A 69,016-nucleotide genomic window follows, 5' to 3' on the forward strand; every position below is an offset into this window, starting at 1 on the left:
TTCAGACTGGTCATAATGAATCATCATGAAGGATTCAAAGACATTGACTATAGACAATTTCAATATCAGTTTAGATTCAGTTAACATGACTCATAAAACTGACTCCACCTGGACAAAACAGATGGACCAAAAGTTTTGTCACATGACACAGAAAATTCCTAATTACTTTTATTTGTGCAGCTTTCAGTCTCTGGCGTTTCTACTGGTTAATACTCAACTTCAGCAACTAAGTCTGAAACAGGAAGGGAATTCTTGAGCAGTTCACTAATTTTCTTCTTCTATTGGTCAGTAAATTATTGAGAGCTGATTTTGTGACGACATCTAGTGTTTTAAAACCTCTGACAATCAGAGTTCAGTCCATTTAAAGCTTTATAGAGCTTATAATGAACATGATGAAACTGATAGAACTGATATATATCACACATCTTGGTGTTGATATATTAATTATGAGGTTCTAGTCTTTCCATTAATTATCAGTTTAATGTCAATCAAATCATCAATAAACATGTAATCGATCAAACTGCATCACATCACGTCATGTGTGAGGTGACTATAAAGACATCAGATCATTCTGATCCTGGATCACGTACAGAAAGTAGACAATCTGAACTCAAGGTCCATTTATGAGCTTCTCATGAACTTTCATCCAAATCTCATGGTCTTCCTCCGCAGATGGAGTTTACATGCAAACTCCATCCAGTGAGGAAGGCTGCTGAGAGAATGTGGAGTTGTTTTGTTTCAAACTATTTCCAGGTTCCAGACTGAGCTGAAGCCGTCCTCCCTCTGGTCCCCACAGTGGAGGGGGAAGTATTCAGTTCCTTTACTGAAGTAAAAGTATCAGTGTAGAAATATTACAAGTCCTGCATGAAAATAGTAAAAGTCAAAAGTATGACCATCAAAATGAAGTTGAAATACTAAAGTAAAAGTCCTGTTGGGTCTCTGACTGTTCTATTATTATATATGAGATCATTAGATGATCAATACTGAAGCATCAGCGTGTGAGCAGCATGTTACTGTTGTAGCTGCTGCAGGTGGAGCTGGTCTGAACTACTTTAAATAGAGTTCTATAAACAGGGAGACCAGATAAATTAGGGGTTGTGGGATGATTAAAGGGGAAGAAGAAAAAACAAAGTTCTGATTCATAAACCTGGTTTCAGTTTTTTTTTTAATCTTTGATTGTTGGTGAGATATTGGATCATTTGAACATTTATAGAAATGAAACCCCGGGAGGTTTAGAGGGAAAAATCACTGCTTGGTGGAGCTGTTAACTCATAGACATCAGATGTGACCCTTACTACACACAGCCTTTGTAAGACGTCAGAGGCCAAGACGCTTGGAAACCACTGGTTTTATCTTTAACAATGTGTTGTATTTAAAAGCTTGTTTGTGTAAAATCTTTATGTTAAAAGTAACTTGTAACCGAAGCTGTCAAATGAATGCAGTGGAGTGGAAGTAGCGTGGAAATACTCAAGTAAAGTACAAGTCCCTCAGAAATCTACTGTGCAGTACTTGAGTAAATGCACCGGTTCCTCAGTTAAATTGCTCTGGACGATGTTCCATAAAACAACCTGAGAAGTTGAACTGTCGAGCGAGTCGCTATAAATCCTCGTGTGGATGTGATGGCACTGAAAGTCCTACACGAGCCTCCCTGAGCTGCGACACCACAGACACCTGCATGAAATCAGAGAGCGCTGCTGACAGCATCATTACAAACAGAGAGCAGCCATGTCTAAATATAGGCCTATAGCTTAGACACATGCCCGTCTGAAAAAGCTGTGTGAGGCCGGCGCTGTGCAAATCAGGAATGTTTGTTGAAATAAATAAACCTCCCCACATTTGAGGAGAGGAACTCACAATCACAAGCATTTCCTGTGTATAGGATTCTTTTGGTCAGACGTGTAAATAAAACATGATGAAAACCTTGGAGGGGAAAGAATGGAGCAGAGGGTGAGAGACGAGTGGAAAGAAAAGAAGTGAGAAGTATCAGTTTAACTCAAAACTTGGCACTTTTGTCTCTTTTGGGATTTGGGTGCAACTAACACATGACCCGCTGCGATCGGCCCCGCCGGCTCCCCATCCTCCACAGTCTTCTAAAAGCCAAGTGAGTTAATAAATGTTAGTTATCTGACGGTCACTGTGGGTGTTTGAACAGTAAGAGATCCTCATGAGAAAGCAGCTCAGACGAAAGGGAAATCCTCTGTGTTTTATTCGTTATGTGAGAAAACAAACTGTGCTGATGGGCTGCGGTCGGAGCATCAGAACCAGTCTGAACCGAGCTCCAGCAGCGACACGGGGTGGGGGTGGGGGGTGGTGCTGGTCAGTCAGGTTAGAGCGGGACAGACTTCTAATTCTGGATTATGTTGAGTTTATTTATCAGACGGAGACACGTCTGTTTCTTCTGTGTAGTTTATCACAATATTTGCACATTTGTTTTTTTCATTTTCAGCTGCTATTTGTCTGAAATGTATTTACTTTAATTATCTTCCCTATTTCAGTCTGTTTAGACTCATTTATACACACTTCATAAAGAAAGATGTGCTTTCGATTGAACTTTTTCTTTTAAACATGCATACACGACACACAACGCAACGGACCCTCGAGTTTAAATATCAAAATTATCGTTTGAAATCTAGTCCGGAGCAGATAGAGTGAGTGAGGTGGCTGTGAGTAAAGATTTTATTAATATCTTTTAAAGTTTTAGCAAATGGGTTTTTCTCTGATTTGATGACGTTCTGCCAGCTCTGGTCTCACTTTTTAATTAACCATTCATTCAGTCTTGAGTGTCTCCTGTGACACTGATTTGCATGATTAATAGTATGTGTTGAAAAAGGCCGACTGTTTCCCTCATCCTGTTAATGGGCAAAGAGCTCATCTGAAAGCTCAAGGGGTTACATGTTACGTGTTACATGTTACGTGTTACATGTTACATGTTACATGTTACGTGTTACATGTTACATGTTACATGTTACATGTGGGTTGAGTTTTTAAGTAACTTTAGGTGTCTTGTGTTCAAGGACACACAGTATGTGTCAGTAACTCGACCAACCTGTGTTCACTTCTTTCTCCCTCGTTCTTGGACTTGTTCTGTGAAAGGGTTACTCTGACTCTGTGTTGTTGGGATAAGGAATGAGCGTGAGTTCTGTCCCCTTATTGATCGATAATAATCTTTTTTTATTAATCTTGAGTTGGTCCGTGTGTATCTGTGCTTTTCATTTCTGTGTTGGTGTCCAGTGTTTTACCAAAATATCCACCACGATAGTGTTTGCTGTTGCTCTTTCTCCATTTTCTTTGTCTAACTGCAGAATCAGATCATTGACTCTGACAGCTGAGGAGGGAATGGGGGGGCGAGCATGTGACTGGGAAGCACTGGGGTTACAGTTAGTAAAGCCGGCAGAGAATAAATGAATAGCTGAATGAGCTTTGTCAGAAATATGTCTCTCTTTTGTCAGCTCAGTCACGATGTGAAAACATGCCAAGGTACAAAACTCTATGATCAGTATAAAGTCACATGTGAATAGACAAAGCAGGTTGGTTACCTGGTGTTTGCAAAGAGAGGAGGAGATGCAGCTGTGTATATGTTCAGCAGTGGTGAGTGAATCTAAGGCGACCTCAGCACAGCGGTTGAAGAGTGTCAGAACATCAGAGCTCTTTTTCTCACATGCTGGACTCAAACTGAGGCTGCATTCATCACACATATCATTTTATCTGAGGTGTCAGGTCTGAAGGAATGCTACAGTGCATTATGTGGATTACGTCTGTGACTTGATGTCAGTCACCGGTACGAAGTGGAGCTGTGAACGGACGGGCTAAAACATTGTGATGAACAAAGATTTGATAGATTAAAAATGATGGTTCCTTCTTCTTGAGTATTTTCTTTTTAGACACCAGCCTGTTTGCATAGTTCCCTCTCACTTTTGTTTTTTAACAGTGCATTAAAACAACAGAAAACTAGAATCACTGCCTTGTGGTTGTTTCCTCCATCAACCAGCCAAGCTGCAGGAAATATGGTCACACTCGCTCCTTCCTCCTTGACCTTTAGCATATGAAATATCATTACTTTATTTTATGCTTATAGAAGTTTGAATTAAATTGTGTCAGAATTTGTGAATGAATTTGTGAGTTATGGCCAAAAACATGTCACAGTGTGTCAGAAGGATGAAATTCCCTCTGGGCGTTCCTGATATATTGCATTCATTCATTGCATTGTGACCTTGACCTTTGACCTTTGCCCGCCAGGTGAATGTTTGTGCCAAAGAAAATCCCTCAAACTGTTACTGAGATATCGCATTTACAAGGCCAAAACTGTGTTTTGCGAGGTCACCACAACCTTGACCTTTGACCTTTGACCAACCAAATCTAATCAATTTATCCTTGAGTCCTAGCAAATGTTTGTGCCGAACTTGAAAGAGTTCTGTCATGGACGTTACTGAGATAACACGTCCATGAGAATGGGACAGACGTATGGAAAACCCGAAAACAACATAAATACAATATAATAATTATATAAACCATTAATAAAGACATGAATTACAATTTATGAACCTTTTATAAACTGCGTCTTATCAGAAAGTGGTGACAGTTTTTTAGTCACATTCTTTCTGAGGTGAAGGGGGAACCATCACACTCCTCCTTTCTCTCTTCATTGTGCACATCAGTGCTCAAACTACACAGTCCCTCCTCTATTGAATCCAAACAAACCAGAAACAGAAAACGCATCACTTCCTGTTTGACAGAGGAAAAGACCCACCAGACTGTGTGTGTGTGTGTGTGTGTGTGTTTAGAAGATCAAATGTAAAAGCTTTCAGGTTGAATCACTGTTCTGTTGTAGTAATCAGTCATAGAGACGAGCAACATGGACAAGTATTTATATGAGAACGCTGTAGATTATTACTCTGGACTAAATTTAGTCTCTAGACGAAAAGATCCAGGAAAACTGACGCAGAGCAAAGACACGTTCAGCACCTTGTTAAAAGAACATCAGCCAATAGTTTTTTTTAATTATTATTTTCACAATTTGATTAAAGAGATTTAAGTTGAATAATTTTTTTCTCTATTTTGCTCATTGAAGTGAAATAGAAATGGAAATAACTCAAATATAAATAAAAATAGATTAAATATAATTACAAGAAATGTCCATGTCTAAATGTCCAACTTATATTCATTGTAAATCGAGTTTATCGTATTTTTAGTTGTGGGAGCTCAGACATGTATATACGTATATTATAACAGCTACTGAGTTCACACGTGAGCAGATTCATCTCCATCATAACTGATCAGTGACAGGACCACAGGATGAGGACTCAAAAAATGCTCGACTCAGAAACGGCAATCCAAGGCAGGGTCTTTATTACAAATAAGGTTGGTCCATGGGTAATCAGGCGGAGAAGGCAGACAGATCCAAAGGGCAAAGGCTGAGACTAGACTAAAAACAAAACTGGACAAAAACAGCAGGAGTAACACGGAGAAAACACTGGAACGCTTGATACGACGAACAAAGACGAACTGGCACAGAACACGGAGCACGCAGACTAAATACACTAGGAGGGGAAGACAATGAGACACAGGTGCAACACATTAGGGGCGGGGTCTACAAAAAATGACAAGAGATAGAAAACAACCTAAATCAGGACGGAACATGACAGTCAGTGCAGAGCTGGAGCGGTTTCATTTCTCAGACCTCATACCTTTCTACTGACAGTGTTAGGTGTTATGCTTTCGTGCATGTACTTAGTTTGTTCCCTCCTGCTGTTCTCAGGTTTATGAACCTGTTATTAAGTCTGATTGAACTGGACATTTTCCTCTTTGGTTCAATTCTTTTGGGCTGATCTGAAATTAGCAATTGTACTTGGGTGTGCACCAAAACAACCACACTAGACCTGCAGAGAGGAAGTGGTCTTGGTCTAGTCACAAACGAATTGTGGAACGGTTTGTTTGTGGAGGGAAAGTAACGTGTCCTGTGTCGCTATGGTTACAGTTATGGTTACAGACTCTTCTCCACTCCTAATTCATTTGCAAAAGAAGAGACAAAACACACAAACACAATTAAAGATGAATTTGCATTACAGCATTATTATTGTTTATTTATTTATTCATTTTTTAATTTTCTACAGATACGGCAATATTATTGTTACTGTGAATTCTCTCAGTTGCAATAATCATATATTGAAAATTTGATATGAGCTGTGTCACAATTCAGGGGCCGCACCCTTCAGCGGGTGGATCCTTCGCGGCCAAACCTATCCCCAGATCCATGCACGCCAGTAATGACAGGAAACAACACCGACCGAGAGCCTGAGGATTACACTGTTAAAAGAAAGTATTGGGTTTCAGCTCAGTTGTTCAACAGCTACGGTACAACTGTTAAAACTAAGGGCCTTAAAACCTCAAGTTTCTGTGATTAAAAATTGCTAGGCAACAGGAGCTGCGCGACGTGATGCAGCGTAAAGGGAGGACACAGCTGTTGATGTACAGGGAAAATCCTCCTTACCATCACACTACCATCTTCCATCAGCCTCAGCTGTACTTGTGTTAAATTATCAAATGCTAACACACTAAACTAGAAGACAATGGGCATGGTAAACATTATAGTCTCTTAACATTAGCATGTTAGCTTTGTCCCTGTGAGGATGTTAGCTTGCTGATGTTAGCATTTAGATCACACAGAGCTGCTAGCATAGCTGTAGACTCCTGGGCCGTGTTCGCGCCAACCTCAACCCTTCATGAAAATCTGCAGCCTCCACATCCATTTGCAATACAAAGCGTAACAAAACAAACAAACAAACAAACACAACAACAACAAAAAACACAGCATCGTCCAGCAAAACAGTTACTGTGTGTTTTTACCGTTTACTGAGCCCTGCATTACGTGATTATTTTGGAGCAAAGTTTTTCGTTTGTGGTTTCACTTGTGACAAGCCCAACATCCTTGTTTCTGTCCCTTTTAAGTGGTTTCAAGATGGAGGACGGTAGGTGGACTCCTGTACAGTCTATGTGTGGAGCATTGGGGATAAGTGTAGATTAGGTTAGCGCATTTTAAGCTAACTTTAAACATCTTCATCATGACTCATGTTTAGACAGGGCTGAAGTCTCTCTTGTCACAGAGAGAGAGAGAGAGGGGGAGAGAAATGTAGCTATAACTCTGGAAAGTGTCATTGCTCCTGTTTCATGTGCAATCAAGTCCCAGTTCAGCTCTAAATCACATGGTTTAAAGCTGGCTGCTTCAAAAGGCTTCCCAACGCAAGTGTTTATTATATTTTTTCACTCTCTACATAAACCGGCTTCACTTGTCTACACACACACTCAGCACCGGGGGAGGGCGGGGCCGTGATGAAGATTGATAGACTCGGTTCAGGCCACATTAACTGCTAATCAAGTTAGGTTTCCTGGCACGGAGCGCTATACATCATTACGAGCCTAAAATGTTCTCCAGACCAGGACTGATGCTGTTTACAACCTGGACACAAACACATAGATACAAAGGGAGTACAGTACACGTACATATGGACAGTACATTGACATCAACACCTGTCTGATCGCATGAAATAAAAAACAACAGACCTGCAATACATCAGAAATGTTCAGTTAGACTTGTTAGAGAAACACTATGGCTGTTTCTGCAGTTCGTGCACTGAATTGTAACTGCATTGCACTATATTGTGTATTTTCCACTATAAGCTGTATGAGACATGCTCATACAGCCCAGGCTAAATTGAATTAAACACACCTGTTATACTAAAAGGGGAAACTGAACTGTATGAAAATCAGAGGTGGGCAAAGTACACAGCTCCATTTCTTGAGTCAAAGTATAGATCCTCCTGGTCATATGTTACTCCGATACAGGGGAAAGCTGTTCAGTCAAATCTGTACTTTAAAGGTCTTTCCTCTTTTCCTGTGTTATATTTGAAATGTTGAACCAGAAACCATCCCAGGGTAGTTTTACATCTCCTCTCTCAGGCTTCTCTCTGGAGCTCTAGTAACAACAGGTCAGTGAGCCAATCAGAAGAAAGGAGGCTCTGAGTCTCTCTTCTGATGGTTTTTGAGTGATTGAATAAAAAAAAGCAGATTTCAGGTAAACACTCAAAGAAACCAAATCCTGCAAAGTTGTGAGTGTCTTCCCCCAGGGTGGGCCAACAGAAGCATTAGAGGAGGACGTCTTCAGTTCGCTGGGAACCTGGATGGCAGGAGAGTTTGGAGGTGTGGGTCCATTGCAGCACCTCAGGGCTTGTGGGATGTACAGACAGTTTGGCGGGCAGGCGCTGGGACCAAGCTGACCTTCGGTGGTGGCCCTCACTCGCTCCTCTATGTCCCAGGTCATGGTGGCGCTGACACAGGGGGAAGGAAGGAAGGGTTCCTCGGCACCATCCAGCCAGTGTCACCACTCCTCCAGAGCCATCTTCACCACCAGCAATTCTCTGTTCCCGAGGTCGTAGTTTCTCTCGGCGAGTGACAGGCGCAGAGAAAAAGAGGCAAGGGTGAAGCTTCTGGTCAGTGGCAGATTTTTGGGACAGAGCAGCTCCCACCCCTATATCAGAGGCACTCACCTCCACCACAAACTGGCACTCAGGATCAGGCATCTGGAGGATGGGCGCTGAGGTGAACCTGGACTTGAGGGTCTGGAAGGCCTCGTCGGCAGCAGAGGTCCACTGGAAGGGCACTTTGGAGTAGGTGAGGGCAGTGAGAAGGGCGGCCATAGAGCTGTAGTTAGGGATGAAGCAGCGGTAGAAGTTGGCAAACCCCAGGAATTGCTGCAGTTGTTTGTGGGAGTCAGGAATAGGCCAGGAGGCGATGGCGGAGATCTTCGCCGGTTCCATCTGAATGTTGCCTTATGCCACGATGTACCCTCGGAAAGAAACGGCTGAAGCATGAAACACACTTCTTGGCTTTGACGAACAGGGAGTTCTCAAGGGGACGCTGGAGCACTGACTGGACGTGATGGACATGTTCCTCCGATGGTTGTATCGTATGTATGGTTGTAGAAAAGACAGTGTAAGGCATCCATTTAAAATGAAAGGACATTTTCTTCAGTTCTAAACTTTCACACATGGTCTTAAGGTACAGTACTCAAGTAAATGTACTTGATTACTGTCCACCCCGGATGGAAATGATGTGATTCATATACTGTGGCACAGTCACCAGTCATTTGAGCTCAAATGAAGATTTTGGAGCAAAGTATTACACAGCCCTCTCCACCATTTAACTTTTTAACGCTATCAGCCGAATGAACTTAAACTATACACAGTAACAGATCAAAGACTACAAGAAGGTTAACTGTAGGGAATTACTTGTTAATAGAAAAGACATCAACATTTTTATATTCAGTTGTCTTACCAGTGTTGCAGTTTTCTCCTTCACTTTAAACAAACTCTAGCTACTACAGTAACATGCTGGGTATCCAGTATTATCAATCTAATAAAGTAAGGCAGCTTTTCATTTTAAATCACTGTGGCTACAGGTTAGTTTACTACCTGTTACTCCTGATGTCTCTTTTTCGGTGGCATTATAAGTGAAAAACGTGTTGTGTGCTGTGCAGTTCAATAGAGGAAAGGGAGTCATCTGATATACTACATTTTCACTCATGCTTGAGGTCTGGACTGACAGCACTGATAACTTACTGTTGTCAGCACACTCAGCCGTGCTCGGCAGTTGTACATGACATGAGCCTCCAGATAGTCTCTGCCCTTTCAGCCAATCACATGCTAGTATACCTAAATCCGTCGTCTTGGAGACGTCACCTCTGGGAGGACACATCGGAATGATCTAATAACTTTACTCCAAACTCAAATATTGGTAGGGATGATTCTGTTCTTCCAACATATTGGTCCCTACTGTCCATATGCAAACCCACGCTCCTGTTCAACAAAGGTCTTCTAAAATGTTCAGACCCCTTCAGAAGTGATGATGAATAAGTGATTGTTTGTCTTGGATCAGTGTCACAGATGTGCACCACACCGAACATAGACAAGAGAAAGAGAAAAAGAGCAGAGTAGTCGCCTGAGGAGATAAGTAAGAAAATATTTAATAAAGGCTACAAAACCATTTCCAAGCAGCCTGATGTCCCTGTGACCACAGCTGCTGATAACATGAAGAAGTTTAAGGCAAATTATCAAAGACATGACATGAAGACGTAAAACGCCCAGCATCAGAGAGCTCGTCTCAGCTCCAATGGGATAATGACAAACATAAATGCACAAGCAGCCAAGAATGGATGAGATAAAAACACTGACCTGCTCTGAAGCGACCTGCTGAGAGTCCTGAATTTAATCCAACTGAACATCCATGAGAAGAGCTGAAACTCACAGCTGGGAGCTTAATTGCAGTGATTGCCTCAAAAAATAGAGCTACAAAATATTAGGTAAAGTGTCACAATATTTTTGTCTATACCATTTTTATTTGTTGTGCTATGTAAAATAATATGTTTTCATATGTCTCATTGAAAATCAAGGGCTATGTGTCTGTTCTATTAAATATGGACTAGAAAATACTGAATGTCAGTTTCAACCTATTTCAGAGAAAACGTATTTTTCTGTAAGTCAAAGAGCACCACTAGAACTCAGAGCTCTATGTGAATTTCAGCTGGTCAGAGCCGCTCTGGCGGAAGAATTAATTCAAATGAGTTAAACCTCAGTGGGTCTGATTATCTCAGCTTTAGTAAAGACCCTGTCAAATAAACAGGAGGAGCCCTCAGAGTATGTGCTCTGGCTCTGGCTACATGTACAGTACCTCTCTACCTCCTGGCCTCATGTTCCACAGCCAACGTGTCCAAACACTCTCCCAAAGTCAAATCATAATAAATAAATGTAATGATACGGTTGTAACCTAAGAACATGAGTGTTATTCAACATGGGAAGAGTGAGGCGGGCGATACAGACTATAAACAATAAACGAGAGAACAGGTGAGGAGATGAAAGAACTGAAAAAATATGACAAAAAAAGCCAAATGATTTATTAAATTCAGTGACAACTACATTAGAGTTTAACAGAGTATTTCAGTCACTCACACACAGCTACATATACTGTATGTATTAAATAATTAAAATATCATGCGTTTGAAAATAACCCATACTAAATTTATATAAACAACTTGGCTATCTTTCATTTTGTGTTTGAACTGATTTGGTCACATGACAATTTATTCATCCTTAATATCACATGCAATTTTTTTTCTCTTCTCTGTGTCCTACCCTCAAGTTTGGGATCTCAGGGTCACGAGGCGGCAGCATCATGGATTAAACACATCTCTAATGCACAATATTGACTTTATGTTCTCTGACTTCTCTGCTTTTTTATGATGAGCCTAAGTGTTTTACTTCCCTGTGGTGAAAATTATACAAATAAAATAAAACATAATTCAAAGAAAATAATAATTAAAAAAAACCTCCCAGTCATTTATGCATCCTGTGATGTGGGGTCATGACATCACTTGGTTTTAAGGATCACAACTAAACAATGTTAAAAGACAGTCAGTTAGTTTTTGTTCCCTTCAGAATTTACCAGAATAAGATTCAGTAAATACTGGATGATAAAAGATGCCTGTCATGAAAATTGTTTTATTTTTATCCAATCATCATCGTGTTTATAGAATCCCTTTTAAATCAATCAAATCTTTTTTAAATCCATCTATCACAGCTTGTTGTCACAAAAGCTACGTATACCGTTCTTTATATTGCACCTAATTCCTGAAATAACTGTCAAGACAGTTCCTGGATCAGCTGGTGTGTAATTCTCAGTCATCCTTTTTGAATTATTACATTTTATAAACATTTATTGTATCTGTATCTCAGCTACTACCTCCATTCATATTTCTATCTCTGTTTTGCACTGATTAGATGTATGGTTATGATGACATAATGTTTATGAGTGATTTTATATAATGCATTTGAACTATGCAGGCCGTCCAGTGCCACTATTTATAACATAGCTGCTGTAAACAGTAAACCTCCCCTTTTCAAAATGCTCAGTACACAACAAGATGACGTGCAATGACATGACATGTGCAGCGCATTTTATAACTTAAATACCATGATGCATTAAAGCCTATGATGCTGTGCCTGTGTTTTAAAGACCCTCCTCACTTCAGCTGCATCTGTAACTCTAAGGTGAGTTTTCATGTTTCATCCAGAAACCGTATCATTCAGCGCCAGCTCACATAAGCACACACATGCTTCTCAAGGTGCAAGATTCTATTTAAAGTATTTCTATTTACATTATGTCCATCCCTCTTTACCATTCACACTCACTCTGTAAAACTGGTTCTTTTTCTCCGCCTGTTGGACGTTCAACCCAAACAATGAGATTATTTCTGCCTATTTAATACACAAACACACAGCAGTGGAGTAACACAGAAACAAATATTTATTTTGTGTTTAACATGAGTGTGTTGCAGAGGAAGCAGCGTTCCCTAAAAACTCAAATCCTAAAGACAAAACATTTCCAATCCTGCAGAAGAAAGGGTCATTCTAACCAGACTTCAACGTCTCTGCAGCTTTGCTTCGACCAACTGTAAATAAATACACACCACAGTCTCATGAGGCTTGTGTGTGTGTGTGTGTGTGTGTGTGTATACGAACACTGGCAGGAAGACTTGTACACAGCAGCAGGATTACCACCCCCAGACTGGGACCACCCTGACTTCAACACGTAATCCCGGAGGAAGTGAAGCTTCATCACAGGCTCACTTAGGGCCACTGCCTCCTCCACACACACACACACACACGCACACACACACACACGCGCACACACACACACACACACACACACACACACACACACACACACGCACACACACAGACAGACAGACACACACACACACACACACACACACACACACACACACACACACACACACACACACACACACACACACACACATCCATGTAAACTAGGAATTGTGTTGCAATTGAGTTTGGAGTTTGTGTCCTCACACGCACAAATATACACAAATTTGATTTGCGTACTTAAGCTAAAACAAACCAGTTAAGATTTATACTGCACAACTTCTCTGGTACAAATCCCACATGTCTGCTGAATGTGTAATTGTCAGAGTGACTGTGAAGGCATCATAGTTGTGTTTTTGTGTCTCTGCTATAAAATACATGTGTTTGAGCAAATGTCCCCTATCATTAAAAAGAAGAGGTCACCTGATGTTACACCACTCTGATGATCCATGATATTAGATATTATCGGTTATTGATGATGTTTGAACTAGAGATGATTTATAATAGAAATAAATTACACAGATTATACAACAAATAGAAGGAGAATAGAAAGGATTTCAGTGGAGGAATTAAAGGTGTGTAAGGTAAACATGAATGTATGAAGAAACTGATGGGGGGTAAATCTTTGACCCTCTTCCCAGCACCACACTGTTACTGAAATGATTAAATTCATGTAGGCTTGAACATGTATCACATATCAACGGTGTATTTCGAAGTCACACAACAGTATCACATGTGGACAAACCTCAGAGGAAACTGTTCACATGTAAACTCCATCTGCTTTACAAGCTTCACTAAACGTCATCAAAGATCTGAATGGCGTCCATCAGACGTCAACTGAAGCTCTGAAAGCTGCTGTCTGGACGTCTGAGCTTAGTCACACAGGAAGCCATGGACTCTTTTTGCCTTTTGACCACAGGAGCCTTCTCTTTTTTTTTGTTCTAGTTTTGGGACTTTCATGGTTGCAGTTTCTGCAAAGCCTCAGCTCACTGACGGATAATTAGAGAGGGGTTTGCAGCAATAAACTTTTTTGTTTTGTCAAACATTTGTTTTACACTAGCACCACAATATTTTACAATATCTGCAACAGCAGATTGAAACGAAGGTAAAGTTCAGGAGTTACTCAAAAGTTTACTTCTGCATCCCACCAGCTTTGATGCTGATGTGATGGCAATGTAAAAGAAAAAAAAACTGTATATATTCAGAAAACAAGTAAACATTGAACTGTTAACAAAATCAATGTAATGCAATACATAAAAACTGACACAAAATATGCAACATGTGAAGCTTTTGCACATTAACTACAGAATAAATCATACAGAGTATACAGAATGTGTTTAGATGTCCAGACATGCATTGAAAAAACTTGATGAATTATATAATTCATACACGCCTACATCACTGCACACAGGATGTGCAGACTTCAGTCTGTGAGGGAAGAGCCACAGACACAGGAAAAGTGACAACAAGTGACCAGCATGTTGCATAACTGTGTCATGTATGCTGAGGTCTGCCATCAATTAGATGGAGGCGGGTGTTCATGGTGTGACACTGCTGACTGGCCTTTCACAACTCATTACACGGTGTCCAATCAGAGCGCAGCTAGCGTGACTGCTGTTTATTTATACACAGAGCTGGAAATGGCAGAGTGCAGGCAGCTGGGACAGAAACTCAAACACTGTAACAGTCCAGCACATTGTACTGCTGCAGAGGGTCCCAATCAACACCCTGCTGCTATTGACACAGACATATACAAGCTCTCACATACACACAGACACACCTACACATACAGAAAAAAGCACAAGTGTGCAGTATTTTTAAGAGGGTGCTCTCTTTTTTCCTTCTGAATTGATATTGCTTTTATTGCTGCAACAATATTTTCCCAAAGATCAATAAAGTTTCATTGTTTTTATTAGAGTGGTATCACATACTACTTTTTGCTTTTTTGAATTTCTTGGTCTTTCACAGGCTTTTCCATCCAGGCAGGAATTCTAGTGGCTAAAATAACACTTATAAATATATAAAGGGTCAAATGCGCAACAAATCACAAAATGTTTTGTTAGCAGTTTCAGCTAAAAACTTAAGACATAAGACACTTTATTGTCATTGAAGATGAGACCAACAGCACTAAAAATAAAGAAACAATAAAGAAAAGATACATAGATAAATAGCCACAAAAGTAAATAACTAGAATTTCCTCCTCGTAGTTGTATCCCTCCACCACAGACTAGTTTCAGGTTACATCCGTGTTTTTCCAGAGTCATATAAAATATTAACCCTTTGTCATAATTGCTGTGTGAAGTCTTAGGTAATGGCTTACGTGTTTTGTGAGGTCACACTGAGCTTGACCTTTGACCTTTGACCACCTAAATCAATTAAGTTCATCCTTGAGTCCAAGTGGATGTTTGTGCCAAATTTGAGGAAGTTCCTTCAAGGTGTTACTGAGATATCACATCCATGAGAATGGAACGGACGGACGGACGGACAACCCCGAAAAGCAATATGCCTCCAGCTCTGACCGATGGCGGCACAGAGGCATAAAAATAAAAGATCTGCAGAAAAAAACTTTTGAAACGTTGAGATAGTGTATCTGTAAATGTGTGGTAAACAGTAACAGTGCAAACACAATGTATGTGTATATTATTAAACACTTACTGACACGTTGAGGACAGTGCACAAATCCAGGAAGAGATCCACAAAAAGTGACATCAAAAAATAAATTTATTACAGTTTCAGCAACTTGATTCAACATTACATGTCCATGCAAATGAGGCGACTGTACACCCAGCAGATAGACATGTACACACTGATATTAACCTCGTGATCCCCGTATACCATCTATGCCAGCTAACATTTGATAGCATACATGCTAAATTCTATGTGACTTCGCAGTTAAGCCTCGATTCCCAAATGCTTTATTTGCTGTCATTCGCTAGCTAGGTTACATTTAGCATCGTCACCACTTCATCACATACAGGAATTACAGTCAGAGCAGCTAAACCAAGCCTAGTCACAGGCTAATGAACGTTAGCATACTGTGTTTTCAGTCATAACACTTCACTTTTACAACACAACACATTTATATAAATGTCAGTACTTTTTGTCATGATGGCAGTTGGCTAATGATGCTAGGAAGATATGCTAACATGCAGAATATTACTGTTTTTTATATGAACTAGGTCCTACTGTTGAATAAACAACAGGTAGTCTCAGATGATTTTCAGTCAGTGGCAGTTTTGTAAATTAATTTGTAAAATTTGCATAAACTTTCTCTAGTTATTTATTTTTCCAAATGAAGTGAGAGATTTGGGTCAATGTCAATCATCTAATGTTCACCTGAGATAGCTCCAGAATAAAAAAGGCTACATTAGCTACAGCGAGTTAATGGTCTTTTATTTTGTTTTGAATGAATCTTCATCTCGGTTTGAATAATGCTGGCTAGCTGCCATCACACAGCACAATGTATGATAAATATTAGCACGGAACCCCAAAACTAAACTTCAACTGGGGACACAGGGACAATACCAACTTTGCAATTCCACAAAAACCTAATGTACTCCTGCAATGATAAATTTCACTGGGTTGATACGGAACAAAAATCGGTCAACAAGAGAAACTACCATCAAGATTTCACAGAGGATATGCTCCATGTAAAGAGAGAGAGAGAGCACTGGCCATGCAGAACAAATATAAAAGGCATCAATGTTATTCAGAGGAAGATTACTGTGTAGAGATGCTGAGACTAAATGTAGTGCAAATGGCTCATGCTGAGCTACTAATATACAGGTCAAATACTTCAACCAAATCAGGAGTCAAAGATCACATCAGGAAAAAACAGCCATTTTGCACAAAGCCTAAAAATATGTTTCAATGAATTAGAGACGTACATGCAAAGGGACACGAGAGAGAATTAACAGAGCTAATTAAAAAAAAAAAAGTATAAAGCGGACAGAGGTCTGCAAGGCTTTCCATATGATTTGTATGATTAGACTGCGTGTAGAAGACGACATGAAGACACGTCATCCAGCTGCATTTACACTGGAGATTATTGCACAACTGCAGGCAAACACTGAATGACCACATCACACACAGGTGGTCTGTACGGGGGCACTTCAGGGTCATGACTACAGTTAGACATTTATATTTCTCATGGACGCAAGGGCCACAAAGCACTGTTACTGTACATCTATTGTTTATGCATCTGCAATTAAAGACCCACAATTCACAGACAGCAGCACATGATTAAATTCTTACAACATAAAGAGAAATATCTACAGTATTTACAGAATTACTTCATTGACACAATAGATTACAACAATTTTGAAATGGCTGTCAGGGAGATCATCATCCTGACGTTCAAATGTAGACAACCATATTTCATATTCACACACATTGATATAGTCTTGAATCAGACGAGTTGGATGTTTGAATGAAGACACAATGCTACCCCGCTGTGGCAAGATGAAGTAATACAATTAGGGAGTGTCACTACACAGTTCAGTCACTCACTTTACATTTGCTTGATACTGTTTCCACATGCTAGGTAGACACACAGATAGATGCACATGCAGCAGAACAGGAAAGAGTGTGTATGGCGGGCCGGAGCTCAGCTATGCTGTTGGCATTACAGCCCAACTAAATGAATATAAACCACTACAGATAGAAATACAGTGAATTGTATTTGCAGCAGTTGTGAATTTAGCAGGGAATGATTAAAAAAAAAGTGGTCTTTGCAGGCTGTGCATTAGTGTTCAATCAAGGGAAGCATCAGAGGATAAAGACAAGTGTATTAACTTTCATGGAAGGCACTTTGGAAGGGAAATCTTCCTAAGGGATCAGTTTCTAATCAAAATCAAAATGAAAGCATAAAATCACTACCACTGGGCTATAAATGTGTGTCGGAGTGAGAGCGGCAAAAATGGAATTGAAAAAGCTAGCAGCATTTCTCTAAAGAAGTAAGACGAGAAGAAGAAAGACAAAACAAGAGTGGCAGACCGATACCACCGTCTGTCTACTATGAAGCTACAGCTAGCAGGCTGTTAGCTTAGCTCAGCGTAAAGACTGGAAGCAGGAGGATACAGGCCCTGTTCAGACCTGATATTAACATCCGTCTCAGGTGATCTGATCACAAGTGGTCCACTCTAAGTTCAGGTGTGAACACACCCAAGACATATCGAGGATACATTTGGAGGTGGTCCGGGCCACATGTGTCCAAATTCTTTTAGGAGTGTGAACGCAAATGTGTCCTGGGGCCACAAGGACTGCCTACTCTACTGACGTCCTCTGCTCTACGTCCTCCCTACAGCAGCCCGTCCGCCTACCAGCACCTCGAAATTACACCAATTAACACATCATATCATGTTTGTTTAATCCACACAACAACTGAAGTGTAAAAATCACAAGTTGTGGTTTCAACAAAACATGCAAACTGTCATTTTTATACTTCAGTTTTGTGTGAATTAAACAAACAAAATGCATGTTAACTTGTGAGCTTCAGAAGTGCTGGTAGGTGTTTCCTACGATGGCCCAGAGAGCTCAACACACTGCAACTTAAGAAAACACAAACAAATTCAGAAAACATCTTCATCAATTTGACAATACGTGCTGCAAGAACAACACAACAGAAGTGTTTCTAGCGGAGAGAAAGAGTGATGAGGGGCGCCTCACCTGGCAGAGCGCAGACCATTTATTTCTTTAAGAGAGGTCATGGAGGGATATTACTTCAGCCATTTTAAAATGCCAGCAATAAAGTTATATATTACATGATTTCAAAGCTGTATTATTAGTTTGTATTGCCAATAAGGATACTACAGTGTTACAGTGTACAGTAATCAGCTTTAGACGCCACATAAAGAGTAGATTAGAAGACTATGAGCCGCGTACCCGTCTGCTTCGACCTGTGCGTGGACATTTATATAAAATGTAACAAGGCAGGATGATACGTCAGGATGACACACCAGATGTTATTAGATGTGTTACGCTAACATGTAATAAATAGGGTTTCCAAGGAAACACAGAATAAAACAGCATTATCTATCTGACACCATACCGAGCATGTTCAGGTTTTATACTTGGTGGTTTCACTTGATGCTTCTAGTTTTGGTAAAGCAGGTCACAGACAGAGGCGTTACAGATATTGAAGTATGCACCAGCTGCTGATATCGTATTATTGCTGATACAGGAACAGGATGCAGAAGAGCACGATCAAGCTGGATAAACAAGTGTTTGCTACAACTATGGCACAGTTCAGTGCAGAGGATTATGCTGTTTCTCAGCAGTGCACCACACAAAATGCAACAACAGTCAAACAGGGAATTGGTCACTATGAGGAGCTGAAAGGAAATCTGACGTCTGCTTTCAGTCTTTGATGCGGAGACTTCGAAATGCAACCTGTCGTCCTCAAACTCACTCTGCCGCCATTTTCTCTATGTGGTCACTCAGCAACTTGTACTGTTCTGAAAATGAGTAAAAAACTGCATTACAGTCATTTAAATAAACATATCAGCTTTTAAGATGAACTTTTCAGCAAACTGTTGCAACTGTTGAGCAACATTATCATTCACACGGTGTTGTGTTCCTGGCCACCTGAGGAGTGGAATCTCTCCTCTGCTCTCTGCCTGCTCCTGAGGGAATGTCTGCTTCTTTATCTGTCTGCTGTTTGGTGTCTGGTGTTGGGCAGGAAGTGTAAAGTGGTTTTTTGGCAGACAGCTATACAATGACATGACACTAAAATAGCCGCATAAAGAAAGTGTTCACGCTGTACAACTGTCATTTATATGTGCTGAGATCTGATCACAGTGTGAGTCACTTCCAGAAGTGGTCTGGCTGATCCGATCACATTCTGTTTGCAGTGTACTTAGTGTGCATTTAAACTACATTAACATGTGTGTAGGTAAGAGATCCAGCTCACACGTTAATATCAGGTGTAAAAGGGAAGCTGCTCTCACCCCTCTGCTTTACGACTGTGAATACCAAGTAAGTGACTGGGCTGAAAGTTCAAATGTTTTAGTGTGAATTACCCGCTGAATTATAACACTTTACCTTCATTCAGGTTCCCAATCACTGCCTGCTTCTTCAGGAAGTCATTGCACAGCTTCTTACTGAGCCCAAACGCCAGCATGTTATGGGTGAATGTCCTGAAAATACACAAAAGAACAAACTCATGTCAGTGCAAATGGAAACTATTACAAACACAGGACATGTGTTCTATATTTAATATTCACAACAAACTTGACTTGTCTTTGAGTAGACTATCAAAAGAAAGACAATATGTGGGCCAGTGATAAATGACTCTGTACAGTTTCACACCCTCTCCTACAAAGTGTGCTTTATCTGCATCTATAATAGGAATGGTTAAGTTATTTTTCTAAATGCATCAGAAGAGAGGAAATGGCTAAACCTAAGTATAATCTCTACTTCTCTACGTAAAATAAATATCATATATTATTGTTATTATTGGGACCCGTAGCCTCACTTGTTTTACCACGAGGAGGCCTCCGTAAGCAACCAGCTGAAACTCCTCCCAGCTCCAATCTGACTTTCTGCATACACAAGTATTTGAGGGTCTGCTACGGTCCTAGTGATGTAAATCTTGTCATCAGAGTGCGTACGCGAGGCCCCCAGGTGTGCGAAGACCCACCCCTCCCCTGCCTCTGATTGGCTAGTACTCAGTTAGGATTAAGTAAGAATATCAGGGTAAGCCAATCAGACACAGAGTAGAAAAAACCCCCCACCACCACTACACTACAGGGGCACCAACTGGACATGTGTCCTCCAACTGGTCTAGAAAGTAATATAATAATTACAACAATGTGTCTGTGGTGTTTAATAAATGTCAGTGTGCGTGTCCGAAAAATGTAACAACGCTTAAAGCCTCTGTGTGTTTTATTCCATTGCATGAGTGCACGGACAACACTTTGGCATCCTCACCCCAGTTGACCGAAGACAATGTTCTCATCGATTTTGGAGCTGTCGTCCCTCTCCTCCTGGGTCATGTGACACCACTTCTCCCTGCAGCACAGAGACAGTCAGAACCAGGCTTTAATTCTCAAGTCTCGACTGGACCTTCAGCTTCTCTACAGAAACAGGTCAGGGTTGGGTGTCAAAAAAGATCTCCTGTCGATGTCATGCTGACTTTTTGAAGCAATACCATAGACAGCAGACTGGTTTTACATACAACTTTAAAGGTCCCATATAGTCTAAAGGTAGATGTCCATGTGTAGTGTGATTATAGATCAGGTCTAGGTTCTATATTAACACTGTGAAAGTATCAAAGCCTCAGTCCACAGAGAAATGCACACAGGCTGTATTCAGAAACTGAGCCTTAAAACCAGCTGTCAGGACTTCTGAAACTTTGTGATGTCACAAGAAAGCAGTCACTGCCCTCAGCCCTACCCCAAGCCCCGCCCACCCGGACCCACCATCCAACCTTGCAGGATTTGGTTTCTCTGAGTGTTTAACTGGAATCTGCTATATTTTTAGTGGATCACTCAGAAAACAGACAGAGCCAATCAGAAGAGAGGCTCCTCTCTGGTTCTTAAAACCACAAATATATCTTCTTATGGATCAACACTATATATAATATATATAATAATAATATAATATATAATATAGCACAGGAAAAGGGGAAAATATGGGACCTTTAAAATGCAGGACAATGGGATCTTTAACTTTTCACTATTCTACTTTTTATGGTTAAAACAGCTCTGTAATCTGCCTAAAGAAGCTGACATCCATGACATCCATCCCTGTAACTGCTCATCTTGTAATGGAAACCAAAAAGCAAGATTCCATTACACATAAAACACATGAAACAATATTAAAGGACAAGAAACACATTAACCGGCCATCAGCGAAAGAATAAAACAACAAATGACTCATTCCCAAATTATTATTAACAAGCAGATGAAAAGCATAGATTCACACTGTGTATTAATGTAAATACTTAATAACCTGAAAAATCTTTCCATGGCTGACTTGACCTGAGTTGTAAAAAAAAAACACTGGGTAAAAACTGTACAATTTCACTACTTCACGTGACTATGAAGAAGTACTTTCCTTTGCTGTCCTGAACAACAAATGCAAATTACCTGTATTATTATTGATGCTGAAATCTAAAACACAGGTATATACAGTATATATACAGAAGCCTACAGATGCAAGTGTTTTGGTTTTGTTTTGATTTTTTTGTCAGAAGTGTTTTTGTTTTTGTGTGTTTCTGTAATACTCATTTTGGCCACAAGAGGCTGACATGCACCAGGACTACAGGAATTTCCAGGTGATTTTTAATTTCCATGTACTCTAAACACAAGGTAGAGATACCATGTGTTAGCTTAGGGTAAATAAGTCAATAAATACAGTACAACAGGAATTGAACTTCAGTCTCCTGGGTGAAAATCCTATGTCTAACCTAAACATCCACTGTGACCTGCTCATTATATGGGTTCGTAGATCTTTAAAGCCTCTCTGGCAGAAAAACGTTGCTGATTCAAATACATTTATAGCTAAACGAAACACCACCTTCTGTTTAGAGCACATGGAGAAATGAAAAATGACCTGAAAAATAACATGAACGCTTTTGGTCCTGTTTAAACTGAAATAGTGGTGCACTTCAGCCTCTTGTGGCCAAAATGAGTATTACAAAAACACATACTTTTTTTTACTTGCATCTCAGAGCTTCTATAGGTATATCTATCCTCACTATGAAAATACAGATTTGTACAGATACAGATTCTTAGATGATGGTGAGATTTATATCTAAAAACCTTGATGGACAACAAGACAATAATAAGAACGGGCTAACTGATGAACTATATGTAACAACAAAGTGGGCTCTAAAGGTGATGCACCCACAATTACTGCCTGACTCCAGTGTTTTCTTTAGCTCTAGAGAGAATTTCAGCTTCTCCTTTCTCATCTGTCTCATTTACAGCAGCATCAGGTAGCAACAAAAAGTGTCTATTAAACCTCAATTAAGCATTTAGCAGCTAAAAATCCAGGTATTTCCCTCAGGACCAGGTGAAAAACTGAGCCAAAAAAGCCAAAAAAGAATAAATCTACTATATACTCTACTGAGGATCATAAGTATCTCAACATCACACATCAACTCACACGACCTGTTAAGGTAAGAAATGAAAAGTAACATCTCCAAACATCAAAATCGACAAAAATGCAACAGCAACGTGTTTACTTATTTGTATTTATGTCATGTGCAACATATCTCTCCATATCTGGACTATCAATCCACAGTGTAAACTTAGAAATGTGCAAAGATAGAGACAGCGAGGGGAACATGCAGATGGAGGTAGAAAAACCATCACATGCAAGAAGCTTAATGGCGTGAACATGCAGTGAGCTGTGAAGAGACAGAGACTTCAGACTGCAGTGCTGCTGCCTCTGGATATAAATACCATCCCAGACATTTAACACTGTCTCTTTGCACATTCAGGATGTTAACTGTGGGTGTGAAGCTTTTACTCGCCACGAAAATCATTTCAACAGCAGCATGACAGAATACCCAGGTGAATCACATCGCCTATTAGACGACCACAACAACATGCCAACAGAAGCAGAAATATAATTATAGGGTTCACCAAATAAAACAACATTACACAAACACAGTGATTCAATTATAATCATAAGTCAAACTGCTTCCAATTTATAATTCTAGGGGATGTGGACGGTTCAGCCCTGCTGTGATTAAACAGATTATATCTTTTAATTTACACACAACACAGTCTCACACCAGACTCCAGTCATCCAGTCTGGGGATTTACCATTAGTGACTATCCTATCTCTGTTCACTGGAGCGCATCTGACAAACTGCAAATTAGACCCAGGGTGACTCCCAGACCTTGAGCCTCACCCTTCACAAGAGGCCTGAGCACCGAGCTGCTCCCACATTAACCCCCCTCCTCGACGCACCGTCTGTTTCACTTTGATTCACAGTGTCACGCCCGTCACAGCTGATGAAGAGGATGTGTGGTGTGGGTCATCTGTCTTGGCAGCTGTGGAGTCTGGAGTGTGCCGGCGGAATGATTATAGACTTGCACCATGTTTAATTATAATCAGTTAAGATACTGACACATTTTTAAAAGCGACAAACTGATTAATCAAATTAGCTTTTCAATTAAGCATTAATAACTCAAAGTAAAAACATATTAAAACATAATCACAGTTGCACATAATCAACAATTTTAAGATGGAATGCTACATTAATTATAAGGCTTTAAGGATTTTTTGGGGAGTTTACTGTGTTCTATCTTGCATTTCTTTCTTTTGTTTCCTGCTTTAAAATTTACAGTTTCTACTATGTGATAACTTTGATTGAAAGACACTGAAGCTTTCTTGAATTTAATAGGTAGCAGGTGAAGTTTTCTATTAAACAAACGCATTATGTTTATATTCACTGTTTCTCTTTCACATGTTTAACATATTTCCCTGCTCATAAAACATTTGCAATGTTGATATTTTGAATATTTTGAAATCTCTTTTCTTAGAAATACCAGCTGTGAATGAGTGGAAAAGTTCTCTATCCCATCCCCCACATGAGCTCTTATATGGATGTGCCACCACATGCATGTGCACAAATCAATGATAAACAATTTAAACATTGTTCCACAGCACAACTAGTGGTAAAAACTCCACACGGTAAAATTTAAAGATGTGAAAACAGCATCAGAAGCTGTGACCGAAGACACCTCCATAGCAGCTGGCAAATCAGCTGTTAATTAGCTAAGCCTAACTTTTTTAAGTCTATCAATTTTTTCAATCACTTATTTTTGAATTGATGAATTTATTAATTGATTATAGTTAAAACATTGTAAAATCTTGTAATTATTCCTGCGGCACACTTCATGCTACCAGGACTATGAACAGTTCCCCGCTATCTCTTAAGTATATAATATATAATAACTTTGTGGTTAGCTGTTGTTGGTGAAGCTTCATTTTAATGATGTAAATGTCACCTAGGGTTGAATTTAAAAAAAAAATATTGTCAATATTATTGAATTGCCACTGACACAGAAATTATTTAAATAACTGCACTTTAATCTATTATATAAACTCTGCCACCTTTATAGATTTAACCAAGGAGCTTTATGCATAGTTTGTACTTATTTATGCAAGAACACAAAAGATTCAATTCCTCTTCCTCAGGGTCATTTTAAATGTCTTAGACACACACACCACAGACCATCACTGTCTTGTCTGGTTTGACCAACAGTCAAACTACTACTTGTTCTGGCTAGTCGTGCAACTCTAAACACAGCTCTTCATCTTCATAGACCAAGCCAAAAAGGGAAAAGCTAAATACACAAAATATTCCAATGTGTCACGTAACAAAATATCTACCAATATTTTTCTTAAAACCATACAGAAGCACACAATAACAGTGTGTTCAGCTAGCTCTCTGTCCCCTCCAGCTCTGACGTCACCAGATACTGTTTGTAGAAGATCTGTGACTCAAACTGCAGAGCCTCTGCCCTTCTCCTCCTGTCTGCCTCCTTAATTCTGTGCTTTTCCTCTTTGTTTGACTTTGTTTTTCTTTCTGTTTATTTGTTTCCTTTGTTTTGTTTTTTTCTAGGGCAGCGGACAAATAGAAGGACAGACCTCTCGTCTTTCTCTTCATCCTGCGTTCCCCTGCCCGGCAGCAAGGCACAAAGAGACAAAGTCAACATGCAGAAAGAGGGTGAACAACAACAGCTTAGAGAGGAGAGGAGAGGAGAGGAGAGGAGAGAAGAGAAGAGGAGAGAAGAGAAGAGAAGAGACGAGAAGAGACGAGAAGAGGAGAGGAGAGGAGAGGAGAGGAGAGGAGAGGAGAGGAGAGGAGAGGAGAGGAGAGGAGAGGAGAGGAGAGAAGAGGAGAGGAGAGAAGAGAAGAGACGAGGAGAGGAGAGGAGAGGAGAGGAGAGGAGAGAAGAGAAGAGAAGAGGAGAGAAGAGAAGAGAAGAGAAGAGGAGAGGAGAGGAGAGGAGAGGAGAGAAGAGAAGAGAAGAGAAGAGAAGAGAAGAGAAGAGAAGAAGAGAAGAGGAGAGAGAGAAGAGAAGAGAAGAGGAGAGAAGAGAAGAGAAGAGAAGAGAAGAGAAGAGAAGAGAAGAGGTGTGGGGCATCAGGAGATTGTCAGTGGTTTAGACTGAACAGCACTGTGAGATTTGTCTTTGCTGAAGCAGCAGATCATCCATACAGGATCTTCAACCTTTATTAATATTTCAATGCACAGTTACAGTGACAAAGGAACACACAGAGAGAAATAGAGCACTTAGGGTTTAAAAGATACCAAAATTTGTAATATATCATACTAATAAAACAGTAAATTGTTTCATTTATCTGTTCAGACTCCCGTCCACCCTCACCTTGTGGTTGGTGATCTTTTCTTCCTTTCACAATGGACGGCATCAAAAAAAGCAGCGTTCCAAAATCTCAGCGTGTGCCTGACAGAGAACAGACGACACATTACAAGTTTCCTGCCTCCACTACTTCACTACAACACGTGAGATGAGGCTGCAAAGAACATTTCTCCAGGACAAAAACATGACGGCACATGGTCAATAGATTACTCTGTATCCCACACAGTGGTGCATTAAGCTGTGATGTGGTCCATATTACAATGCTTTGATACACGCTTAATGTTGTCAGTTATGGGGGTCAGGACCCCCCTAGAGGTCCCTAGGGGCCACAACATAATTTAAATAGGTAAGAAAGAAAAAAAAGATTTGAATTTGAATTATCAATTTATTATATTATTATAGATCTATGTATTTTTTTCTCTTGTGAAACACTCCTTGTGGCTGTTTGCCTCCACCAAACAGCCACGTTGCAGGAAATATGGTTACAATTATAAGCACCACAATCATTAACAATGGTGTACTTGTATGTGAAAGGGTTCAGTTGTAGTGACAAACCATTCCCTTCATCTCTATAGAACTTTTGTCTCTTTTAACTTTTTGGCTGATTATTTTGACTGGAAACTTGTACTGTTTAGTTTCGCTCTCTCTGCTCTCGTAGTGTCCCTCTTCTTCCTGCAGGAGGAAGCTGTTCTTAATCAAAAAGCTCTGAGAGCCAACTGTGCACTTCCTGTCCAGCACCAAACAACAGTCAAAGATACAGCAGCACATCGCTCCTGCAGCATTCAGCTTCTCTCATCTGCCCAACTAATCTCTAATAAAGCCACTGTACATAACCCGCAGACGAAATTAGAGACTAGCTGGTGAAGAGTGGCTTAAGAACTAGATATTTTTCTGATACTGTTGGAGAGCGAAACAGAACTAAACATGTAGATCGTGAGGAGAGAAGCTGATCAGGCTAGTAGTAGTAGTCTGAGAGGTTTTTTTTTTGGTCACCATTGAAACCATTGCAACTGTTGGGAATTCAGAGACTGTCCTCCTGTAAGAAATGAGCCCATAGATCATCTGTGCAGCAGATTATTATGACCCATTGTTATGTTTTGTTGCTAGGCGACATCTAGTATTGTAGTAATTATGACAGGAAATAAGGGAAAAGTGCGGTGACGTAGTATAAAGAGAGACTAAGTCCACGTCAGGAGGAGGTTGTGGTGGATGGATGAATGTGACACAGGAGAGCGCTGTTCCATTCTAGCAGTTTGTGTTGTATCCATGATTATACAACAGTTAGTTCCAACCAAGTAATTTGATTGGACGAGAGGCATTCCATGAATGCTGATATAGAGTACAACAGCACTAGGATTTTTAACTAACTAACTAATTATTAACTGTTAATCAGCGTTATATTAACAGCCGTTATCGATCTTAGATTGTAACAAACTTTGTTGTCAAAGTTTGTCTTTCATGGAAATAACATTTGAATTAAATGATGTGTAAATGAATTTTCCAGTTGTGGGATTAATAAAGTTAATCTAATCTAATCTAATGTCTGGTCGTCAGAAGAGGATGAAAGGAAAAATCCTGGATACTTCAGTACAACATCACAACCTCTATTGTAACCATGACAACAAAGATCGTCTAATGTTGAGGAAGTACTTATTTTAACCCAAATCATTAACTTCACCTAAGCATAGCCAAGCCATGACTGTTATTATAGTAACCATGGCGACAAACATAGATATGCTGCTCTCGATACAGTCGGCAGCATGTATTCAATACTTAGAAGGCAGATTTTCAGTGGAGAATATATGTAATATAAAGTTGAGTTCATTTTAATACTGTCTTTTACAAAATTAACATTACTCTTTGGTTTCTGCAGACAGTCTTGATGCACTGTAAAATGTTTCAGAGACATCTGAATGAGCTTCTGATGAGGCACAGGGACAGTACATGATGGATCAACGACTTACCAGATAGGCTGCTGCTTCAGGTGAGTGTACAGGTAAACCTTCTCTCCTTTCTTTTCCTCCGGAGCCTCAGACACTGTGGAGGAAGACAAAACATGAGGCACTGCCAAAGCTAAATTCATTTCTAAACCACAGTTTATGAATGTTAACAGATCAGTGGAGAAGGAGAAAGGTTTTTCCTGTACTGTCTGTTGAACAGCAGTAAGAGCACTGTACCTGGTGATTTGGGCTTCGTCTCACCTGGGCTTTCCCCTTGTCTAGGAGGGAGAGAAACGGAGGAAGGGAAGAGTAAGGAATTCAAATCATATAAGACTATGCTTGTGAAGAAAATGAATTAACTGAGCGTTTTCTCACTCAGGCTTAGGAGCCATTGAGCTCCTGAGCTTGCTCTCTAGGCCTCCAAAGAAGCCTTTGACGTCAGGCTTAGGTGTAGTTTTAAGGAGGCGTTCGGCAGCATCCTTTTTCCCAGTCAGCCAGGAGTTGGCCTTGTTGAGGTATGAGTCCAGACCAGCTGGAGGTCCACCACGATCCAGCAGCTCTGAGGGAGACGGCTGAGACTTCCCTGAAGAGGAGGAGAGCAGCGAGTTTAAAATGATGATTTCTGTCTTTGTATGGCTTTAATGAAATGTTTTATATGTTTTAAAGCCCCAAAAGACAAATTTGTTTTAACATCAGTCTGTCTTTTTAACTGGATGTCCCTGTGTTGCCTTTGGTCTACGGTATCACACACTGGTCAGGCTGATAAACAGTGTACAGAATACTAGTCATATTGTTGACAGACATCACCTTAGAATTTATCCAAAGCCACATGTTCAAGTCTCTGAGGCCTGGGGCCGGTTTCACAAAGACATTTCAGACTGGTCTGTAGTGTTGGTCCAGTCTTAATTATGCTTATAGATTAGTCTGATGCAAGTAAGACTGCTTCAGGCCTAAAAGCAATGTTACCATGGTAACAATCAATGACACCTGTGCTGGCTCATCATTTGTGGTTTGCTAAAATTGACTGCAGCGATTTTTTTTCCAAATCAGATTTTTCTTTTTATCTAACTTTACTGAATTTCTCAAGTAAACGTCTTTGTAGCTGTTGAATTCTTCCAAAAGACAAACATTTTCTGCGGCTCCTCGGTCGGACATTTTTTAAATTTCGATAAAGAGTCTTAATTTACCCAGAATTCATCGAACTACAGTCCAACTTAAGATGGTGAAGAACTAAACTGCTTTGTGCAACAGATGAATTCAGACTCAGTCTATCTGAAGGCTGACTGTTATATCTGAGACACAGTCACAGTCTGTCTTTGTGAAACTGGACCCAGGTTAATCTCACAGGTGAGACACCATGTGGTGTTTAGAGAAAATTGGTCTGTCTGAGATTTGATGGACCAATTAGCTTCACTTGAGCCAGCTGTAACTCAGTGAGCAGGAAATGAAAACAATAATTAGTCCACCAGCTTCAGATGGATCCATCAGTGTTGTATTTCTTTGCAGGTTTGTATCATTTGCAAGGACATTTTTTGTAGCCATCCACCAGTGTGAAGTTGCCAGTGGTGCTGGTTTATTCATATGTAAAAAACTAAAACATTACAGCAAACCTGACTGCAGACAGATGTTGTTGCACAATGGTCGAATAATCAAGAAAAGCTTCCTACTTTCATAAGCACAAACACAACCTTCATGCAACCCCACAAAGTCACTGCATGTATTGTTTGTGGTGTTGCTGCAACAGAAACCACAGGGCCAACCTGTGGCGGTGACGCTCTCTGAATCAGCACTGAGGAGAGATCTTCACCTAAACACACACAGCTGCTTTTCTTTCTTTTGCTGTAGAATTCTTTTCTTTTGTAATTAAGAGCTAAGTTGCTCTTCACCACATGGTGTTTATGTAAAACTAGTCTACAGTTTGAAAAGAACATGAACGATACAGAGTGAAAATGTTTAGCTTGAATTAGACCTTACCAATGTAGTAGTATGTGAAGCACATAGTCATGAGGTTTTTGGCCGGGCTGTAGTCGTCCATCTGGTAACATCTGTAAACACGACATGTCTTTAGAGATGATCCTATCATGACCTCACTGCAAGAACTGATGTCATTTACTGGGTCTTTTCAACTCAAAGGAGAAGTGGGAGATATTATAGATTTCTTTTCTTTTTTTTTTTTTTTTAAAATGATACTACAAATCATGGTTGGCTGTGTATTCCAAACCTGATACATCTTATTCCCCGGAGCCGTAGAGCTGCATTGTTTCCTAAAAACTATTCAAAATACATCAGTGAGCCACACTGTTGCACTGGGTGACATGTATCTTCATTAGCATGAACACACACACTAGTTTATTCTGATTCAGTCCCACATACACATGCTGCTGGAAATAAACACTAGAGTGCAAATGTGTATTAATCCACTGCTGAAAATAGTCCCCATAAAATGCTCTATTTCCTCCAGTCTGAGTAACATTTGCTAAAAACTACCATGCCCAGCTGTTTTAGGAGATTACAGAGCCTTTGTTTTAATAAATGATACTTACTTTACTCTACACAGTATGTCTTTCATAGACATAAGTATTATATACAACCAATGGGCTTTGGACAGAGTGGCAGAGACAGGATACAAAAGTCAAAAAGTATTGAGATATTTTTGTCTTTCATGGAAATTGCAGACAAAAACAAATGTACAGATTGTCCCCACACTCATCCTTTACAGTCAGATAGGTTTGGATCATTATAGTATGCTGGTCTCCGACAAAGTCAACCACATGTAGACTCACTCGAACAGGACAACTGCAAAAGACTGCACCAGTCTGTAGAAGGTAGCTTCACACACACATTTAGAGTGGCAGCGCTGTGAACACAGTGTGACAGAGACAGTTACAAGCTTGATTATTAAAGCTCATCAGAAAGATAAGATCAACAACCATCTAAGTTATACAAATAAAAAACTTAATACATTCAAAAACTTACTGAGGACTCTAATTTCCACTCCACTAATTTTATTTTGGTTTGCTTTCCTGTTTTCACATGGGTACTATAATGTCTAACAAATTTTATGTATATTTATTAATTAAAAGAGACAGTTCATTCAAAACTGATCTACCCATCACTATGTCTGCCAAAACCCAAGTTTGAAACAGGTGTCATCCTCAAACACACAGTGTTACTCGAAGTAAGGGAAACATTAACGTCATTCAAAACAAGGAAATTAGTTGGTCTTGTTTACAACTTGAGAGCCATTTGTAAACACAGAAATATCTGTAATTATTTTAGATCTTTTTCAGTTTCAGAAAACTCAATATGTGTTTGGGGTCCAACAAGAACCTTTAATTCTTTGGCCAGTGAATTTGGAATATTGAGGTTAGGTTAGTTTCCTTGAAGGTCACACGTGATGTTTGAACAGTTACCATCCCATCATTTCCCCATATTCACCTGTGCGCTGACATATTTGGCAAACCACTCCCTGCCTTTGCCAGTCTCTCCACTGCACAGTTCTCCAAACCGAGCCTTCTCTTCCTGGTCAAAGTCCTCCCTGTGAAAACACGGTGTAATACACAGACCCTGTAAATGGATAGTCTCTTCATAGACGGTTTTGTTTATTTAATAATGTATCAAATATAATTAAGTCTGAAAAAAATTTAAAGCTATATCTTTGAGCTGTTCATGGAAAATCTTCAAAAACGACAAGATCTATGCACAAGACTTTGTATTAACAAAAAAAAAAAAAAATGTGCACAATTTGAAATGCCTAACAAACTGTGTATTGTTAGCAATGCCAAGGTGTGTAGCTGCATTACGGCTCAGCAGTGGTGCCCTGTTTTTAGATCACTGAGCTTCCAGCTAATGCTAACAGGAAACCTTTTGACTTTAACATGATTTTTATGATGATTTCTATTATCGGTATGTGATTTCCATGATTGTTCTGATTGTTATGTTAAGTTATGTACAACTGGATGAAGTGTCATACGTGTAAGTGTACATGTAATCTGAGTGTCAGCCTCTTACATGGAACTGCCTTAGTTTAAGCTGACAATAAAGTAGCATCGTATCATACAATTCAGTCAACAGTCAGGGTGCAGTCAGTTAAGATGACTGAAATGTCCTAAATAAAGTAAAGAGGGGTGAAGTGCAGGTCGTCACCAGCAGACTGCAGGCTAGCATGAATTCTTTTAGATTATGACATTACAGAGGGGGTTACTATGTCAATTTACCATCTCTAGGACTGAACAAAGAGCTCAGTGACCAACAGATAGCAAAAAATATCTGACAGAGAGACAGCACCCAGCAGGATCTCTGCAGGGAAAATGCCAAGAAAAAGTTCAAGAAATGTCTGTGAAATTAAACACAAAGGTGCCATGATATTTAGAAGTGCCCTCTCAACATTTTACCAAACTGACACTTGATCTGTTGTCAAATATTCATGGTCAGTCAGACTGCTGTCCCCCGTGGGCCTCCGCTGGTGAGTCATGGGAGCGTCTGACCGGGTGAATCTTTCTAGTCATTGTGGGTGACAGAACTAGAACAGTGTTGATCTGAGTATAAGTGAATATACAGCCCAAAGCAGGAGAAAATATCAGTGTCACAAAGTCAGGGAAAAGGGAGAATTGCTGACAAAACAAACCATCAAAAAGAATAAAACTTATAGGATAAAAAGAAAAACTGGTGGAAGATGGAGAGGGTGAGGACAGAAAGGTATATAGAGGTTCTGCTGGCAGTTATGGAATAACGGGAAAGTGTAAACAAGTTCAACAAGTTGTCTGACAGTCACGTTGTTGAGCTCAGACTTCCTGCAGGTAGTGGCAGAGGGTCCTTCTTAGACAGTACTTGAGGCTGAGGGGCACCTTCACCTCACCCCCTGCACCCATAAGCCACACAAGGTTTACTACATCAATAGCCCAAACATCATTCAGACGAGAGTGTCTGTGGCGCCTCGGTGAGCTGCTCTGGACTGAACAGATACTGTATGTTCCTCTGCAGTTTCATAGAACCACCATGTTTGGCACAATTCTGATCTACATTTGTGGGAATGATGTTCTTCTGGACATACGTAGCAATTCCATCAGCAAATCATCATGATCATAGAAATGGATTAAACTATAGGACAGAAACTAATGATTATTACTGATTAAAAGAGCACAGTTTTTAAAAAGTTTAAGTTGGAAATTAAAAATAACCAAGTCCCTTACTTTCCATGAAACACCTTCTCCACATAAGCCTTCATGAACTGCCTCTTCTCCACCGCCTCAGCATCAGCGTCCTCCCGACTGTGAGCGGACGAAGACGATGACCTCCTCAGCTCCCACGTATGAGAGGGTGTGTCCATGTCGTTCTCGCTGTCTGCTGACTCTGTGGCGTCACTGTCGTTGCCTCCTTCCTCTTGGCGGCGGTGGTGGTGGTGGTGGTGAGAGTTGGCCTTGGATGGTGCCATGGGCTCTGGCAGTAAGGGCTGCTGTTGGACTCCCATGGAAGACGCTGGCTCTGGGGAGAAAATATCTGTGTGGCCTTCATGTTGGCTTGCATCTGCGCTGAGAGCTGTGTTATCTGAGGGCAGGTCAAAGTCTATCAGGTTTTGCACTGCTACGCCCTCCATACTGAAAACAAGTCTCTTCTTTTAGCTGTGCAACAGTGTTTTTTAGAAAGAGCTATTTAGTGCTTTGCAGGAACATGGGGGCGGTCACAGAAGTGGGCACCAGCTGAAAGTTTCAACTGAGGTCAGTTACTGGGTTTTGATTTTGCAGACCCTCCCACCCCCTGAGGGTGCTGACATCAGGTAAAATCACAAACCCAATGCATCTGTGGAGAAAGGAGGGAGAAAATTAGCAGTGATCATCTTTCACATTCAGTCAGAAATAACAGATCCAAATGGTAGTGAGTCTACAGCCATGCTAACAGCTCTGTTGCTAACGTCAGCATGCTAACATGCTTACAATGACATCACTAACATGCTGATGATGATGAGGTATAATATTTACATTGACAAGTTTAGTCTTAGTTTAGTGTGATAATATGCTGTTGTTTCCTAATTAGCAATAAACACCAACGTACAGCCGAGGTTGATATCTGGTCACAAACAAAAGTATTACACAACTTTAATAATAGATGAAAAGTCAGGGCATCATCAAATTTAGTTATACTGAGGAGAACATGAATGAATCATGAATCCAATAGTTGTACAGATATTTCAGTCTGGTCTGTCGCCAAATCAGCCAAAACAGACCACTGGTCAAAACCACTAGCGGCTCTGAAGATGGTGGTCTGGACCAGTTAGTGAGTGGCCTGTGGATTGGTCTTCTAGTTCCCTGGACATGTTGGCAAGACTGTTAGCCAGACACAAATGTCAGAGATCACAATGCTTTGTCTATGAAGACACCCTATTACTATTTAGCCTCTGCAGATATGGCTGAAAAACACCCTGACCTTGTTGAAAGGAAAAATTTCTAAACTATATAATAAATATCTAACACTGGTTTGTCCAGTTTTCTCTGGACACAGACAGCCAGGACTTCACTCAGCAGTGTGTAGACCTCACTCCATCTGGAAGACTCTTGCTCCTGATTGTTTTATCTCTCACTACAATGTGTTGCCCTCCAGGAAGTCATGTAGAGGAAGGAGCTGTTCGCTTTTATCATCATTACATTTATAGGACTTTTTCTGAGCAGACATTTTCATAGGGCTGACAACCACAGCTGTGAGTAGTAATGTTAATAATGGCTGCAGCCTCTATCCGTCCACAGTGCTCCTGTCGTACCTGCTGCTCCCTGGTCCATGCATTAATGAATTTTTTTTGCACCTGTGATTTTCCCACAGTCTGATAATCAGACTGAATGGAGCTTTTCTCACGTCATGGTTGCATTCAGTTTAAGTGAGCCAGTTCTAGGGTCCTAGTATTGTGCATGCTCGATCACTGGAGTGGCATTCTGGAGCACTTCATGGAACTGAATCAATCAATAATATTATTAGTTACACATCACTGTACACACAGACATAAAAGTGAAACACAACACAATGTTAATTGTATAATATAATAATGATGATATATTAGTAACAATAATGAAATGAAAAACATTTGTTAAATTACATTTAGCCTTTTGTTTTGTTTTTCCTCGTGACATGAAGTTTCCATTAAAATAAAATTACACCACTAATAACAAAGTGAAGAGGCTTATTGTATTTCAGTGTTGTCCAGCAGAGGGAGATTCACTGACCTGGTGAAACTAAACACAAAGCACCATCATCAATTTTCATGAGGAGGTGAAAGGAGCTTTTTTCACGGTCATTGAAGCGTCACAGTTGCTCTCCGCTAACTGTAGCACCTCAGGGCATGATGGGAAACGCCTGGCTCTCACCTGATCTAACAGCTGATTGGTTTAAAAGATGAATCAACAACTTGACTTTTTATAGAAACTTTTCATTGTCTTTCTAATTGGAGAGATTTTCATTTCATAGCTGGATTTCACACCATGAAGGTTTAATCTGCAAAGAGAATAAATGTGTGTTCGATGGAGACTCATCAGTTAGAGCGGCTAAATACATTTAGCTTATATTACAGATAGTTCCAGTGCATGGAAGACAACCTATCATAGGTCTATAGTCTATTATATGGACAGAACTGTTTGAATTCTTAAAGTAAAAAAACCTTTGGTAGAATGTGAAGATTCTTACAATAGCATCTGTGCAGAGGTGACAAGTCTAAATATCTCACAGATCAATAATCAATCCACTGTGTTAATTTCCTCTCCTCATGTATTTTGACTATTATTGTTTGAATTTATTTATCTAATTTGAGAGAGACAACCTGGTCAGCTGATTTATATAAGGAGACTGATAAGATGTAATATGTAATATGGAGGTTAAAGCATAGACAGAGATCACAGACGCCACTATAGGATTTGAACAGTCTACAAAGGAAAACAATCACCACAGTTGGGAGCTGGGAACAATCTGAATAGATTGATTGAATAGATCTGATAGCACCTTATTAAATTGGGACTGGCTCTATCAGGATGAGTCTGTAACTGGAAACTGTCTATCTTGACTGCAGCTTTTAGTCACTGTTCCCTGCTGCTGCCGCCTGCTCTCATCTGCTCTCCAGGCGAAGCTCAGTTCACCTCAAACAAGGTCCATGGTCCCACCCCCAAAACTGCGATCAGACAGTTGACTGTTTTTCATCATTTTGGCATGAATGATGCATCTTGCTCTTACAAATAGAAGAGGCTCCAGATCAGTGCACCTGAGTCTTTTTTCACTCTCTAGATTCAAGCGTCCACACTGTAATTACTCAGGTCACAAGACTGTCCTGATTCAACATGGCTGACATCACCAGCTATAAACCAGCTGCTATAACTTGACTTCCACAAAGAAGACATTTTACACATATAATGAAGCGCTGGCAACAAGTGGGAGCAAGTCCGCATAGCTCGTAGTTTTTTTCAATATATTTTTATATTTTTTGTCGATTGATGTTTTTATTCTACATCGCTGTTTCGTCTGACGATGGAAAAATAATGTACACAAAGGAAGAACTCCTGGCTTTAAAGTTTACCAAATATGTAGTTAAACATCCCATACCGGCTGAGCTGAACAAGCGGTTCCGTGGATGCAGAGCCGGGGCTAAGCTAAAAGCTAGGAGATGGAGATATAAGCCTTTTTGGAGGAGGATGTGAGGGCGGAGCTCAAGAGGCTACATACTGGAAAGGCAACAAAGGACTGTGCAGCCCAGCTGGCTGAGCCTCTCCAGAGGATCTTTAACTTCAGCCTTCAAACAGGGAGGGTCCCGGTCCTGTGGAAAACATCATGTCTCGTTCAGGTCCCTAAAATAGGACGACCGGCTGAGATAAATGACTACAGACCGGTGGCCCTCACATCACACATCATGAAGACCCTGGAGCGGCTGCTTCTCCACCTTCTGAGGCCACAGGTTGAACATGCTCTAGACCCCCTACAGTTCGCCTACAAAGAACATGTTGGAGTGGATGATGTCGTCTTTTACTTGTTCCACCGGCCCATTCTTACTTGGATGAGCCAGGTAGCTACATGAGGATTATGTTCTTTGATTTCTCAAGTGCATTTAACACCATCCAAACCCCCATCCTTAAAAACAAGCTGGAAGGGATGAGGGTGGATCTCTGCTTTACGTCCTGGATTGTGGATTACCTGGCAAGACGACCACAGTACGTCAGGCTGGGTAACTGTGTCTCAGGGACAGTGATGAGCAGCACTGGGGCTCCACAGGGGACTGTTCTGGCTCTGTTCCTGTTCACCCTGTATACGGCAGACTTTAAATACAACTCTGATTCCTGCCACATCCAGAAATACTCAGATGACACAGCTATTGTGACGCATATCAGGAACAGCAGGAAGAGGAGTACAGGGATCTGATGATGGCCTTGAGTGAATGGAGTGACAAGAACTGCCTCTTTCTGAACACCTCCAAGACCAAGGAGATGGTCATCGACTGTCGGAGGTCTAGGCCCACCATTCAGCCAGTCAACATTCGAGGGAAGGACATTGAGGTGGTGCACACTTATAAATACCTAGGTGTGCACCTGGACAGTAAACTGGACTGGTCCCTGAACACGAATGCCATCTACTTGAAGGGGCAGAACTGGTTCTTTTTCCTCAGGAGACTCAGGTCCTTTGACGTTTGCAGTGAAATGCTGCACATGTTTTATCAGTCAGTGGTGGCCAGTGTACTCTTTTATGCTGCAGTCTGCTGGGGCGGCAGCATGTCTGACATGAACACAAAGAGACTTGATAAGCTGGTCAAAAAGGCTGGGTTTGTGCTTGGCAGGAGTCGGGACTCACTCAGGACTGTTGTGGAGAGACGCAGGCAATGTAAGATGGAGGCCATCTTGGACAATACCAACCATCCTCTCCACAACATTCTGGCAGGACAAAGAAGCAGCAACAGCTGCAGCAAACGTCTCATCTCACTGTGCTGCAGAACAGAGAGGTTCAGGAGATCCTTTGCTCCCACTTGCCATCAGGCTATACAACATCTCAGCCAAAGGAAGTGGACTCATCTAATTATTATTGTTTATCTATTATCAAATGTTATTATTATTATTATTATTATTATTATTATTATCAACAATGAGCTAATGGAAACATGAATTCCCCCCCAGGGATTAATAAAGTATCTATCTATCTATCTATCTATCTATCATGCAGCTCTAAATGAACCACTCACAACAAGTAACTACTGCATACATATAGATTTGAATATCTAGATCTGAACTGAGCTAAATGAAAAAGAACAACTTGAATAAAGCTTATGGAATGTTAGGCATGTCAATTTTCAATCTGAATTTGTAAAATATATACACTGAAATAAAGTGTTTGAATTTGCGCAACTTGAAATTGGCTAAATTGAATAAATAAATTCAGAAAGATGGTTTTCAAATTCAAATATTTTAGTGCAATAAACACAGTATTCGATAGTGATTACAGTTCAAAAATTCGTATTCAGTAGATGAAAAAATTTAAATTGTTATGACAATTATTTCATTTTATACAAATGCAAAGATCGATCTTGGGATAATTTAAATACAATTTGCAGTTAATTCTTTAAAAAAATTTTATCCAGCCCTAACAAGTAACAATGGATGTTGAATTTAACTTTATTTCTGTGTTCAATTTGTTGTCGCTTAGGCATTAAAATCTTCCATACATGTTAGATGTCTGGGAGAGGGAGGCTTTTTCTATTTTTTATTTTTGCATGAACCACTGATTGTTTCCAAAATGCAAGTGTTGGGACTCATCATTCAAGAGACCAGATGTTTCTTTGCTCCACTGGACAAAGGAACTCACACCCCAGAGTTGCTCACTGTTCACACCTGGGGATGACCCTTCCCCCTACGGACCTCACTGGTCAGCCAGTGTGGATCAGCATGTGACATGTGACCCCCTAGGGTGTCACCTAACAAAACCAGATCTCTTGTCACTCTTCTCTCTCTCTTCTCTTCTTGGCTTGCTCTGGAGAACAGCTCCTGCTCTCTCTTCCCAGCTCCTCAAAGGGCAACAAGGCCCCAGCCCAGGTCAGCCTTGCTACCTGAGAAACCAGCTCTCTCGCCGGCCTGCTCACAGCAGCTTGCAAACACTCTTCTCCTCAACAGCAGCGACCTGCTTCGGATTAACTGAGAGTGAACCAAGTTCTCTTCAGAATCAGCAGCTACGACACAAGGTCGGCTGATTTTCCAAGCAACAGGAGTCATAGCAGAGTTAGCATGGAACAGCTAACTCTCTGAGGAGAACAAAGGAGATAACAGCAAAGCAACACAGCCAGACAGGACTTTACTCCACCAGGAAGCCTCCCAACTCACTGGACCTTACAACAACACTGGAGAGGACCTCTGTTTGTTCCAAGGACTGGGTAACACTAACTGACTGGGCCTAACCTCTCCCAGCACAGCATAGCTAAGCAGCAGAAGTCTTAACTTTGTTAATGTACCTGTTAACTGATGTCTTGTTTTAGTTTGCTTAGTATGTTCACACACATAGCAGTACGTCCCAGTTCTAGAACCTGCATGAAGCTAACCACCTCCCTCTAACCTGGTACCTTTAGATTACATGAGCTAGGCTAACAAAGAAACTCACACCTTCCCTCCCACACACACCAGTTGGTCTCAGCGGGCCATTTTGAATAGTTTCTTTGTTTACCGCCATCTTGTGTAGTCTTCTTTGTTCAGGTCATGTGGACCACTTTGAATCGGCCATCTTGCCTTTGTCTGTGTCCCCACAGACACACACACACACACATACACACACACACACGCACACACACACACACACACACACACACACACACACACACACACACACACACACACACACACACACCTGTATATACTAGATTAGACCTTGTGTTTTACTCTGCTCCATTGTAAATAAATACCTTTAAGTATAACTACTGGTGTGTTTAATGTTGCACAAGCGTGAATATTGCCAACCTTTACTTTGTAGAATTCCAATCCTTCAACTTTAACTTACTGTTGATTTGGTAATTTGGTTATAGTTAGTAAACTCTAATTGTTAATCAGAGTTCCAGATTAATGGTAATAAATTGAGACTAAAACCATATTGGCCATTTTGCCTATTAGTTTAGGCTGGTTAGGCTTAAATAACTTTTGATCATGATCCATAGATTTTATGTGCACTGTTTTATACAGATCGGGCTCACAGTCAAGCAAGAGTTAAAAAAAGAAAGGTAGGTTTCACAAATGGAAATGGGCATGGCCTTAAAGATTCAGCTAAATTCAGGGAATGTGTGCATGCTAAGTTTTTGAATGTGCAATGCACAATGTGGGAGTTGTACTGGTTGATGTGTGCACTATATGCTCTCTAACTCCCATGAAAATTTCACTAACATAACTTGTGTATATGCTGCAGTACCACTTTTACTATTGGAAGAATAAAAAATCTGAGCAATCACAACAGGGTTCCCAGCACAGCGCACTTAGGCTTGGACCCTTAATAACACACTAGGCAGCATGGATGGAGTCACCTGTGCAGATGTAACAGATTATGGATATTAGATGTTTCTTCAAAAAAACTGCAGGTGGGTCGACAGAGGAGCGTCATGGAGAGCAAACACCTATTTGGGCCAGAGAGAGAGAGAGAGAGAGAGAGAGAGAGAGAGAGAGAGAGAGAGAGAGAGAGAGAGAGAGAGAGAGAGAGAGAGAGAGAGAGAGAGCCCTATTGCTCAGATGCTACAACGTGAGTGGTGAGAGGCAGACCTTGACAATCGGGCTCCATTATAGACACTAGTGAAGTGAATGTTATGTTGAAAAATCATTGTGCCCCCAGATTCATTTTGTAACCTGTATCTGAATTTGAAAGAAGCATAAAATAGAAAATAATAAAGTAACATGTGTCTCATGATTCAAATAAAACACATGAGGCATATGGACACAAAAAGGAAATAAAACTGCCAACCATTTTGACTCTACAAACTCTTTATGTACTCTTTATTTAAATAAGTCGCCGAGATGTGAAAATGCATGTAAGGTTATTTCCTGTTGTTGCTGATCAGTGGAGACGTTCAGCCTTAAAGGAGCTGAGAAAAGCAGGTTTTGTGGTGTGACATTAAAAAAGACTTCCTGTTAGGATTCTCTTGTTTTTTTTCAGATCAGATGGAGAGCTCCATCAATTCTTACAGTAATTGAGACTGCTGCATATCAGTTTCCAGTTCACAAAGCATAAAACACTGGGACAAAAAAGGAAGGAGGACGTATTTTGAGGGGAACAGAACATGTACCTGAAGTTAATTTGTTCAAATGAGAGTCTGGAGTCTCCCAGTCAGTGACAACAGGATGTTGCAGCTTTACATGAGCAATTTGTACATAAACCTGATTCCCAGTGCAGCTTTAAACCTGGAAGTTGTGCCCTTTGCTTGTACTTATGAAATCTCAAGAATAGGTAGTCCAGCTAGTTCAGCACTGACATCATGCAGATAACAGGAAGTTAAAATCATTGATTGAAAACCACAAAGACAGGAAACTAAAATCTTAAACTTAATATCTGATCCGTTCAAACAATCACACTGTCTGCTGCGCTTCTTCACATCTATTGTGTAAATGAAACACCAGTGTACTCAGATCTGAAATACAGGACCCAGTCACAGCATCAAACAGCTGACTCCCACACAGGCCCCTTCACCCCAGCCTCACACTCTCTAAGGGGGAGAACAGCAGCAGCTGCCTGTCCTTCACACACACACGCACACGCGCGCGCACACACACACACACACACACACACACACACACACACACACACACACACACACACACACACACACACACACACACACACACACACACACACACACTGCACTCAGTCCTTCAGCTAATCTGTTTTAGCTCCTCTATCTCATGGCACTGTTTGGTCTTCTGACTGAACACACATAGCTATAACATTGTTAGACTAAGAAAAACACACACACACAAGCGCCAGTCTGGGAGCCCTTGGGCCTGTGTTTGGGCTGCAGCTCTGAAGATGAGGTGGTTATATAACGCAGTATTTAGTGAGTAAGACTCAGGCTGACACATTCAGATGAACACACACACACACAGTATGGGGGGAAGAGATAAACACACACATATGCACATAGGCAAACAAACACATATATGTAACATGTAGAAATATATACAAAAAAGGAGCAACCATGATGTAAGAAAACTTAAATGTTTTAAGTGTAACCTACACAGCTGTCAGTCAGTCAGTCAGTCAGTCAGTCAGTCAGTCTGTCTGTCTGTCTAAACCCCTGTATTACTGATTAACTCACAACTCTGCATCACTCTGGAGGATATCATATAGTTCAGTCACAGCAGTCTGGCTTTAGACCGACTCATAAATAACTGCAACTTCTATTGTTGATGTTTCCCTTGATAAAAAGCAACACTGTGCTGATCTTTCCAAAGCTTTTGATGCTAATATTTAATTAAATAGGCTGATTTTAATTGGCTAAATGATTCTTCAGATTATTCTGGTGGAATTTAATTCAGACTGTTGTTGCTGATGGCTTTAGATATTTCCCATTATTCGCTCCAATTTCCCCCCCAAATTTGTGCAATGGATTTTCCGTCAAAAAAAAGTTTCATCACAAGTTGCAATGTTAAAAAAAAGAGATGTAACTAATTTACTGTTACTCACTCTGAACACAAATTTCTATTTTCCAATTGAACGCTGCAATGTTCACTGTTATGCCGATGATACCATCCTGTACATTGTTGGTTCTGCCCTACCCTCTCTGCTATACTTTCTCTGCTTCTGACAACCACAATATCTCTTTTACAAATTTAAAGGCTAAAACATTTTATTTGACATGACAGATTTCTTTGTGTTTTTCACTGTGCTCCTCTCATTGGGTTGAAGTGGGTGGGGCTCAGTTGGAAAATGTGATGTCACATACTTTTGCGCACCAATCAGGATTAAGCAACATGTGATTCAGAATCTGATAGCAGTTGGTGGGTTGTCACTGTCACTGTCAAAACTAGAGTGGTCATCTTGCGATGGGATTACACCAGCCCCAACACCGTCAACATGTTGGCGTTCTGAGTCCGAGCCATGCGTACTAATGTAATATGTGGTTTTTACTATAACATGAGTATTCAACAGTGATGGGTCGGACCAGACCCTCCTCGAACTCAGCCTTCAACTACACACCTGTGAAGTTTCCTGACTGCATTGTGCACGGTTGTGACGCGATCAGTGTCAGTAGTCTGGCCACAGTCACGCAGACATAGAATCACCTGCAAGTACAACAAGTCCTCAAAACCACCTCGGTGGTAGTTCCTGCGACAGTAGGTGTTTCCAGGGCCACATTTTCCACAAGACACACACACACTGCAGGCTACATCCACAATAATACATTTTAGTTTTGAAATGCACTTTTGCTACATTTACGTCTGGCACCCACTCTACTCTGGAATTTTAGAGCCCCTAAAGCAGAAACTTTTGGAAACGTTGGCTCTCTTTTAGTTTTTTTCTGGACAGAGGGAAACAGAGACTTCAGGAAACTATAATGCTGACACGCAAGGTGAAACTCACAGAATCACACAGTGAAAACACAACCAGCCCTGCTGTAACAGCTGGTAAAAGTCTTGAAGAAGCAGTTTGGCTGGTTAATGTTAAATTACACTGTTAAAAACACTACGCTTTTTAGACTTTGTTTGTTGCTTATTTGGTCATGATTAGTAATACTTAATTTCTACTTTTCAACTCTCCAATTTTCTTATACTGCAGGACACTTATTTCTCATTTGATAAAAGATTTTAAAAAACATTATACAATCCACTATATCTGTCTGCACTGGATTACTGTTACTGAACACTGTTGGCTAATACTGCTGCCACTGCACTTAAACCACTGGACACACTTTACCACAGGGCCATTCACTTCTTTACTCAAGACAGCTGTCACAGTCAGCACACTGAGTTCTCGACAGGTCATATGAGATATATATACTGTAACACCAAATAGGTTCAAATTCTCATAGTAACTCTGCACTGGGGAGGAATGGTTTCCAGTGCTCTGTGCCTTACTACTGTAATTAACTAATTTCTCTAATGGGATTTAAAAGTTCCACTTACTGACATGTTTTTGTTTGTGTGTGTGTGTGTGTGTGTGTGTGTGTGTGTGTGTGTGTGTGGTGACTGTGACTAAACTGTTTTGTTGTGATGTTGTGAATGTAATTTGATCACAGGTCTCACTTGGAACAGAAATCTTAATCTGAGTGTCACTTCCTGAATCCCTGAATCTGAGTGTTTCATGTTGAAGAGGCAGAGTCAGATCTCTCAGCTTTTATCTGGAGGCCTGAGCCGAGCTGAGAGAGCAGCAGAGCCCCTCAGTTGGTCGTGATTCCCTGGAGAGGATGGATGGCAGCACTACAGTCACCAGCCGGCCAGTGACGCTATTTGGCCTGATTTTAGTGTCCTTTCCTCCTGTCCTGTCACAGCACACACACACATATATATATATATATATATATATATATATATATATATATATATATATATATATACACACACACACGCACGCACACACACACGCGCGCGCGCACATACACAGACACACACACACACACACAAAGACACTGAGAGACTGTAAATCAGCACTCCTTCAGTTAGACCGCAAAGGTCGCAGTATTTCTGCTTCCATGAACAGAAAAACAAAAACCAACACATACACAAACACACACTGACAACCTGCTCCCTACACCATCCATAGAGGTGGTGTACACAGAGGGAGGTGACAAAGCTTGAGTGATTTGGTAGAGAGGATCTCTGTTTGTTTCTGTCAGCTGCGCACCACCACAGATTCACAGGACCCATCCTGCGCTCTCTTCTTATCTTCAGTGGATACTGCACTTTGCATGATTCACACAGAAGACAGCACCGTTATGCAACGTGCCTCGAGCCTTTCCCACCCCCAGGAAATGTTATTCAGCACCCTCGTCCACAAAAACATCAGTTGAGCAAGATATGAGCACAGCACTGCTGTCAACACTCGGCACTCGTGGTGTTTCACAGTTCATCTGTCTCTGTCACCCTAGCTTTATGAGCAATATGCGGCAAATGCATAGCCATAAATTAGCTTCTCTTCCATGTCAGATATGGTTTTATAGAGTATCAATCCAGCGTGGGCAAGGTGCTTTCAAAGTCTCCTTCTCAGGCCACTGGTCCATTATTCACATTCCTCTCCAAAGCGTTTACTGAACACAGCTCAGCCTGATGGAGGAGCCAGTACCCAACCTGGGACTTCCCTGACCCACAATCCTTTGGAATACTTGATAGGCTAAGTTGTTCAGTTATTGTTCATTATTGTGTCTGCTAGGACCAAAACTGAAGCGTCTCACCATTCTTGATGGATGAATATGTTCAAAGAAACAAGGCTAGTTGCCGTTCCTCCTGGATCCTTTACTTCACCCTTTAACGTCACATTTTCCCGCCAGTTCCCTGTATAACCCCGTTCCACACTGTCCAACAGTGTTTTACATATATCCTCTATACATTTCACCAAATATTTGGTATCTTTGGGAAGTGTGGCATCTCCACTTGACTTCAAAATAAAGGTCTGTGGTTTCGAACAGTGTTCAGCTGAACAGCACAAATGAAGGACTGACACCCTTATTTTTAAGTAAGTAATAAATAAAAAGTACAGAATTATTATCTGCAATGTCTTAAACTATATCAACAGCAAAAGTAGTATTGGATTACTAACACTGATGCATGAACATATTAATGTTTGTACAATTAATTTGAACTACTACTCTATAAGAATTAAATACAGGATAATTCTGATTTAGTGATGCTTTTCACAGAAGATATTTTGACATGTCACAGTAAAAGCACAGGTGTAAATTATATAATAATGAATTATGTCTATGCCGAAGTGTTAGTAACAATCCCTCATTGTACAGGAAAAATGTGTGAACACACAACTACAATAAGTAAGTCAACGTTAAAGCAGGAGCTTCTCTGCAAACTGTTTACTAAAGTCAGTCTGAGTAATAATTCTGCTGTTAGGCTCGCTGTGAGTTTGTCCAACAGGGGGTTTGTTTACAGTTTGTCTGATCATCTGACTGCACATGTTTCCTGACCTGCTGAACTTCTGTTTAGCAACATCACCATGTTCCCAGAGCTCTGAAATTTACTTGCTGAGTGTAATATTATTATTGCTGACAGGAGTGATGACCAAATGATGATGGCTATGAAAATAACAAGATTGCTATAACCCAGAATTATCGTTTTGGTCCATGTACCAAGTGATTTTCCACCTCTGCTATTAAACAAGAATAAGTCCTCTCAGTCTCCACACTGATAGTGAGACAGAAGTCCTCCAGCTGAGGTGGATCACACTTCTACAGGCAGCAGTGTTCAGGACTCGGCCGATACCAAGTATCATTCCAATACCACTGTGCTAAAAATTTCCTTTAACAGCTGTACACTATTAAACCCGTCTGCACGTGATATGCTTTCTATCATTGTTGTCTGGCATAGCTCGGGTTAAACCCTTTGTAAAACATGAACATGATTCCATAGAGTCTTCATTTTATTATCTAATTTGACTGTCAGCCATTAATCTAGGAATAAATAACACCTCCTACACTAGTTGTCCTAACACTAGTACCACCCTCCAAAATTAAAGCCTTACACATGGTATGTAAAGCCTTCTTACTGGTGGGACTTTGCAGTGTAACATGTTGCCAGATCGCAGACATTTTGCTAACATTAAACTATTATCAGAAATCGGTTCTTCTTCGCCACTCTAAAACACAACTTCCTGTGCAGGCTACTGCCATTCTATCTGGCTGCGAAAACTATGAAGTTTAATAATAAAATATGTGGTAACAGAGCAGTGCATAGACTTGTGTACTCGCAAATACCCAATACAGGGTTGTAGCCATTATCAGAGGCATTTATCGGAACAACTCTAGTCTTGGATGAACTGTGTCAGCTCCAGCCTCTTCTACAGGAGCTCTGGCACAGTGGAACCACACCAGACTGGACTTATCAGAAAGAGGTGTTTGTGTGTGACCTGATTACAGGTGTTAATAGTAGCAAAAATAACTCGTATCAGAATTCACCAACAAACAGGAACTACTACTCTCTTTATATGACCCACAGTAATAATAAAGTCACATTTTAACAATGCAGGCTGAGAGCCAGAAACTCATTGATTTATTGTCATTTATAAAATGGTAATTTTGTTATATAGAACAAAAATCTTCATAATAATACATTTAAAGCCCAGTTTGGGGACAGGGCCGCAACATAGTGCCAGAGAGCAACAAATGAACTGCACAACCTCACATCAGATGCTACAATAGATGTGTGACAAGCAGAAGTGGCTGATGGCAGATAAGTCAGGTCTAGAATCTCAGCTGAAGCTGAGGCCAGTGTAATGGCTGAGGGGACTGAACTTATAGATATAATCTACACACCACAGGCTACTTTCCCAGCAGAACACTAAATCTGTTCTCAGAGGACAAGCTGGATTCCTGGGGACAGAAAAATGGTCATACTTTAGTCCATCATCACCTCAGTAAACATGAAAGCAGTGTGGTGCACCTTATCTACTACATCTTACACAGAGGTGTTTCAATGCACTTCCCACTGAAGCCACTCACACTCAATAACAGCACAGATAGGTCACAGAGAGGTCAAAGAGGGCAACTGAGTGATTTGATCCATACTAATACCATTACCACCTCTTGACCAGGCATGTAAAATCCCATGTTTTATATTCTCCTGTAGTTTCTCAAGACAAAATGTCTTCCTGTGCAATTGATCGTATATATTGCTCCTATAGAGGACCTTCATGACCTTTGTGGACGATGGTGCCCAGAGGGAGGATACAACATAAGATAAGCTCATGGTTACTGATAGACACCAACATTAACAACCAGGCAACTAAACAAACACTACAGTGTCAGGGTGAATTGAGCATGGACGCTATAAAACCTGAGAAGATCTCCTCCATGGGCTCCCAGTAGCCCTAACAATATTTAATTAAGTTGGGGATTCCTTTACTGGCATATGCTTACATATCTGTAGGTTAATGTGTAGATTGGAGCTTTAGGCTACATTTCTTTAACATAGTTAATATCACACCAAATTCCATTTAAGAATGTGTTCATTCTAAAATTCACTGCTTTTCAGTAAGTCCGATTAGCTGATAAACTACGACTTGATGGTCGTTTGAAATCAAAAGCAGCCATTTTGTAATGCATACCTAAAAGTATTATCAAACACAACCTTTGTTCTAAAATATTATTATTCCTCAACACAAGCCGCTGAAACTGACCGGTTTGTGTGCAGGTCCGGTTTTGTTAGAAGCTGGTTGAACTGACATGTGGACGAATTAAAAACTTGTCATTTCCTACAAACACAATGTTGTAAGTGGATGATACATGCGCCGAATATTAATTTGTCTTGATAAAAATTAGCAAAAGGCTTCCAGCCACATCTTACTTGCTATACAGCTGTGTCAATATGCAAGGTCACTTTAAATTACCACCTTACTATTGAGGTTTGGTTTACAATCCGTCAATGAATTAATTATGTGAAAAGTTAAAAACATGACAGAAACAGGTGCTTTGACTCCCACAGTGCAGACCACAGCTTATTATTTAACACAAATGCTGAGCAGTGAGTTCACAGTGCTGGACCGGGAGCACTTGACAGCTGAGATAGGAAGCAGTGCTGAATAAACACTGACGTTTCCTGTAACGTTCACTTGAGGGGAACGTGACTATGGAGCCATGTTCATGGAAAAGGGGATACCGCAGGTCAGTCGTTGAGGTCCATCCGCGAGTGAAACCAATTACACATCAAAACTACTCAAATTAAACGATTTTCAAGAGAAAAAAATAAACATGACGAAAAGAAGAGAAATAACCATCCGCTGTTAGCAAGAACCATTCAACAAACTGAGATGGTGAGCAAAATGGCGTTTAGAAATCGTACAAAAATAAGTCTCAAATGAGTAAATTGATATTTTAGGAGAAGAAAATATAAGTATCAAGTGTACGTACGTAGAAGCTGCTGGCTTGCAGGAGAGGGGGGCTGCTGTTCCCCACTGTTTGTGCGTTGTTGCTGCTGATCGAGAGAGTCCAGTCTTGATTCAGTACTGCGCAGGCGCAAACAGAGGAGAACGCGACGAGGGGGGAACCCAATGACGTCGACAAGCAGCACAGCCAATGAGCGCGACCGAGCAGTCGTGCTGCTGCGTCAACTTGTTTCCTTCACAATAGAGGCACGATGACTGAATTCAGAAGCACGAACCACAACAATTCAAGGAAACCATTGTTTTGAGGAAAGGTTACCAAGGTTTTTGCACAGTTTTTGATTATTTAACACACCATGTGAATGTCACAAACAACAAATGTCGCTATCAATCACCTATATGATTTCTGTTTGCTCTAAATAAAATCATTTCAACCTGCATGACATCAGAGTGTTATAACAAGAGACACCTTTCTTTCTTTGCAGTGAGAGGATTTCCTTTAATTACAACTATTTAATGAAAAAAGACATTTACATGCAAGAAAGATTACGAGAAGCCCAGTGAATCCATCGTAAAATAGAGATAGTTAGTGTGGAAAAAAAAATCTAAAACTTGGGACCAACACAAACAATGCGACAGCTTGCGGCAATCAGTTCCCAGATATGGCTGCTGCTGCTGCCAACTGTTGCAGCTTCTGAGGGAGGGTGACAGTAGCGAACTGGACCCTGTCCTTCTTCAGTTTTTGTTTCACAGTCTGCGTCAGGCCCAGCTCCATGTACTCCTGCTGCTGTCTGGAATACTGAGGCCAGCTGACCAGTCCAGGACCATCAGGAGAGCTGAGAAGATATTCAGTCATGCCAGTTACAGACATTAGGCTGGTCTATGCAGCAAAGAAAACCGTTTACAAGTTTGCAACTGATTTCATGTGGTGTCTGTTTTTTTCTTAAGCAACTTCTCATGTGATAGCCTATTAATAGCATGATCATTTTTCACACCCTGTGCATTCACAATTAATTATGACCTTATATATTTTTTGAATGCTAATGTTTCTATCAATCTGTCTTTACTTTTTTTATCTTTCATTACTCTATATGTTTATATCTGTAAATGTTTTTTCTTTGTTTCCACATGATTGCATCATACATAATGTAAAGCATATATTTATTCTTTATTTGGATACCCTTTAGCTTCCTCCACATAAAATCATTCATACACAATTTTCCAAATTTAAAATCAACTCATCATGAACTCAACATATCAGATGACTTCAACAATATATGTACAGAATTGAAATAATAATCTAATGCTGAAGATTAAAACAAACAAACATCCTGGCAGGTATCATTCCTGTTTTGTGGTCTGTTATGTGAGTGATTTTTTAAATAGGTATTTGCTTCTGATTTGTTTTATGTGTTGGTAGTGAGTTCCACTGGCTTGAGCCTCTGTAAAAGTACATGACTGAGTTTTTGAGTTGATACGATTTTGGCTTTGGAAGTTCTAGATGACCTGCTGACCTGTCTAGTTTGGTGTTTGTGCATTTACCCTGTCTGTAATTAATTCTAATGGTTCTGTAAAGAAGTCCAGTTTCTGTCTACAATTGCATTATGGACAAATGTGAGAAGGCTGGATGTTAATTTAGCCTAAACAGTCAACCATGACAGACTGTGGTGCATCTTTGTGATTTGAGTTTTCCTGTGAATATTTGCTGCTGCTACAACCCAGTTTGGATAAAGGCTACTGTGTTTATGAATATGTGCACATTCTGCTGAATATTGCCATCCTTCTGTGTTGTATCACAGTGTAATATTTGTTAAAGCCTGATCTTGCAAAAGGTTACTGTACCACAAAATATCAACTTTTAATGAAGCTGCCATTCTAAACAAGTCTGCCACCCTGCTGATCATTTAACCAGACTGAAGATGCATCCATTGACTTTTGGGACAGCACTGACACGTTACTGTATAAAGTTGTTATGGTGAACATGTTAGCTCATGTTAGCATATTAGTAGAGCAACATTAGCATTCATTTGAAGTCATGTTTTTGCCCCCCTGATGAATATTAGCTCCATATTCTAGCTCTGTTTAGGTTTCCCTGAAATCCTGAGGAAATCTCTTTAAGCTGCTAAATGCTCCATTAGCTAGCTAGCTTTGTCTGATGAATTTTAAAATGTTGATTAGTGCAGCTTTAATTGTCTTTTTTTTCTCAGTGTTTACTCACCCTGTACGGGCGAAATTAGCCCAGTATGACATCATGGTCCTACAAAGTCTTTCATCGTCCTTGGTAATATTGCCTGAAGATGAGACGAGGAGTTTAATCACAAATTCAAATACTGATATTGATTAATATGCCCTCAAGTGAATGCAGTGTTTATGTGTGTCCCACCCACTCATTCTTTCATTTATTCCAACTCAATCCAGAGTTCAGGTATGAAGTGGCCAAGTGGCCTGATATTCAGTTCATATGAGGCTACATCAGCCTCACAAGTATTCATTGAGAAAAGACAGGGGAGACCGTCTCATCCCATTTTAGGACTACAAGTATATACTATAGTGTGTCACTTACCTATGATTCTTATATGTCCGTTCCAGAAACATCCACCAAACACAAAGCCAACATCATCTGCATGATCTGCCTTCACGAAGCTGGGTCTGGTGTCTTTGTGTATCTCAGCACGGTACACAAACTCATACATGTAAACTGGAATACCCGCATCTAAAGAAAGACAAGAGGTGTGTGATGAGAGATGAAGGTCAAAGGTCAAGATTAGTTTATCCTTGCAGGTAATGATTGTTGTTCACTACAGGGGTGATGCATAAAGGTGCTGCTTTTCTCACGCCTGGTTGAAATGAGATTAAAGGAGCATCACTGACCCAAGTGGTATCCTGCCACCTTGACGACAGGCAGTGTCATAAGCAGGTCTCCCATGATTTCAGTGAATCCATCTCTGATCTCCTCTGGTGTTTTAGTGTCTTTCAGGTATTCATCTGCAATGAGGTTGTTGGCAGCAGAGGCCTGGAACAAGGAGGAAGGTTGGACCATCAGACCTCTTATCAGCCACTAAGCACGTACAGTATGTGTAGAACAGATGTGCAGGACTGTCCTGTCTACTTACTTTTACTTTTACTTAAAAAAAAGAAAAAAAAGAACAGTCTCTGTATTAGTAACATCTGATGTGATGAATATGTGATTAGTGTGTTTGACTGATGTCGACCCTGCAGGTCAAAATGTTGCAGAATGAAAACTTTGGGGGCTTCTAAAATTTATTGTGCAGACAACCCTTCCTTTATCATGAACCTGAAAATATTATTTATATTGAAATAGATATTTTGCTTAAATATTAACTACAGTTCAGTTTTGATTGTGTGATTTTTGGTACTCAACTGGTTTTGTATGGAACCGTAACCAGAACTGATATCATGTCGTATATTTTGTAGTAAATATTGTAAACTCTGCCATTGACAGTGATGTTTCCTCTCAGTCAGTCTGAGAGTCACATTGACCCACACAAAGAATTTAGTGATAATCCAGCTGCGTTGTGAAAAGGACTCATTAGCATACTTCTCCTCTGGAGTAAACTGTTCAATGTTCCTACTTCTTTTACTCCAACAACTTATTTTCAATGTTAAAGATGTAGTTCACATCATCTTTGATGTGACTGAGATCATGTGATTATCAATGACCCAATACACATCTTTTATGACATAAAGTCCCCCTGAATTAACACGTGTTTATTGTTATTCCTGTTGGTTCAAGAATGATGTATGACTTTGTTTGACTCTAGAAAACTGTTTTCACTTTCATCTGCTGAACTTTGTGATTACATTGGAGGACATTCATGGTTCAATATACAGCTTCCACAAATATGATGTGGAAACTGGAAACCTGCAGCTCACGTACACTGAGAGAGTCTATCTTTGTATTTTTACAGATTCTGGATTGTTTACTGAGGTAGAAGACGATTTTTTTTGTAGAAAACACAAAATCAGACATAAATTAATATCTAATATCTATTTTCACATGTCTTCGAACATGTCTGGAGGGGATCGGGCTTGCTTGGTTGCTTGCGTGAAAAACAAATTGAAGGTTTTATACAGAAGACCAGCCAAAGTAAAAGGGCAATCTTGGCACTTTATGAAATAATGTTGCTTTGCAGTATTTAACACTGATATTCAGCAATGGATTGACAATCCCCATTAACCCTTGTGTACCCTCAAATTATCCCATGAAGGATACATTTAGTATTTTCAATTGTTCTGAATGAATGATTTGAGTGTTAATCAGCCAATCAGCCATCATCATCATCATCATCATCATCAACATGAAGCTCACCCCTGTAGGATTGAACATGTTCACCACTGCCAGCACGGACTCTCTGTTCATGCCATTCTCCCAGCCAGGAGGAGCAAAGCTCTGTGATCAACATGTCACAATGAGTCACAGTTAGTTCAAGATGAAGTATGTCTTTAAAAAAAAGAAGAAAGAAAGCCGCCTCAGTTCCTTTCAGAGGGGACTGATTTCTGACATGACTAACAGGAGCAGTGAAGTGAAGTTGTCACAGCAGCTGGGTAAAGTATGTTACGTCTGAATATTTGAATATCTGTGTGACCTGAGGCAGGATCCATCCGAACTCATGGTTGGTTATTCCCATTATCACCGGAACCTTCAACACCTCCTTCCTCTTGAGAAGCTCTTCTGCTGTATCCGTTAGAAACACACCGTCCACCACAGCTCCCAGGTAAATCTTCATCTGAACACAAGACACAACATCAGTGGATGAAAGGAAACTGAACCACACTCACTGAGCACTGTATTAGAAACACATGTACGCCTGCTTATTCATGTAATTGTCCATTCAGCGAGTCATGTGGCAACAACATTGCATCAAATCCTGCAGATACAGGTCAGCTGTAGTTCATGTTCACATCAAACATCAGTCATGGTCCGAATGCCTCAGTCTGTCTGAGTATTGTTGCTGACCATCTGCTTCCCTTTATGTCCACAGTTTACCATCTTCTAATGGCCACTGGCTCCATAACCAACAAGGCAACCCAAGTCTACAATGACCTCACCAGCCCCCTCCACTCATCACTCCAGCTATTGCCATCTGGTGGGAGACTCAAGGTCCCACTTGCCAGGAAATATGGGTACAAAAAAATCATTTGTGCCCTCTGCTGTCACTATTCTGAACAGGAACATAATAACTTAACCCGACACCCCCCCCCATCCCACACACAAAACCCATGCATTGCTACTTTTGTGTATTTTATATATTTATGGTTTTTACTGTGTTGCCAGGTTGTCAACGACAAGTCTCCATTTTATAAAATGGACTATAAAGTTTTATCTTATCTCTTATCTAAATGATGTGATGCAGTCATGTCCACATGGAGCAGAGTCTCAGAGCAAAGTTACAACATCTGGTGAATCCATGACATGAAGAACTGAGGCTGTTTGAGAGCAGAGAGGAACTACCCAGTGTTAGTGTGGTGTTCCTAATAAAGTGAGTGTGTATCCATGGGGTGTTTACCAGTCAAAGGTGTTCACAGACTGCCATCTTGTGGCTAAAATTAGACTTGACACTTCAAATTCAAGCCAGTAAGGCTGCCGTCAGAGTGACTAGTGGTTCTGCTCAATCTATCATTCAGCCTGATGCTCCTTCTCAACCACAGTGTTCCTCCAGTCAGTCATCACCATCCCTGCACACAAGACGCTCTCAGTCCACACTGTTCTGGTCTGTGGTTCCCTGATGGTGGAACAAGCTACTGAACACTATCAGAGCAGCAGCGTCTCTCTCTGTCTTCAACAATCTGTTGAAGACTCAGAGACAGAGAGACCTCCTCTCCAACACCTCTAACACCCTGACATGTCTAACTGGCTCTGACTATCAGCTCTACCTGCACTTCTTTTCTTCATCTCTGTGCACTTATTAAATAGACATATAGTGCTTCATCCTTACGTCAAGGTCTCTCACTTGTAAATAGCTTTGGATAAAACAGTTTGTCAAATGAGTAAATGTAAATATAAGTTCTGATCTGGGATTTCACACTGAGGATTTCACCTGGAGAAAATAAAACATTTCCAGGTGAGATTTCTGTTAGTTTGTGCTCCCTCTGTAGCTCTAAACCAGCACCATATAATATTTACTGTAGGTTTCTTTGCATATTTAGGCAGAATAGCAACAATATGCATTTTTGTTGTTGTTGTTGTTGTTGTTGTTGTTGTTGCTGTTGCTGTTGCTGTTGCTGTTGCTGTTGCTGTTGCTGTTGTTGTTGTTGTTGTTGTTGTTGTTGCTGTTGCTGTTGCTGTTGCTGTTGTTGTTGTTGTTGTTGTTGTTGTTGTTGTTGTTTTGGTTTAGGGTTAATCCATAACACACACAGAAACTTTGTAAAAAAAAATTGAACTACATTGTACAAACAAAACTATCCAGAAAATGCAATATAGAATAAAACACACAATCAAATTAAAGCTAAGTACATCTCTAACATCTGTTTCTGTATCTTCACAAGATCATTTACCTTTTTAGTCACCGCAACTAACTCGTCTATACTTTTTCCTCTCATACACTGGACCAGTTCCTCTGTGCTGCTGCGGTCACATCCAGTCAGGTTGGCCACAATCTAGGTATAAGAAAGAGATGAATGAAAATCAATGTACCCTGACTTTTTTTTTAATCCGCTACATGAAGAAGCCACGATATCCAGTATCTACCAGGATAGGTGCATTGTTGATCAGCTGCAGTAACCACTTTCATTTTCTCTTCTCTTGATTTTCATTCTGTGTCACACAGACCTAAAACCAAAAAGTCAATCACCAAAGCAAGTATTTCTTATTCAAATATTTAGCATATTTGCTTTTTGTTTTTTGTTCTGCTAACTAGTTTGTTTTCTCCCTCTACTGGAAAAATGTAAAATGACATTTATTTTTGAAAGTTTCAGTAAGTTAAAGCTGTTGATCTTGTTCAGGTTGATAAGAGTATTAACCCTTTTCAACACTGAAAGCAGAACATTCCTGTTATTCCTCACCCTTCACACACTTTTCCCACATGTTTAAATCAATATCACACATTTCTGCTTCCGATTGATTTGACGGTGCCTGAGTTGTGCAGCGCTGTCTGTCTGGATCCTGACAATGTTTTTGGGACTGGATTTACAGTACATGTTGTAGCTTAAGCCTCTATGTCTGGCTCACTCACTATGATATCAAACAATGACGCAGCACACCTACACAGACTCTGCAGTTCCCTTCAGCTCGATGCAGCTTTTTAGTCTGTTTTGGATTATTGTTTTGTCTTTCTTCAGCAGCTGTTTCCACCAGACAGCACACAGACAAAGTTAGCAACTAGCTGGTGAACAAAGCGGAGCAAATAGCAGCTGAAGGAGCTGGTATTTTTCTCAGGAGTTGATGGAGACCAGCGATGGAGAGAACTAAGATTCCTCAGGTGGACTCAAGCGTGACAGTGAAATTTTAATGTAGCTTTGTCAGTTGAATGTGTAAGTCAGTGGTTGCTAATTGTTGTGTTCACCATGAAAACGTCATGAGGTGAACATATGTAAATGCTGTGTTGTTGTCTTAATCCACTGCCGACAAGTGGCCAAAAGATTTAATGCAGCTACTGCTGCTACAAATACACTCACTGACCACTTTATTAGGACTCCTTATTCATACAATTATCCAATCAGCCAATCATATGACAGCAGTGCAATGCATGAAATCATAATCTGATACAGGTCAGGAGCTTTATCTCAATGACTTTGAGCGTGGCGGATTGCTGGTGCCAGAGGGGCTGGTTTCTAGGCCCACCTATATTAGTATGATGTTTCCTAATAACGTGTTTAGTGAGTGTATCTGTTCAAAACATTGAATGCTAATCTACTCAGTAAACATATAACAGTACCTTGGCATAACTCAAAGGATGGCTCGTGGTGTAGGTCCCAAGTGTTGCTACTCCACTTTGAAAAATCGCCCTCTGAAACAATCCTTTGGCTTGTGGAGACAGAGTCTGGTCATAAGGAAAGATACGTATGTAATCGCTTGATACATGGACATGATAATTCATAAATTACAGACATCATTTGCACTGAGTTTCACACGTTTGCTTCACTTAAACATGTTAAATGTGTAAATGTGTGTTTGAAAAAATGTTTCTGTTGTTTCACCATCAAGCACTGGTTGCCGGGTGGGTTAACTTGGTGCTTCACATGTATTTTTCTTTCCTCCAGTGATTAGTTTTCTTTACCAGTATGGAGGCACTGATGCCTCCTGCAGATTCTCCAGCCACTGTGACGGCTTGAGGATCGCCTCCAAAGGCTTCAATATTTTCCTTCACCCATCTCAGAGCTGCCAGCTGATCCAAGAAGCCCCAGTTTCCCTGAGCGTGTTCATCCCCGGTGCTTTTGGACAGGAAAAGTCAAGACACTTGCTTTGGATTCTTGGAGAATCTCATTTAGAAAAGTCTGGAAAACAATCACTGTGATACTGTGGAAGTTTTCAGTTTATGTCTTTACTTGAAAACTGTGACAGAAATCTGATCAGCAACACAGTCGCTTACCTCAGGAAACCCAGAATGCCGAGGCGATACTGAATAATAACCATCACTATGTTTTCATAAGCAGCTAATGGAGCGCCGTCATACTGAGAGGCTGCACCCATTGACAGACCTCCTCCATGGATCCACACCATCACCTGATACACAACACAGCACAGGAGCGGTTCACAGCTGACCTCTCCACACACAAAGTCACAACTGACGTAAAGCATCACCTGCACTGTGAGGAACTGACAACAGATTACACAGCGGGATAAATATTCCTGTTTAGAAACCTGTTCTGTCTAGAGTCACCTCAGGTGTCATTACATGATCCTTGTAACAAGAGCCTGACATAATCACCGACGAACCAGCGAAATCTCAGTTGAAGTATAAGATCTGAAGAGTGAGAGATGAAAGCAGTTGAAGTGCGAGTCAATAAGAGATGAAAACAGTTGGTGTCAGTTGATAAGAGATGAATGCAGTTGAAGCGTCAGTTAAAAAAAGATGTAAGCAGTTGAATTGTGAGTTAATAAGAGATGAAAGCAGTTGAAGCGTCAGTTGGGATGTAAACACTGAAAACAGACAAAGACGAAGACAAGGAAATAAAAACATTTTAAATGCCGGTGGAGGTTTAACATAAAGCAACGGAAGTGTCAGTTAGATTGAAAAAAAGTGAAAGCAATTTAAGCGTAATCAGTGGAAACTGTTCAGTTGTCACTTGGTATTTAAGCAGTGGCAATCCTAATAACTGTTATCTGCAAATACTGAAAACAAAATTAAATGAAAATCTTACATTGCACTTCAGCCCAGTACAACAGCATCAAACGCCTCTCTCTCCCTTCACAAACTTAGTGTTTAAGGCTGAACTGCAATTAAATCATTTGTTTGTGCATCCCTGTTTATACAGGCCGTCTCTTTTACCCACCGGCAGTTTGTCCCTTTTTGTTGCTTCAGCTGGAGTGTATACGTTCAGATACAGACAGTCCTCTGAAAGCTCTGGTACAGTGTATTGCATTGACATGGTCTTAGAAACATTCACAACTATTTCTGGATCCTGGACGCACCTGAGATAGAAAGAGATAGAAGAAGTTTGTGTCATCCAGAGACAAAAAAACGTTACTTAAATCTGATCATGCTCTTTGGTAATTCAGGTATCACCCAGCATTACATGGGGGGCTGTTGTGTGCTGTCTCTCTCCCCCTCCCAGGGCTCTACATCCTGGGGAGCAGTCAGGCGGAGGGGCCCCACGGGAGGCCGGGCGAAAGGGATTCCCAGGTATTGCTTCACCCTCCTCTCTGTGCCTGTCACGGTCACATATTCCCCTCTGATTCGACCATTTTTCAGCGAGACCACGAGGTCAATGCTCCCTGCTGAAGATACAAGTGTGTGTTTTGTGTGTTAAAGGACAACACCAGTGTTTTTGCAAAGTTTTCCTGCAGAGACTTGCCTGAATGAGGTTGTCCATCACAGTGGACAAGTCATATAGCTATATAATAATGTGGATTCAGACATGTTAGTATATTGATGAATCTCTGCAAGGTTTTTGTAATGTTACAGTGCTGAAATAAATGGAAGAATATGGCCGCCTGGCTTTGATGGGCTTTGTGATTCAGATATGAGCATTATTATTATTACAATAATAAGAATTGGTATTATTATCAATAATAAGAATTGGTATTATTATCAATAATAACAATAATAATAATAATAATATTGTTGTTGTTCTGAAATATGTCTCCATTATTGTGACATGTTATATCGTGTATGTACTCGGACCTTGGACACTATACTTGTTGTGAACTGTTTATATGCACTTGCAGGACCATGTCCAAGTGATGTCATTATAAACTCTAGAAGTTTTCAGTGTGTTCACATTGCACGTGACAAAATAAAGTATACTTGAAACAGCCAGTATAAACACTAAAATATATTTTTGTGTGTATGATTTGTGAAGTTTATTTGACAATGAGCTTCCAAATGTGATCAACAACATTTCCTGTTATTACACAGTGCATTATTAATGTACTGTAGACTAATTGAAAAAAGAAAAACATGGAAAATATCAATAGTGAATATGTAGTGAAATCGGGAGCTGTGGTATTACTTACGTCACATGTAATGAAGGACCAAAACCTGACTTTATCATTACAAGCATGCATTTAACTTTAGTGCAGCTTTCTTTTCACCATGTTTTTTGTCTGTCCTGCGCTTCAGCGCTGTCATGAGTGCAATCATTTTCCAAAGATTGTGAGAAACACATTTCAGCATGCTTTGAAGAGTAGTCAACACTAATGTCAAGTATGGTAACGCGTGAAAACACAGCTATAACCCTTTATTTATTTATGTATTTTTACTTTTGGTTAAACTCATTTCTTTATATTGAGATCATTTTTAAAGATGGCCCGGTATACTTCTATAAAATATTTGCCAAAACATGCATGTAAGCAACTATAAAACAACCAAAACAAACAAACAATAATGTCAATCCAAGGATTAGTTGTTGGATTTGGAAAATTCCATAATCCAGTTATTGTTTTATGAAATCCCTTAAAAATCCATGAAAAAAACCTCACAAACAGCGGTCAAGCTACAAGAAGGCTGTTATTGGTAGCCTCTGAACAGGGGTTTCCTTTAGCCAGATACCAAATTGACCATGTTCATCTTTTCTTTGGTCAATAACAAGAATGAACAAACAAATGAAAGATGTGACAATGTTTTTTATTACATAATTTATTTTTGTTAGATTGATTATTTTTCTTTGGGCTGCAAAAATATTAGAAAACTGGACAAAGTGTATCAGTCGTCAGCTCACGCTGCCCACTGCATCAGAGTATTCTGCTCTAATATGAGGTGAAATGAAGTGTTTTCTTACCTGGTGTTGCCTGAGCTACCTCTGTCAGCGCAGGAAGCAGATAAACAAAGAGCAGCGCTGTTCTCATCCTGACTGGACTCAAAGAAAAGACAGAAAGAATTACAGTGTACTCTCAGAGAAATAGCCCTCTGCACTTATCCCAGCCCTCTGGTACCTCCCCTCCACACACACACACACACACACACACACACACACACACACACGAGTTTCCATCTTTCAGAGGACGCTCCTCGACATAATGCATTCCCCTATCCCATTGCCCCAACCTAAACCATCACAACTGAACCCTAAAACCGAGTCTTAGCCCTCAAAGGAGTGTGAGGACCGGCTAAAATGCCTTAAGGTCCATAACTCAAACTGGTCCTCACAAAGATACACAGACACACACATGCAAACACATATGCACTTTCAGCCTCTACCTCCCACACACACACACACACACACACACACACACACACACACATACTACAAACAAGCATATTATGTCACAACTACAGCTGAGCATAAATAGTGCTCCCTCCATTGATTTAACCTCCAATGCAGCAGGACTCTGGACGCTGAGTCAAAAATTACAAAAGCCTGCTCTTTGACCACCACAGCTCAATGCTGCTAAACATTATTTCTATAATACTTCATATAATATACAACAAACATAACGTTCTCTTACTTGTAGGAAATGCGAGCCAGTTCAGCTGAGAGGCGCTGAATAAGATTGAGTTTAAGAGAATAAAAGGTTCAGAACAAATCCTAATTCATTTTATTTACTGTGAAATGTAAACCAACTGCAGGAAACGATTCACATTGTGCTGATGCACTTTAGCCAGTTGTTTCAGTGCACACATAGATTGTATGGTGAGATGTTTGTGAAACAGGAGCGAGTTTGCAGCAAAAATGCTACTGGCAAAGATATTGTTGGCTGTTAATAGAGATTTGTAACTCTCACTTGCATCACTGACTCATGCTGCTGCTGATCCTGAACAGAGGTGGTCCAGAATATTTTGACAGCTGGGTGACACTCTTGTAGCATAAGCATGCTAAACAGCTAGCACCAGCACATCTCGTCACTTTACAATAGAGACTCACTGTAGGCTCCAGTCCGCCCTGAAGACGTAGCACTGCTCAAAGAGCGTGTTATAAGCTCTTATTGTAACCTCTTGTATTATAAAGACAACAATGACTGAGGCTATTGTCAAGCAACAATCACCTGCAGAGAAAACGTGCAAATAGCCCCTTTAATGTGAACAAATAAACAGCAACCAGGATTAAGAGCAAAGTAACGCAGCAAAAGGGAGCAGATCAGCTACGAGGAGGCTTCATGTGAATATATACAGTTTCATACGGTTATGAAGCAGAGGAAATTAGAACTATAGGCCTGTATCTAATAATAGCATGTCTTAAATGAAGGTCTTGTTCTCTCTTACCAATCTCCTACCGACTTATCTAAGTTACCACACTGTAGAAGTTTTTTATCAAGGCTGAACTAATGTGTCAAGTGGTTAAATACAAGCATTAAGCTAGACCATGACAAGCTGTTTCCAAAACCCTGCCTCAGACTTATCAGATTCTTCCAGCTTGACACTCACACTGAAAACCCAGTGCATCATTTGCTTTGGTTCAATCTCCATGAATATTTTTAGCCATGCATCACAAGTGTATTTGAGTTCACTTGGGCAGCTTAAATTTAGTATGTAGATGAGGCCAAGTAACATGGTGCAAGCATGTGCCACAGCTGTCAACACATCAACTCATCACTGCAGGAAAAGCTCGAGTGTCCACTTGTGTTAACCAGCCAAAGTTGGGATTAAGGAACAAGCATAAAGCAGTGGTTTTATTGTGGCTCATATGCCTATGTAGTGTGGTGCTGATCAGATCATTAGCGGCCAAATTCTTCTTCAGTGACATACCAGCCACCACCTTCACTGGGCAGGCTAACATCATCATTTTACAAAACATTATTTCTCTGTAGATTTAGCCGCTTTGTTTTGAATGTGACACGTTATGCAACTGAGAGGGAAAAAAGTGTCGGTAAATTTGACCGTATAAATATGGACATACTCTCATATTACAGTTATGCAAACATGGCTATTCAATATGTTTGTAAAAAATAAAAACAACTACAAACAACTCCAAGCTATATTGAAATGTGTCTAGGATCAGACTGCTTGAACGCTCTCTGCTTCTGCTAACAGTCAAACTAAATTAGAACATCCCTGCGACTGCAATGTGACGCAGCCAAACCTATGGATATCCAAGGTCAGACCGAGACTTTACTCGGATGTGTCTGCATGAACTGTACGTTTACAGGGTCCCGCTGCTTCATCTGGGCTGCTGTAGCTGAACCTAAATGACAGTGAACCATCTTAACTGCAGAACAGTGGACACAAGTTCTGGAAAACTGTTTGGCAGGAGACAAACAGCTGAGAAAACTAGAGTCATGGTTGTCTGCCTCCTCCATTCAGCTAAAAGTGTTTTGTGAGGTCACACTGATCCTGACCTTTGACCTTTGACCACCAAAATCGAATCACTTCAACCTTGAGTCGAAGTGCCAAATTTGATTTGAAAATGTTTACCAACTTTGAAGAAATTCCTTCCATGCAATACTGAGATATTGTGTCCACAAGAATGGGACGAATGGATGTATGTACTTACGAACCTATGGACAACCCATCTTTGCATACATACAATATGCAGGTAGGTCATCCATGTTGACCTGCAGGTTGGACTAGGCACAGTTCTGTGATGCTAAAGACATTGGTAAGAGATTATCGGTGTACAAGCTTTTAATTTTATTTTTCATTATTCAGTAAAACAAATGACTGCCTTTGATCGTAATAGAGCCACTGAGGCTTGTACTTCCTTGGCTGCACTGGAATCTGTTATAAAGTTGTCTTGCACAATTGCTACAGTATTTGTTATACAATATTACAAACCTTTAGACATGATGGACAAAACTATAACACCCAGGTGTAAATTATAATTTTTCTTTAGCAAAAGGACACTATAAGTTCCTGTTGAGTTACCGCCATGTGCAGTGACTCAAGACTGGAAGTCTAGCCTACACAGCTGATCGGATTATTGTTATCAGACTATGTCAAATAATAATGATGAGATTGTGTAATACTAATTATAATAATGAATAATAATAACTCTTAAAAAATGTGCATGAATGAAGGAGCACCAGGGTTCTTGTAGAAACTGGGATCATGCACATTATAAGTGATTCCTGCAAAAACACACAGACCAGATTCTCCTCCATTAGCTGGTCCACATCCTCCCCCAAGTACACAATACAGCACTTCAGCACACACACACACACACACACACACACACACACACACACACACACACACACACACTGAAGAGGAAACAATTACAGTTCTTTTAAATAGACCGCAGACACTAAATAGACCAGAGTTGCACAATGAAAACTGCGCACATCCAGTCATCTTGTTCTCCAACAGCATAATGCAAGTGTTTAAACATGATCATATTAACAAAGCTGTTTCATTTTTGCAGGGAAGGTTTCACCTTTGATGTCAATACAAATTACAAGCAAACATAACATAAACATGCATATAACAATCATCTTAATGAACTTAGCATCGAGGCTATGACATCCAGCTTGTGTCAATACACACAGTTGGATCTTGCTCTCTGCCTTTGATTCACAATGCAGGTGATACCTCACACAAACTGAGCACATGCATACCTGCTCCAGGACTCCCAGTATATCCTGGTCTTCTCTCTGACAGGTCCTCCCTTGTTTCTGATGATCTCAGTTAGTCGCTGTGCATCTTGTTGAAGCAAACTGGGAATCCTGCTTCAAGTGGAGCAGTTGTAATGCACAGAAATTCCTCACCGATCTTCAAAAGAAGAACTGCACAAATAAATACAAGGATTTGAGTTTGTACCCCGGGGTTGTCGTAACACCTTGCACATCTGTGTGACCTCATACAAACCGTATAAAGTATTAACTACCTGTTGTTGCTCTCATGTAAGATCTTGTTAAGTTTGCGATTCCATGTCAACACATGCGCTTTAAATGAAAAACTTTACTGAGTAAACCCCCATCAATCTGAAACATGGACTCATGTAGAGCGACTTCATTCTGGGTCACTTACAGTAACTCCATATATCATCTGTGTGGAGCAATGCTGGCCATCTCCTCCACACATGGTTGCCTGAATATAACATGGCTTATAAACATGACAGTGGTATCAACTCTCAGAGAGAAGGTGAATGAGCATAATTCCCAAAATGTCAGATTATTCCTTTAAGTCTGATCACAAATGCATGTGTTCACATATTTTTAACAGTGCAACATCTGACCGCACAGACCTCCTAACCCAGTGCTGAGGTTGTAGGTCACTGGACGAATGATGATAATTGTGCTGTGCAAAGCTCTACCTGCAAAATGATGCACGCCTCTCTACCGTAAAAGTTATCTACTGATTTCTGATTGACTCCAGGGTGCAAATTATAAAGTGACAATCAGGGAGGTCTACTTTTTCTCCAGAGTGAAAGTGAACCCAGTGCAGATGCATGCTTCAGTGAACTGAAGTGTTACAGTGATTACAGTATCTTGCTTCTTTAAATAAAGCTGTCAAACAAATGTAGTGAAATAGAAAGGACAATATTTCCCTCTGAAATGTAGGAGTGAAAGTATAAAGTAGCATAAAATGGAAATACTCGAGTAAAGTACAAGCATCTCAAAATTGTACTTTAGTACAGTACTTAGAGTAAATGTACTTAATTACTTTCCACCACTGCTAATACAATTACTGAGCCTTCAGCACACGTGGATTTGAATATTGTTCAATGACCCAACTGAATTTCTAAGAGAAAACAAAAGGATTGTCTATTATAGAAATTAATATCAAAAAGGTTCTGACTAACCAAACCACCACAACCACACAAAGACTAAAACATGAAACAATCTATAGTCTATATTGATGGGGGCATGCTTTATTGTGAACTGTGGTATTTTTAGAATTTAGTACTAGTTATGGGTCAAAATGGTGAATCTTTTAGAGAAAGATGACATAGAATGAACTTTATTAATCTCACAGATGGAAAAGAATAGAGAGAAAGAGAGAGAAAAGAAATATTGACATCATCAGTGCATTAACATGAGGTGTAATATTGCACATTGTCTGCATGAGGTGTGGTAACTGCATACATGTCGAGCACTGGGGGGAAAAAAGTTGGGTTTGTTGGGCGCAGTGCTGGTTGCACAGTCTGACAGCAGCAGGAAGGAAAGACTTGACCTTTGAACTCAGTGGGTGGAGAAGCCTGTTGCTGAAGGAGCTGCCCGGTGCTGTCAGAGTCTCATCCTTTGCTTTCCCACCACCTCCGGTGTATCAAGAGCCTTCCCTCTTGACTAGTTTATTTAGACTCTTCCTGTCTGCAGCCTGGTTTCAACCCCCCTCCCCCCGTTTCCTTACCTGAGTAAAGAATATTATCGGAATCATGTTTGCCACAAGAGCAACAGGCTTATAGGTTAGTGAGGCCTTAAGAAGCCTGCAGCTCTCTGTGAACAAAACTCACTCCAGTAAAGTTAGTGTCATGATCTGGCCCTGAAAGGACTTTTTGTTTGGACTGTTTATTATTTCCTGTTTTATTTTGGTATAGGTAAAGTTTATTTTATTCAGAAGTACAGAGTCATGAAACTCTACAAGCACTGACAAACCTTGGTTTTTTAACAACCTCTTTATTCTTCTCACCTACTTAATTTGATTGTTGCCAGATCCTCATCAATTGTGTCCTCAAGTGATTCCATTTTCATCCAGGACTTTTCTTTCACACACAATTTTGAAAATGTCCCCATCCTATCCTATTCTATCTTATCCCGTCCCGTCCCGTCCTGTCCCGTCCCGTCCTATCCTACAATCCACAACAATAGCTTGCAAAAGAAAAAGCGAGAAAATGACTCAGATCAGGATTCAGAGAGACTGGAAGACACTCTTGTGACTACCCTACTTACCATATCCTCTACTAACAGCACCATCAAGTTCCACATTAAGAAGCCATCACAGTACAATCAGAGCTGTCAGAAGCTGGAGGTGTTAAAAGTGTAGGTGTTACCAATAACCTTCAACAAGTCTAATTTGATCAAACAGGGAACAGATCCACGACTGTCGATTTGGTCTTCCACCCCTGAGGTCAAGTTTGACGAGGCTGTTTGCTTTTCTATAATCAGCAGAGAAACATCATGTTCCATCAGGCAGAACAAACACGGTGAGCTCTGTGAACTTGAAGTGGGTGTAGCAAGGCCACGTTGTTGTAAAATGTTCAACCTCATTCTGCCATATGGTGGACTCGCTCCGCAGTGATGCCGCAGCTTAACTGCAAAAAGGTGGCAGAACATTGGTTTGACCAAGGAGCAACTATTGTACTATGGATATCAGCAGACGTTTTGACATGTCACAGTAGGTAAAACACTTGTGCAGCTACTAACATGAATGATTGCTCAATTCCATTAAGTATCTGAGGCGTGTCATGAACAGAACTGAGTCCTGGAACTGCCTCACTCAAATGGAAAGCAGCTATCTTTAATCAATATCATTAATTACACCTGTGCGTTTCCTGCTAAGACAAGTCAATGTGTCTCCCATTAAAAAAAAAAAAAGTTTGTTAAAACCACAGTTCCACTCTAACCTGACGGATGATACAAATGACACAAAACACTTAAAGGTCCCATATAGTATGAAGGTAGATGTCCATGTGTTGTGTGATTATAGATCAGGTCTAGGTTCTATATTAATACTGTGAAAGTATCAAAGCCTCAGTCCACAGAGAAATGCACACAGCCAGTATTCAGAAACTGAGCCTTAAAACCAGCCGTCAGGACTTCTGGAACTTTGTGATGTCACAACAAAGCAGTCACCACTCTCAGCTATGCCCCAAGCCCCGCCCACCTGGACCCACCATCCAACCTTGCAGGATTTGGCTTCTCTGAGTGTTTTTACCTGAAATCTACTATATTTTTATTTGATCATTCAGAAAACAGTCAGCCAATCAGAAGAGATTTTGAGAGCCTCCTCTCTTCTGATTGGCTCACCAACCTGTTGTTACTAGAGATCTAGAGAAAAATCTGAGAGAGGAGACGTAAAACTACACTGAGATGGTTTTTGGTTTTTAAAAACCACAAATATATCTTCTCATGGATCAACACTTCAAATAAAACATAAGACATATATGGGAACTTCAATCTACAGTAGCATGTAGCAACATCATTGTCTGCCCAGTCCACCTGCTGTGACACATGTGGGCAGTTGCACACAGGCTCTTTTGGGGCAGGGGTGGAAAATAGAAGGAGTGGTACCAGGTTGCACGTTTAGGGATATATTCCGTGTTAATATCAAACTAAGTCATCACAGAGATGCATTTGAACTGACCACTTGCTGTGACTAAGAGTTTACAATTTTGCAGGTATTTGGCCATAAACCAAATTATTGGGGAAAAAAATTTGACTGGATAAAAAGTAAAGAGATCATATTAAAATGTATTCTGTGGGGAACATAAATGTTAGTACAGCAGTTGCAGATGGTCTTTGTTAATATGCGATTGTGAAACAATTTGACCATGACATCATCTGTCTGCAAGATACAAAATAACACATTTATTTCTCAGTTAGCCAGATTAAAAATTGTTTACCCTGAATTTCCAGATTGTGTCCATCTTTTAGTCTGCATCTTTTTACATGCAGCATGCAGATCAAAGCCTATGTTCTCATAATATTGTTGCCCTTGAAAAGCAGACAGAGTTGACTCAGAAACTAATGAGGTCATTTTGTTTTTCACATCTGTCATTCTTGGCAGGGATAAGCAGTAGGTGACTATTCCACATATGTTATGTGTTGTACATGTTGCACAATGTGACTAAAATCCATAAAAACAACAGTCTGACCGCTGTCTGTCATCATGAGCTCACCGCTGGAAAATAGTCAAGACATTAATACATGACCAAGATTTTCAACTGACCCCAACTTAAATCAAAGAATGACAAACAAACAGTCTGGAATTTGGATTAATGACTTAAATTTCTAGTAAGCCACACAAATCCCCAAAGTATTACCCACTGCTGGACAAAAAGGTGAAGTATTCAGAGTGGATACTCTGTAACATATCAGTGGGTGCATACCACAAAACAAGAAAGGCCTTTAAGCAACAATTGACGCCCAGGAGTAAAGAAGGTGCCTTCAGATGTGGTTGAATAACAAATGAAAGAAAACCTGAATAAATGAGTGCAGAAATATAATGAATGCAGATGCTTCCATACAGGGAATAAGGACTCATTGAATGGTTTGATGAGTATGAGGAAGATGTGAATCATAAGCTACGGGCTTCACAGAGATGTGTTAGACGGGGCATTTCACCTCATTCCAGCAAATGAGGCTCACAATGGTACAACACAATACCAAAGACCCTCTAGGTTGGGGTTTCCTCTAATGCATGTGTGTGTAGGTTACAAGAAGCTAAAGTTTAAACTTGGAGCTACTTTAAATGTTAGCTTCTCAGAATCCCAGAATTTGAACCCTGGTCCTGCAAGCATGGCTAATTTCCATGCTACTGCTCTGTTGAGCTCTAAAGAGCATAAGGCATGT

The 69,016-nt window shown here is 40.4% G+C and overlaps 2 protein-coding genes across 3 annotated transcripts; both read right to left on the minus strand.

Moving 5' to 3' along the window:
* Positions 1 to 15,416: 15,416 nt before the first annotated feature.
* Positions 15,417 to 49,151, minus strand: kiaa0513 (KIAA0513 ortholog). Of its 2 annotated transcripts, XM_056386920.1 has the most exons (13): positions 49,040 to 49,151; positions 33,192 to 33,798; positions 31,438 to 31,537; positions 30,783 to 30,856; positions 29,974 to 30,044; positions 28,375 to 28,582; positions 28,237 to 28,277; positions 28,024 to 28,096; positions 26,066 to 26,143; positions 25,323 to 25,352; positions 20,643 to 20,723; positions 19,755 to 19,849; positions 15,417 to 19,168 (listed from the first exon to the last, which is right to left on the minus strand). In XM_056386920.1, exons 2-13 carry the CDS (start codon positions 33,593 to 33,595, stop codon positions 19,119 to 19,121), a joined length of 1,305 nt encoding a protein of 434 aa, XP_056242895.1. In that variant the 5' UTR covers positions 33,596 to 33,798; positions 49,040 to 49,151; the 3' UTR covers positions 15,417 to 19,118. The 2 variants fall into 2 exon arrangements, with proteins under 2 accessions (XP_056242895.1, XP_056242896.1); XM_056386921.1 differs by lacking the exon at positions 25,323 to 25,352.
* A 330-nt stretch (positions 49,152 to 49,481) lies between these two features.
* On the minus strand, positions 49,482 to 60,568 carry ces3 (carboxylesterase 3). Its single transcript, XM_056386919.1, has 13 exons — positions 60,412 to 60,568; positions 58,708 to 58,909; positions 58,465 to 58,603; positions 57,561 to 57,694; positions 57,249 to 57,402; positions 56,907 to 57,011; positions 55,528 to 55,629; positions 53,619 to 53,759; positions 53,342 to 53,422; positions 51,883 to 52,024; positions 51,575 to 51,724; positions 51,230 to 51,302; positions 49,482 to 49,847 (listed from the first exon to the last, which is right to left on the minus strand). The coding sequence occupies exons 1-13, from the start codon at positions 60,476 to 60,478 to the stop codon at positions 49,661 to 49,663; spliced, it is 1,677 nt and encodes a 558-aa protein (XP_056242894.1). The 5' UTR covers positions 60,479 to 60,568; the 3' UTR covers positions 49,482 to 49,660.
* Between the last annotated feature and the right edge of the window lie 8,448 nt (positions 60,569 to 69,016).

The sequence above is a fragment of the Seriola aureovittata genome, chromosome 10 (assembly GCF_021018895.1).
Source record: "Seriola aureovittata isolate HTS-2021-v1 ecotype China chromosome 10, ASM2101889v1, whole genome shotgun sequence".
NCBI lineage: Eukaryota > Metazoa > Chordata > Actinopteri > Carangiformes > Carangidae > Seriola > Seriola aureovittata.

Coding starts and splice junctions, on each gene's coding strand:
- kiaa0513 (XM_056386920.1), bottom strand. CDS start 33,595: ATGGAGGGCGTAGCAGTGCAAAACCTGATAGACTTTGACCTGCCCTCA. Junction 28,583..29,973: donor CTTCACATACTACTACATTG/GTAAGGTCTAAT, acceptor CCTCCTCTTCAG/GGAAGTCTCAGCCGTCTCCC. Junction 20,724..25,322: donor GATGAAGAGAAAGACGAGAG/GTCTGTCCTTCT, acceptor TCTGTGCTGCAG/GGAGAAGTGGTGTCACATGA.
- ces3 (XM_056386919.1), bottom strand. CDS start 60,478: ATGAGAACAGCGCTGCTCTTTGTTTATCTGCTTCCTGCGCTGACAGAG. Junction 57,403..57,560: donor GGCATTCTGGGTTTCCTGAG/GTAAGCGACTGT, acceptor CCTGTCCAAAAG/CACCGGGGATGAACACGCTC. Junction 52,025..53,341: donor ACATGTTCAATCCTACAGGG/GTGAGCTTCATG, acceptor TCCTTGTTCCAG/GCCTCTGCTGCCAACAACCT.